Raw genomic sequence first — 72089 nt, forward strand, 5'->3', positions numbered from 1 at the left:
AAACTGACCTGGTAGAGCCTCTCGTCATTCCAGTGGGGGTTGAGTTTGGCAAAGAGGCTGGCCAGATGGTTGTGTTCCCTGAACAGAAGCTGATGCATCACCAGCAGTCCCAGATGTTCATTGCTCCTGTCCCACAAGGTAAAGTATTAGTTGTTAAAGTATCTGTAGTAAGCATCCTTATAGTACAGACATCACAAGTTAAATTTTATATTTTAGGCCATCTAGAATCCCAAGTGACTGACGCTAATGGCATGATTAAAAGACTAAAAATTGGCTGCCATGATAAAGCTGTGTAGCCTGGTGGTCTTAGTGTTGGTAGCATTAACCACAACGTACCCTCTTAATAACAGCATGTAATGTAACTCCACATTACTTTAGTAGTAATGTCAGAACCACGAAGTTCGCGGAACTACAACTTGCTACCAAACTACCACCAGACAACAGCTGCATTATGGTATACAATATTAGTCTGCCCTTTAATGTTGAATTAATGCTCCTGGTGTTGAATTTGGCCCATTAGGTTAACATTGGCTAAAGTCATTAACTACACCTAACCACTAGTTATCCACTGGTCACTTTATACTTGAGTTCTGAGCAGATACGTTGGGACTAAAGCTGGTGAACTATGCCTGGCCAGAATGGAGCCAGAAGAAACTAGTGGAAGTCCGAAGCTATTATTGTTGGTCTCTAGTACTAAAGTTTCTAACATTGTATGAAGGCAAGACTTATGGCTCGCTGGGTAAAGGAAAGTAAATCCTTGTGACCAGCCCGAGTGTGAAGAGTTCACAAGGTGGAAGATAACCAGAATGGCGGTATGACTGACTTTACACTAAAGGAATTCTTTAAAAGTCAGCACTTGTGTGGCTCTCGAGATGGGAAGTCACTCAAGTCCCTCGAGACTGGCCAACCTAGAACCTCCAGCAGTTTAAATATAGTGGACATTAGATGTTACATTATGAACGAGGCGTCAGATGACTAACAGTGGGCGCCTCTACCAGTGGATAACGTCGTGCAATCTTAAGTAGGAGACCTAGAATATTAGTGACTAACAAGGCTGGCTTACGTGCCAGACCCAACAGGAACAAACCGTCTCGAGGGGGGGGGGGGGGGAGGAAGATACAATAAATTCATCATTCCCTAACAAAGCAAAACTTCTGGTGCAGGATAATGAATATCATTGCAATACCGATTACCTTTAACCACCCGTAGATACACCTTAATTGACATCTTGTAACGAGCATACATTTAACTTTAGTCCAGACCACGTCCATAAATTAATTAAAAGCCCGTCAGTTTAAACAATATTCAAACCACCCTTCTCCCTCCTTTCCCTGCCGCCACCCCCCCCCCCCCCCATCATGGGCTACTCACTAAATCACCCCCACACACACTCAACGTACCTGTCGTCGCCAGCAAGAAAACATTTCTTATAATCGGTGCGACAATCCTCGAAGTGCTTTGCATCCACTGCGGGCATCACTCCGCCGGTCCCCTTGCCTCTTCCCGCCTTCAGCTCGATCAAGAGTCCTCCGGAGTACAGCCTTAGGTCCCGCTCCCGGCACTCGTCGCTCCCATACACCTTCAGGTATCAGATTGATTGATGAAGATTGATGAAGATTAAGCCACCCAAAAGGTGGCACGGGCATGAATAGCCCGTAAGTGGTGGCCCTTTTGAGCCATTACCAGTATCAAGAGATGATACTGTAGATCTGTAGAGGTGCGACTGCACCCCGCGTGACGGGAGACGTCTCCCGGACCAAATGGTGTTCAGGTATCATTAGGGCGTCTCAATTTAAATGATGGCTTTCATTTTATGTTAATATACTCAAATCCCGGTTTATTTGAAGTAACTGGCGTCAAATCTACATGCTAGTATAAAATTAATAAAGACATTCGTTATTTATAATTGAGAAAGGTAAATTTAGTTGTATAGATTTATATTTCTACACTATGTAGCTGGACTGGAGTGGGGAAATGAGCAACGTAAAGTTTTCCTAGAAGTCTAAAAATTCTAAACTTTTGCACCACTAGACAGCTTTAATTGGCAGCACCCGTGGCAATCCTTAACCCCCCCCCCCCCCCCTGTAGGTCAAATGTTAATCCTAGGTAATCAGTTTATATAACAAGTTATCTGCCTCCAACTTTAATCACCGCAAGTTATTAACACTAATGCAGCAAGTTAATTTCTGTATTTATTCACATTTTAGCGACTTAAAAAAATTGTGCGCTGCTAATTTTAATACTATTAGTTTCAAAATTGGCATCAACTAATTTGGTTAAATTAGAAAAACCTGAAGTTTTATTACATTCTAGAGAAAAATATATTAAATCTGGATACAGATTAAAATTCTAAATAACGCAAAATGATTTAAATGACATTTGTGATTTTACAAAACTGTAAACATTTCACACAAAACTGTCAGAGAAACTTAAAGTGAATGGTTAGTTTAACAGCCATTCCAAACTACCTACAAGCAAGCCGAGCCATTTAAGCCACCAGTTCAACACTGGCAGCAATCAACTCGCTAATATATAGAACAAGTAAATAACCGATAATTCCATGTAGGTTCTCATGCCCTTTCATTATAGTTTTTAAGAACTGCATAAATCTTTAGTTCACCCTCCCATTTAACAGTGGAGATAGAAAACGTGCGGAGAGATTTATTTTAATGTAAATATATTTGACTACTTGGCGTAGGGTACAGTGTTCTCACCGTGGAGAGGTCGAGGAAGGCTGTGAGGGTGTTTATCTGGTCGAGGGAGGGTCGACCTTGGCTATCCCGGCTCCCCACGGCCCCACTCCTTCACGCAACATCATGCAAGAAACATTTAGTAAACTTTAATGTAAACTACTAAATATTTAAATCATTTTGTCAGCATTTTAACCAGATAATTACAAAACTACTAACACTTATGAAATTAACCAAACTAGTAATTTGGAGTTTTACAAAACACTAAACATTTCTGGTACTTTAAATAAAACCATAATGTATACCTGTTTACTGTAAGTAGGAAATAACTCCCTTAATGGTTTAAGTATCTTATACCTTGACACCTTTGACTAGCATAAGACTTTTGTAAATGCCATCTTAACCCTGTGGTTTTCCCCCCAAAAACAGTGCTACTTTCTGCACGAAGTTTTCCCATTGGCGCTATGCTTTACCGCTCAACATTTTTACTTGGGATTTCAATAACTAGACGACTCATTCTATTCATGTTCGCCTGATAACTTAACCTTATCACCTATTTTTTTTTAAATTCTAAATAGTTTTACGTGATCTTTAACCATCTTAACCTTTGCATAGAAAAATTAAATAGGTTTGCATTTTAATATCGTGCATTAATTTTAAGTTTTCATCTAACAGTTTTAGTGATGCTATTTATGGGCTTAAAAGTTGTACAACGTCGCTTTTTACTGTGCAAGTTAGATACAAATGTTTCATATCTACGAACGTCAGTAAGAGTGCACAGTTTTCACCCATCCTCGAGGCGGCAATCCAAATTATAAAGCTTAGCAAAATTAGAAGCTGTTCATAACTAGACACTGCGTTTTAGCAACATTTGTTTATTTGTAATGTCCTGACTGACCAAACTATCATTCGAGATTTCTTTTTTCTTGGGACATTAGATTCACTTCATCTAGAACACCTGAAATTCCAAGGTTACCCTCGCCACAGAGGTAAACCTAACCCTCCCTTCACCCGTTCCCTGCTGATCGTCCTAACCGTCTGGGCTCACCTGAAGAAGGGAAGGCACCTGCGCTGGCCGGTGCTAGGGTTGCGTGCCTGCATGTGGGGGTCGTCGTCAGGGATGTTAATGGGGGCGCACACCGGGTCCTTCCAAGAGCTACAGTCGCCACACTTCCTCGGCGAACCTTCAGGACCTGAGGACCATCATGAATGTCAAATTAGGGGGCCAGCGTTCAGGCTACGATAAAAGCACTGCAAATAAAGAACCACACAATTACGGACGATGTGCAAGTACTCGCAACCTTTGGTAACTATCAAGCAGGTTGCGATACATTGGCTCATTTGTCTTGACCGGCCTGGCCTGTTAAGATCTATTGTGTAGCCCTCTTCTAAGCTAACAGTTTATCACTAGGTCTTATGCATCATTAGCTTTAACATTAGAGAAGCTCTAACAGCGAGGTAAATGTGCATCATGGCTTTAGTGTAGATATTTAATGTGTATATTGCTTAGCTAATAGGTTTTATCACAATCCAGTTCATACCATTTTACTGAAGTTTGTCAATCTATACTGTAAATATCAATTTAAAGTAATTGTTACGGAATCAGGATTTTTAATGAGCTACAATATATCTAATGACGCAAGCCACCGTTTAAGTGTTTAGGTTAAGAGTAACAAGTCAGGCCTGTGTGTTTTTTGTTTAGGGTTACAAAAGTATCCATACGCAGATTTTCTTGTAAAGTGTTTTCTTAAATAAAATTCTAACTTTTTTCTCCCTTTGTCTAATTTTGTCTAATTTTATCATGTTGGAACTAGACTACTAGGAAGAGCACTAATTTAAGCTAACCTACTCCCATTCTATTACTTTTTGAATACAAACTTAAATAACCTTAAACAAGTGTCCTGCTCTGGGCCAGACGCTGGCACCAGCGAGTAACAAGTCAACTTTACACATGAAAATACCGCCATCGGTATACAATAATATAGATATAAAAATGCGTTCGAGGTTAGAGGCCAGACAGAGCGACCATTTAAATTTTGTTTTACCCAGAAATTTCCGTTTGGCGTGTGCCCAACGTGGCCGGGTCTGGATTGACATCAAAAGTGCCGCGTAACTCTGCCAAACTCCCACTAAAATAAATTCAATGACATTTTTCTCCACCAAATCTTACAGCATTGCACGCTAATCGCCCCATTTGTTTCTGCCAGATATCCTACCATCTTAATCGACCGTTATAACCCAGAGATTAAAAGCTTATAGCGCTCAGAATAGCAAAGAAAACCTTTACTTTATCGAGGAAATAAAGGGTCATTAATATTCTAGTGGTAGTTACAAATAGCCTTGCTGGTGTCATGAAACTACCAAAGCCAAGTTCCCACATCTTGCATCACAAAATTCACACTTACTCTTGACGAGAGCGCTGACGCTCATGTCATGGTCGATGATCTGGCCGAGCTGCATCAGGAGGAGGTTGTAATTAGTGAAGGAGGCCAAGGGCCCCTCCCGGACCACCAGGCTCACCACCCGGGGGTTGGGCAGGAGACCTCCAGCTGCTGACCGAGTCCTCATCAACGCCTCGTCTGTAACAGATTTAATAGAACAGGGCGTTTGTCATGCTACAAGTTCCCTACTGAATGGGGCGGCAATGTTGGCCTAAGGAAACTCAACAGCATCATGGCAATACTCCCAAACTTCACTACGATCACAGTACATGTCAAGCCGAGGCTACCCCGTACTGCAAGACCGAAGTGTGACGAGACAAACGTGTAAAGTAATTTTCCTATGAAGCCATTAATGAAAACGGTCTATAATATACCTACAAACAAGAGTGATCCTGGAGTTCCCATGATGAGAAAAGGATTTTTCAACACCCAACACCTGTAAAGGCCTATTCAAAACTATCTCCACTATAGTTTGTCCATAGCGACAAGGAACCCGATAGACTGAACTCAACGTAGTAGAATACTTCAATGTTACGGTAAACAGTAACATTGATGGATCCGAGTACCTAAGTTTTAGTTTTAACACTGGCTTAATAACCTTAGCATCTTTAGTGAAAATGAACCTTCGAAGTAAATATCTAATACAATCAAAGCCTTAGCATTTTCGATATTAGTGCGGCAACTTCAAAGCTTTTAGTAAACTGTATAAAAACCCTGTAGTAAATTCTTCAAAAACTTTTGTCTAAAGCTTTAGGAGGGTCCTTTAGAAAAGCTTAAACGTCGCAGTAACCTGCTCTTAACTTGTGACGTGTTCCTTACTAAGAAACAGCCGTTTGCAAGTTTGATTTTTGTTTTTAATTTTTATCAACCCTGAAACTGGAGATGGTTGGAGGTCTGCCAATCAGTAACTAGGCCTTTGACGTCATAAGCCAATGGCCTAGTGAACTATATGTCATGAGCTACAGTGCGCCCCGAGTGCCCGTCAGTTCAAAAAAGCCTAGAGAATGTGGACGTCGATTGGTGGGCCTGTTCCCTTTAAAAAAGCCTAGGATTTGTAGTGATTTAGCCATGCATGACAAGGAACATACGTTTACAACCATGAGTTAATACATCCATACTCGCCCATATGAAACTCCGTAAATTACACAATCGCCACATGGGAGTTACGGGTAGCCAGAAAATTAAGAGTCAAACATTTGTTTCAGACCCAATGCTGCTGGCATAACGGTAGCGTTGTGAGCGGCACTCACTCACCGTAGACAGGAGGCAGGATGCGTGGCATGGGCTGGCCCGGGGTGCCCAGGTGAGGGTTCAGCAGGTTGTTACAGCGACCATCGATGGTACGGTACTTTGGCGGAGATTTGCAATCCACAGGCGGCACCTCGCTTTCCTGGGGCCTGAACGAGGAGGGAAGGGTAGAACTTGTCATAAAATTAATGACATTTACCATTTTGTGCCGACTAGGAAATTTTTACATTAACCTATGCTATAAAGCTTTTAATTAAGCATGTGATTTTGGGATTTTTTATTTAGGGAATCCCTAAACCAATTATCACTTGTTTAAGTCTTAATACAGTACTTACACTTTAAAAACTATTCAGTTCAGAAAAGCAGCCATTTGCAAGATAATTTTTTACTACGTTTAATAAAAATTCCCCTCGCCATACATCACATCAAGTAGGAAGACGGGGACGGGGAAATATTACCAAAGACTCCGTTATAGCAACTAACACCGACTAGTTTAGACACCGTCCCGCCCAGCACCATCAGTATGACCATACTGAGGACGTAGGGAACACTCGCCTGCAGGTGGGAGGACTGGGTGCTAGGTCATCGGTGCGTGTGGCTGGTGCTTGGCTGGGTGGTCGCCCCTGGGGGTCGACCCAGTAGGGGGAAATGTTAGCATCGTCATCTAGGGGTTAAGAAAATTATGTCAACCACTTGTACACCTCGGTCAACATTTTTTGTATGTATATATATATCAGTATTGAATTTGGAGACAGCCCATCATAAGGTAAACAAAACCCATGTATAATCAGTTTCAACGACACTGACAAAGTCCTAAGGAAAAGTTGAGAGCAGTCGTACTTGCCTTGTACAGGTCGTGGGCCTCGGCCTGGTGGCGAAGGTCGTGTGTCCGCCAGTACAAGATTCTGAACAGGACGCACCTTTATATCCGGCTTCAGTGTGCCAACATCCCCTACCACGTAGTTGATGTCGTTCTGATCTATGAAGTTCAACACGGTGGTAGGAATTGATAAAGTGTTTTTTATAACTTGGGTGGCCGAGGGGCTCAGGAAGAGGCTCTGTACAGTGTGTGTGTTGACTAACGTTCTGGCAGCGGCGACATAGTTTGGGACCGCTTGAGGGATGACATTCTCCAGACCCTGGCCAGGCCCACACCAGCACAACGTCTGTCGTACAAGATATACGAATATGATAAAAAAGCTATCTTAAAAAAATGTAATTTAGAGAACTAAATATACAAGTTTCCTCGGTACGTATTACGCTAACCTTAATCCTGATTCCTATGACGAAATTTTCCCTATAGGTATACAGAGCCTAACACCATACTTTTCACACCCAACCCCATGTCTAGCACAAATTTAGATATAATTTTGTGCAGATTATGATCTTAAACTTTTCACCAATAAGATAAATTGGCCGGGGCGACCACGATTTTTTTTTTTTTTTATTTGTACTCCCAAGGTCTTCGGCCTACTAACTAGTGTAGTAACTTGCCCTTAGCTGTAGTTTACTTTACAGGCAATATTCTTTCCTGAAAAAAATATGCAAATTCCACGTATTCTTTAGTTACTACATTGGCCAACTGATAGTTACGACTAACTAAACTTTAAATGAAACCAAGGGCGAAAAAAAAAATCCGACGTACATAACCCGTTAAAAACTTTACCATTAAGGCTAATGTTTATGTTATATATGCATTTATAACTGGCTCAATCTTAATAAGGACTTCTCCACATTCCGGGTTAACGAATGTTGACAAAGGAAGCTCACCGACTCCCTATAGACAAAGCCTGTATATAGAGCCTTTTGTCGATTCACTTGCGATATAAAAAGTGATTGTATATTGTGTACATGTATGCATATACATGTGTATGTACGTAACATTAACAATTCTGTAACTTAGCTTCACAAAACTTGCTTAGCTAATCTATGGAATTCAGTTCCTGAACCGATTATATGCCTAGCCCTTTCCACCACCGCCGACGGAGTAGGTATGGGGCGCATAAGATAAGAAATTTAAATAGTCTTAGCTATCTTACCTAAAGTAGCCAGTGACACGCATCAACCATGAAAAGTTCCTCTTACCCTCTTCTACCTGGCCTAGGCACCAGGTAGGCAAACTATTTCCAAGACCTTGGCTCTAAAAGGAATAGAAAGTTTTAAAAGATACCGGAATGAGACTAACCTAAACCCAAATTATATGCAATAAGGTTACCAAGGCAATTCTCATGGTATTAACTTTACCTTTCATCTTGCCGTGAGGTACAGCTCTTCTGGCTTGGGTTATAGCGTCTACCAAATGGATTGTTTTAGTGTAACATTGAACTAAATTACATTTCATAACACTTGCTAGTTCTAAATACGGAACAAAGTAATCAAATTAAGAAATCAAAGCCTGAATAAACTTTTCAAAAATTTTGAAAAACATTGTCGGTAACGGTAATTTAGGTAAACTAGCCGAAGTACCGTTAGTTTAGCGAATACGATGCCAAAATCCATTAAGTTCAAGAATCCTATTTTATAAACCCACAAGCTTATGTAGGCGTTATTTATGAAAGTATTAACTGTGCTGGCGATGCACTGTTAAAACATATCTCCAACATTTAAGATAATTAACCACAAGTGTGGTTTTTGCCTATTCTAACCACAAGAATTAGAACACCAGAACTTGCAACTTTCCTCCACCTCCACATTCCACTGCAAAATCTTAAACTACAGAAATGCTGATGACAAAACTGGTGGCATTCAAGAAATAACATTCTACTTGAGCAAGATATACGAATTATTCTTAAAACCCGTAATATCTACCATAAACAGGAGCCCCAACATGGCGCTACGTGTTACGGCTGCAGGCGAGCCCGTCCCACACTGTCACCGCCTCGATGGCGCAAAGAAACGCACAGCACGGTTGTCCAGGTGGCGTGCGAATAGCTTCTTGCATTCGAACAGCCCGTCCTCACACTAGGCTGTTTAAAGCACCGCCTATTCTCCCCCAGAAACATTCATCAATTTTAACATACTGTGTATTAAACGTTGGTTTATTCTCATATATAAATTAATATTATTATACATAAAAATTCTATGTATAGGTAGGCATTGGTTAGGTTAAGTGTTTAGGTTCTGTTGGCGATTATTTGTATTTGAAGCACGTGGGTGAAGCATTTATAGAATTGTGATTCGAACAAAATTCGTCAGTGAAGCACTTGTTCCGGATATGTTCGAACGTCAGCAGTTGTGAGTCGTGTGTAAACCGCTTTTCATTCATAAACAGGGGGTTTGGCGGCTGCATGGAATCACTTTTGTATCTTTGTTTGGAGGACGGGCTGGAATTAAATTATGGTCGAACAGAGTCTTCGAGTGCGGCTTTGTAGCTCTAAGCAAAGACTTGAGGACTCGAGAAGGAAGACATGAAAGCTAACCAATAACTATTCTCTCTATCTATCTATTTATCTCACACACACACGTGGAAGACAGAAGAGTAAGGGGAGACATGATCACAACCTACAAAATCCTTAGGGAAATCGACCGGGTAGACAAGGATAAACTATTCAACACTGGTGGTACGCGAACAAAGGGACACAGGTGGAAACTGAGTACCCACATGAGCCACAGGGACGTTAGACAGAACTTTTTCAGTGTCAGAGTAATTAACGGATGAAATGCATTAGGCAGTGATGTGGTGGAGGCTGACTCCATACACAGTTTCAAATGTAGATATGACAGAGCCCAGTAGGCTCAGGAATCTGTACACCAGTTGATCGACAGTTGGAGAGGCGGAACCAAAGAGCCAGAGCTCAACCCCCGCAAGCACAAATAGGTAAGTACACACAGGTGAGTACACACACATACACAACACACACACACACACACACACACACACACACACACACACACAACACACACACCCTGTCTCCTAACATTTAAACGTTGCCAAATACCACCATAATAACGCCATCTTACAACAAACCTAATTTGTTACATATCGATGACTTCCCTTCCAAGTGCTATATAGTCGTAATGGCTTGGCACTTTCCCCTTGATAATTCCCTCTCCCCCCCCCCAGCGTTTACTGTTGCCCTGACAACCCGTTCTCGCACTTTCTTACAGTCAATATTGACTTATTAAATAAGTGCATATGTGACATACTAATTTATTGTGAATATTTTAGTTTACCTTGAAAAGCTTCATAGAAAACACCAGCCTTACCTAACCTTCTTAGTATGTTAAGATAAGCATCTTATTGCTTCGTAATTACAACTATTACTTAACCTATACCTATAATAGGTTAAGTAATAATTGTAATTACAACTATTACTTAACCTATACCTATAATAGGTTAAGTAATAATTGTAATTACGAAGCAATAAGATGCTTATCTTAACATACTAAGAAGGTTAGGTAAGGTCGGTGTTTTCTATGAAGCTTTTCAAGGTAAACTAGTATGTTTAGTATGTCACATATGCACGTATTTAATAAGTCAATATTGACTATACGAAAGTGCGAGAACGGGTTGGCCCTGAACATGATTCGTTTTCTTTGGTCATTGGATGTTACATGTTTCTTATTCGACTTTCATGGCGGTGACAGCTCAAGTAATTCAGTTTCTTTATTAATTCATATCATATATAAAAGGCTTGTAATTTGAATTATTATTTTATGTTTCATAATTATTGTAATTATTTATCTCTCGGTGAAACTAGCCATTACTCTGCATTGTTTGTTAAATTTAGTTTAATGTTGGTCTTAAAGTTTATTAACCACAACCAAGGCAACCAAAATAGATAAAGTAAAGGCAACCAAAGGTTAAAGTTAAGGTTAATAGTTTGGTTTAGGTAGCCAAAATAGTTCACTGGCCAACCAGCAAGCATACTCTAGTCCACATCTAAAGTATACTCTAGTCCACAACTAAAGTATACATTAGTCCACAACTAAAGAACACTTTAGTCCACAACTAAAGTATACTTTAGTCCACAACTAAAGTATACATTAGTCCACAACAAAAGTATACATTAGTCCACAACTAAAGTATACATTAGTCCACAACTAAAGTATACATTAGTCCACAACTAAAGTATACATTAGTCCACAACTAAAGTATACATTAGTCCACAACTAAAGTATACATTAGTCCACAACTAAAGTATACTTTAATTGTGTATGCACAAAGGAGCATGTCGGTTGTGAGTTTATTTTAATCCAAAATCAGACGAGCATTCGTAAAAAAAAAAATACAAAAAATATAATTAAAACAATTGGTCTTCTGATCATTTTATTTATATTTTTGCATTAACGGGGAGTGATGCAGGCAACCACAAAAGCAAGCATACAGTTTGGTACATACCAACACTGTACGTTGGTATTTTGTACATACCAAGACGTTTTGTATATAACGTGTACATTAAATATTGCATATTTATACGCATATTTTTCAGTTTAAATCACATTATCATTACAAGTAAAATTAAATACAAACCAATTTGACAGATATTGCAAGTCAAACGCCTCGAACTCCTGCGGGGTTGGACGCGTGATCAAGATGTAGGTGGTGTTCCCCCTCTGAACAGCGGCATTGAGGCGCTGGAATTAAAAAAAACTTGGTGCTATCTGGGGCCAGATTCACGAAGCAGTTACGCAAGTACTTACGAACGTGTACATCTTTCCTCAATTTTTGACGGGTTTGGTTACATTTATTAAACAGTTTAAAAGCATTAAAACTTCCCAATCAACTGTTGTTATTGTTATACACAGCCTCTTGGTGCTTCAGAGCTCATTAATTAACTGTTTCAATAATTGTAAACAAAGCCGACAAAGATTGAGAAAAGATGTGCAGGTTCGTAAGTACTTGCGTAACTGCTTTGTGAATCTGGCCCTTGGTCTTTTGTAATCATGATTAGTTTGTCGCCCAGTTCCTTTAGGAACTTCAATGCACATTTGCCTCACGAATCAAGGGGGTTTCAGAGCAAATTGGAACAAAGCTGTACCAATGTGCCAGACCTCTGTATTTCTTGGCTTTCTGTGTTTTCCCCAAAGCAGCAGCGCAACCCCTTCGATTACATTACATTGAAGGTAGGTTCAGTGGCTAGTGGGGAAGTGCGTGTGCAGTCCCACTGCACATGCAGTGGGTATGTAGGTTATTGTAGTACTTTGAGAACTACTTCCCTTTTGACAGTTGAAAGCGTTTTGTAAATCTAATTCTATTACTGCCTTGTCTTTCTTTGGCGAGAGATCCGAGATGTACATTATATATATATAGTATGTAATATATATCCAAGAAAATAATGAGGGGCAATATCTGAAGTTAAATTAATGATATATATAATGTATTATAACGTGACCAACGGTTGAGTAAGGTTTACAGGTTAATAGTTAATATATCAATAAAATATCACTTCATAGTTTCATCATGAATATTTATAGAATGAAATTAAGAAAAACTGAACTTTGCCCCATACACACACACACCCCATAAAGCCATGTTGTAAGGCTAGTCTATTACAAATTGTCCATAATCTTTGTTATTTATGAAATACTAATCAATATACTTCACACTAAATCAGTCTTTTGTTAATCGATGCTACACTATTATCGATCAGCCTCTTACACAGGCATTTCTTCTTGTCACACCAGAAGTGGCTAGTTAACAATGTTACACAGGCAATGTTGGTTACTTCTGGCCACTCCTGCACAAAACGTCCACCAGTCAGTGCAACACAAATTGCCAGGATCAGGCTTGGGCTACCGTTCGTTGCCTGTGGCAGGTGGCTACAGGTGACTAATCTCCCAATCCTGAACACTTCATGGGTAAATTATGTGGGCAAGAAATGGATCATTATCTCCAACATTCCCCATTCAATGTCCAGTCATTAGACCCGTCTGTGTGGGTTGCATCAACGGCCAAATGCTCGTCAATTCAGCCGCCAATCTGCATTCATGAATGAAATAATTGACACAACCCTCCGTAACCTGTAGCAGCAGCTTAAGTCTCCCGCGACACTTGTTACTGTCCATGGAGGACGATTGCTTGGCAGCCTTTGTGCTTTAGATTCCCTGTCAACATGGTCAGCCACACTTTGCTCCCACTCTCTCAAGTATCGGTCAAGCACTTTGGGTGGACGGTAGATCGACGGTCTCTTCATGCAGGTCGGCGTTCAATCCACGATTGTCCAAGTGGTTGGGCACCATTCCTTTCCCTGTGCCATTCCAAATCCTTATCCTGACCCTTTCCTAGTGTTATATAGTCTTAATGGCTTTACGCTTTCTACCGATAGTTCCCTTCTCTCAAGTATCATAAGGTGCCGCCAAGCCTTCTACTCTTGTTGGATATTCAATGTTTAACATTACTTAGCATGCCAATACGAGAAAAGGCGAGGAAAACCCAAGATAGCCTCCTTGGTGATTCGGTTATCTAGGTGGAAATGTTCATAGACATTCTACAAGAAGGTGCATGATTAAGTGGGACAATGCAGTACTGATAATGGTACGCCTACGGTATATGTTAAGTAATAATTGTAATTAAGCAATAAGATGCTTATCTTAACATACCAAGAAGGTTAGGTGAGGTCGGTGTTTTCTATGAAGCTTTTCAAGGTAAACTAAAATATTCACAATTAGTATGTCACATATGCACTTATTAAATAAGCCAATATTGACTAAGCAAGTGCGAGAACGAGTTCAACGTGCCAACACGTTAAGAGTGTGGGGCCAATATGCATACAACCTAACCAAAGCCGTTCCTCTCCATTCTATTAGTGGTAGGAGGAAGACCAAGGTAATGGTTCACCAAGTGCGCGCAGTGGTTAACCTGGCCCTTAACAGCCAGATCAAACGACCTCTCATGTCTTAAATAAGCGCAGACTTCAAACTTAATCATACAATTCTTTAGAACTTAAGTTATGGCTAGAGACCCGAAACCTTCAGGTTTGATCTTGTACGCTTAGATTTATTTCAGACAAAATAATTAAGTGAATAACCATTTGTCATTCAATACAAATTGCGAGCACTACACATTTTCAGATTTCTTAATTTGAAGATTTGATCTTTGAAAAAATATTACATTGTGCATTTTAGAGAGATTTATACCTAATGCAGAAAGCAGACACTAACATTTTCCGCTGGTCGACAAGCATTCCAATTTTGTACCGTGTCAATTTAAGCAATTAGATATAAATGTACAAGCCATTCAGTTTAGGTTCGACCTTAAAATTAATTTCAGTTTCAACCTCAAAGTCCAACTCGTCAACATCGGTAAACTAATGTCAGCAATCCGAATTTCCCGAAAGTAAAGAAAGTAAAGAATTATTACCGTGTCCAGGTTTTATTGCATTATCAATATTTACACTAAAATATAAAAATATTTATGTACATGTCAGCACTTCTGTTCGGCATCCTTTTTGTCGATTACAGCCGACTGTGGTGGTGCTCCAGCCTCGGGAACTGTGGTAGTGATGGTGCTGCTGCTCTGGAGCCATGGTAGTGCTCCTCCAGCCTCGGGAACTGGGTGGTGGTGGTCTAGACGGACGAGTCCAAAGAGCTCCTTCAGCCTCTGAGAAGAGTCTCGTTAACTTCGTCGTCCCCCAGGTTGCAGTAAAAGTTGCAACTACCTCTGACGCTCATATGGAACGCTTTTTATCTGAGGAAAAATTAAAAAAAAAAGTTTAAATTAGAAAATCATCAGATTTAAAAACTTCTATATCAAGGAATTTAACGCTTACCTGTTGCAACTAGATCCTAATACGAGACGTCTATTCGACACAGATACATGCACTAATCACTCGTCAAACAGGACAACTGCGACCAGTCAATATTTAGAGCCAGAAGGGCCCAGTGGGGGCAAACGGACAAAAAAAAAAAAAAAAAAAAGTTGTGGCTGCAGATAGTGAAGATCGCGTTACGCTACAAGCGTTAAGGAAAGGGAGGGGGGGGGGGCGGGGGGTAAAGATACCTTCATAAACCGAGGCATTAAGAGCAGCCAGAAACTTTTGTACAAAAAAGGTCAGAAGAAAAACTAATTTTATAGTTTCAAAAGAAACTTTGGCCCAGGTTGCTGTATAGCCATGCAAGATAATGCTAAGAGACTAGTTTAAGTGGAACCTTTATATTTTATATCAAGTCTACAGGGAATTTAACCTCTAATCAGGAATAGAGTCCAGACGCCATCATTCAGAGTCTAGACAACGTGTACCCAGAAACCATTTCTTGTATACTTACCTGGCCACCAGGCTGCTAGAAGACACTGAAGACGAGGCCACAGTAGTTGGAGAACACCATTCCTCTGTACAATACCTCAACTCTACAGCAGGATGATCCTCCCACAAGCTCAGGTTTACCGACGGCAGGCTGCTGCAGGCACGCATAGGGTTGCTGTGAAGTTCACAATTCAATCAGCACCAAGAACAAGGAAGAGAAATATTTAAACCAGCTGTACAAATTAAGAAGTGGTAAGCAAGCAATTATCGAAAGAAGGCACCAAGCTGGGGAGATGTAGCACCATCAAAGTCGCAGGACAATCAAAATGCGCTAAATATCAACGAGGATGCCAATAAGAGAAAAGCCCACAAGGCAAGCGATGATATCAAAGATATCCGATTCCAAGGACTCCGTGGAAGGACGGGTGGCCGCGAGGGACGGGTGGGGAAGCAAGATTTCCCTGAAGATAAATATCTTCATGCAATAATGACAAATACTGAAAAGCTATCGGAAAACTAATAATGCTGCCTTGTTCATACTTAACTAAATAGGAACTTTCAGACAGGCATTAAGTATTAAAAATATTCATTCACCACATTAAAACTTTTACCAAAGGATAAATCATATGTAGAGGACCAAAGCAAGGAATTTGGGTAGCCCATCCTCCTAAAGTGAAAGTACTTTTAGTAACTATTTAGCCGAAAGTACCAAAATGAAGTGATGAGCCACCAGAAAGTAGACACTTATTCCTGAATTTTGACAAACTTTTAAACTAAATAAATAGAAGACAACCTAACCTCTCCTAGCAATCCTATGTCAAATATTACATGTATGCTTTGTACTTCGCCTAGGAATATTTAAGTTTACTTTTAATTTTATAGTGTGGGAAATACAAAGTGGTTTACTGGTGGTCCACTATTAGTATTTTGTACCACTTGGCAGAGTTCTATCATTTCTGGAGGATGGGTTTTATTTTATTTCATCTATCAAGTCAAGAGACCTTACTGGCGAACATTCACACTTAATATGTCAACACTACCTTCTGGCAAAATTATGGTAGATTAAACTTTAAGGAAAGTTTAGAGTCTCAACTATAAAAATCTGCAGTCTCAAGTATTGAACCTTTGGCTGCACAATTACAGTTCACGTCCTCAAGATGTCTTTAGCTAAACGTGTTGAACTTTATTTAAATAATGTTACCACCAGAATTAAGCGCTAAACAGCCATCTTGTATATTATATAAAAATTTAAAATTTCATAACCGAGTTAAAAAGGTAGTTGATAAAATACTAATTTAGGACGAGGGGTACTTATGGTCCTCATGGGACCCGTCCTAGTCCCAATAGAGTACCAGGCGATGATGCAAGATTACCTTCTGTCCCGGGGCAAATTTGCTGGTCAGAACTAAGTCAGTAATTATCAAAAGGCACCAAATCGGGAAGGCTATGTAGCACCATCAAATGTACGGAATAAGCAGAGGGCGCTAAATATCACCAAGGATGCCAATACGAGAACAAAAACGCATAAAGCGAACGATATCAAAAGTATCAGTCACCAAGAATACTATCGAGGGACAAGCGACCGCGGGGGACGGTCGGAAAACAAGACATCCGCTCGATGCTGGTCAGAAAACCAGTTCAGTATAGCTTCCAGGCGAGATCCTGTCTAGACGCTGGATTACAAGCTGGGTTTCCCCTCCTTATGTCAATTGGCTGTAGGCCATTGTCTGCCTTGTTTGTCTAACACGCTGTTTGCCCTTTCCTGCGTGCTTTGAGTTTCTTGCGGTTCTACTTTGTTTTGGTCGCTCTTTGTCCCGCATCACTGATACTTTCACTAATAACGACACTTTGTTACCGCCAATCCTTTGTCTTATGCTTGCTCTTCAGCATAAGAAAAGAAGAGCCAACTTCCCCCCCCCCCCCCTCCCTCCCTGTCTTATCAGACTAATGTTGCGGCCAAAGACCTAACCACAGTACATTATAGCACTAACGAAATTACATTTTCCTCAACTCCTAATTTAGCGGAAAGTTTGACGAGAAAGCACTTCGCTAAAGTAGTGACATTAAATGTAAAACAAGTCGAATTTAAATGTCCAAATAAATGTAATTTGTCTATGTAAATTGCCTCAAGTTACAAAAGTGATTTCGTACAAGCCTGTTCTACCCTTTCCATCACCACTAACATTGTTTCGAGGGGCTGGTAGTAAGCATTTAGCGGCACCTCTTGTTCGACCTCATCGAAGTTGTTACAGATGATGCTGGCAAGTGTGACTGTCTTTATGCTCTGAATCTGCTTCAGTGTGAAGCCTGAGCCGCGAGCCTCATACCTGAAATAAAGAGTTAACTCTTAATAAATGCTCTAGTACAAAATAGCAATACCAAACACCTTGCAGGGCAAAATGCAAACCAATTGCCATTAACTTTGAGACAAAGTTAAATCTATATTCTACGTAAAGTCTGCAACAGTGCAAAATAAAATTCACCAATACATGGCGGACTAGACTAACCCTAAAATAAAAAAAAAATTGTTACTGGATTAATGCTATCAAGCCCACTCATTCAAACTTAGGAATTTAAGGCCCTTAAGAAGACCTTAAGAACACTTATAATCAAGTCTTGCAACATGACAATAGGACAGCATAACCTGAACTTATGGGTTAATTATCTACATTTAAAATTAAAGACATCTGAAAACAAAAGACTGCCATCTTACCAAAATCTGTCACTATTCTTTGTTCTAATAAACTGGCGAGAGATGATGCAAGCGAACGTTGGTCCCACAATACCACCGGAGACATGATGTTCTGCCTGGAACGGTTACTCTAGTTAATGTATTATGAGCCATAAGTATAATCCGAGTTTTTGGATTATATAAATCCAGTGCCACTCAGTGGTAGTGCATTTGGATCGAAGTCGAAGTGCATTGGATATTGGCAGTGCATTTGGATATATTGTAAAAATAAACAAGTTTTAGAACGGCATTAATACTGAGGATGTATAGAAGTAGAAGAGAGAGACTGCATTGGCAACATCGTCTGCAAGAACCACCCAATCCAGCAGTTAAACAGTCTGGAGATTATATGGGTAAAATTAGTTACGTCAGAACAGTAATGGTTTAATACATTTATTTACTAAACGGAGCAGCACAACTCTCCACTTTATTCTGGAACCATTTCTACTCTATTCAATGCACGTTCTCAAAACATTGGATTAAAGAGTTTCCCGTCGATAAGAAAAATTAATTAAGATATACCAGCCCTCCAATAAAGAGGTCGATGTCGTGGACGGAGGCGTAGGCCTTGCGCAGCGCATCGACGGCTGAGGTCGACATTAGAGGCATCAGTTCCTCGAAGCTGTCGACGCTGCCCAGCCCACAGTAAGTCAGGTATGTACTGTATGAAGGAAGTCCGTGGTCTCTACCTGGAATTTAGTTTCAAATTTTACATTAATCTTCCCATTTTTAAATATACAAGTTATTTCTCAAGACTCCTTCCAATCGAGAGCTTAATTTGCTACCGATATCTGATGAAAAAATCTAATCCAATCTGGAGACTGAAATTATTATAGACTTTGCGTAAAGGTTTCGAGTGATGGCGTGTCTCGGCAAACAATGACAATATCAGTCTGAAAATAAATTCCAGGGATGTAATCTTGACAACTCTAGTCTACTCAAACATAATGCAGCATTTATAATTTTGTTTATTTAAACAAAATATCCGTGTGTAGTTAATATGTTTGTGCTCCAGTCACTTCTCAAACATTTACTGGCATTGTAAAACACGTAAAAAACTTGTGAAAAAGTTTCGTATCACCTACGAATTAATTCACAAACAGCAAGTGGAAGTCTAATGGGTATTAGAAGAAAAAAAAAAACACACCTCTTGCAATATTTAAGGCAGCAAGATCCTGGCCCGAAAATTCATCAGTCACAAACTTGAAGAGTTGATTCGAGACGCTGTCCTCGAAGGTGCAAGTCTATTTGCTTCATGTTGTAGCCCAGCATGCCACGCACCACCGACTCCCACACGCCAGCCTGAAGTACAGTAGAATATGTGATGCATGTCACACTGAACTCTCCACATGTCAAAATAAAAGAAATTTTGCACGAAGCTAATGTTAAAAGGATCTCTTATGTAGTAGATTAAACTGTTGGGGAAAGTCATTTTGGAGTGTCAATGGAGCATTAACAATCTTCGTTACATATAAGCATTTATTAAAAGTGAGCTTCCTTTCTGAAGAGCATTGTAGAGTGAACAAGAGCCGAATAACTTGTGGCAATTCTACAAAAACCCACGTTCAAAAGTGCACTTCCAAGCGTATTCAATTACAAATTAATGAAATGTATATATATATATATATATATACAACCATAACTAGAAGCCCAATATAATACTTTTATTATTGATATTTATATCAATAATAGAATACTCACCGTCAGTAGAAGGGAAGTATTTTGGAAGGTGTCTACTAGAGGTATACTGGAGACTAAGTGATAGTGGTCGTCCAGAAGAGGCAGTGTGTCAGAGATTGAGGAGTGACCAAACCTGAAGGCTGCCGTTGAGAAGCTATTGTAGACCTCCGGATTCCTCTCTTCATCATAACCCTGAAGCAATTGTCAAGTTTACACAGACGTTTCCTCTGTTATAAAATACTAGAAACTATGACCAGATCATCTTTTAAATCCCATTAGCAAGTATGGACACTGGTTTAATGGCGAGTTCGTTTATTTTGAGGTCTCTCTCGTTCGAATGAGTAAAGTTCGAAGGAAAACTTTAAAATGAAACTCTTCCTGGTGTAACACACAAGCCAAATAAGCAACAGTTGCAGTGCTGTGCCCAGCTATTACACACAAAAACTACAACAATACCAGATTTCACAAAAAATTGCACTCCAGTTGCCTACTTTAATAATTTGTACCTGCATTTTGTGCTAAAGCCTCTTTCCCCCCCCCCCCACCACCCACTACTAAAATTCACCTCTTAAGCGAGTCTTAAAGACCGATACAAGGAAAGCTCATTAAGCGGAGGACTGAATGCAAGGCAGAAGACAGTTGAGAAGGAGAGAAAGTTTTATCCTTTCCGCCACCATTCACAAGGTAGTAATTAGCCGAATAATAAACCAAAATGACTAAATTATGACAAGCAGGAACAAAAATTGAGGCATACAAGACATTAGCAAAACTTTAAAAGTTATTCTGAATAGCATCGAAAGATTAACAAAAAATGACATCTGTAATAGGCGGGTGATCCACTACCCCAAGAAATCATAACTTATCCAAATCTAAATTTATACAAATACTGAAGTGACCACATACCAGATAATACCCATCCAGCTGTGGGAGAAGTTGGAGTCTAGTAGCTGTGGGGTAGCCAATAACGGCAGGCAGGTACTGACTGTACACCGAGTGCTGGTACTGGGCGATGTTGATGGCTCGCGCCTCCTGCAACAATACCTCCCAGTCTCACTCGAGTGTAAAGATGGATTGTGTATCTTAAACTATTAATTGTACAACATTGCGAGGCAAAGTAATTAAAGCAAAACCTATCCAATGTAAAAGGTTATTTACAAATTGTTCATTATTGGCTTGCCAACTTAATAGCAAGTGGTGATAAGGCACTTGACCCAAGAAAAATGAACATTACAGGAAATGGTTAAAAATGACACCCTTTAATTAGTCACATTTACCACAATGTACCCTGCTAACAACCACCTCCACACTATCATCCACACCAACACTACTGCATCTCGACCCTTTGCGAAAGAACAATCCTGTATGAAAATGGTCAACATCTGCAGTTTTAGATTTAGCTACTCAGAACGAAATGTCCATGTAGCACGGGCTATGGTGAGCCCGTAATAGAGTTCGGTTATTCGCGATAACTTTGTTACTCTGATATTTGGATCACGGTTTTAAATGGAGGTGGGGCGTTTCCTCCTTCCCCCCCCCCCCCCCCCTCCTATTGACTGGTGCTCACTGGGCTAGAGCTGGAATTAGATTTACAAGTTTATCTATTCTTGTAGGTAATCATCATAGGCCAAGCAAGAGCTTCATATATCTGGCGAATCTGACTAGATTTATAACAGCCAGTGGGAGCTCTTGTTAGCGTCATTCTCAACTGTACGTTTCACAAACAATCTTATATCTGCCGAATCTGCATCTTTTGATATCATTGCAAAGGCAATAAACTTTTAAAAGCCTGTAATATCTTACCGTATCAATATCTTCCCAATGAATGTTTACTACAGCAAGAGCATTTATAGTAAAGCTGAATCGGTAAACTAATGTTCAATAACAAAGGGGGAAGCAAATTACCATACAAGTTCATACTAAAGAGAAAGGCAAGCCTCCCGTGTATAACGTAGCTGTACCCACCCACCCGCCTCGCACACAGACTCACAGTCACTACCTGATAAAGCTTCTCATCGTCCCAGTGAGGATTGATAATGCGTAGAGCTCTGGCCAGGCGGTTATGTTCTCTGTGAAAGACGAAGTGCAGCACCGTCAGTCCCATGTTCTCGTTCGCTCTGCAAAGTCATAAGAGTTCATTAAGGGGCGAGCACCATAACAATTCCAGATGTACGAGAAAGTCACCCCCTTTGGTAACAACTAATTGCATACAATTACAAGCTTAATTTATACTCTAAGAGTAAGTAGTATACAGTAACGTTGAGTATAGGAAGGGACGTACAGATATAACAAATTATTGTTGCATTGGATATTTTTAATACTTCAAGGAAGAGTAAATTTGCTTTGAAATTAAATAATTTATGGAACAACTTACCGGGAAACAGACGTGGAGTAGCTAGATTGTGTTAAGTGTTGTTCAGGCATATATGAACAAGTTTGGGGTGGGTATAAATAGCAGCCGCCTCGACTAGACTAAGCCTTCCGCAGTTAAATTTCTGCAGTCAAATTAAAATTATTGAAAAGACACTCCGACATACTTACCATTAATCACTATGGTACTCTATAGTGCCAGTCTTAACATTACCATATTTCTGAACACTAAAATCTCCCTCCGCTCAAGGGTGACTCCACATCTGTCTCCGTCAGACGGCAGCACTTACCCGACCCAAACATTTGTTGTTCTGAAGGGCAAATGACTGTAGAAGCGTCTTCACTCCACCTATTTACACATACCCACCCTCAACCTGTTACACTAGTTACTAACATTATTTAACCCTCCTCTCCAGCTTCACTGGTGCTAGTCTAGAAGTCCCTGTCGCACCAGTGCGCGCCACCATGTACACGAGGCCACTAAAGTCACCACCTTGTAACCCTCCGGCTGGATTTGGTAGAAAAATACCTGTGCAACGATCTCAGAGCAGCCCTGTGACAAAATACTATAGTCACACATTCCAGGTAATTTAAACTGCTCGCCAATCTTGTATTTTGTAGTTTACTTTATCACGACTACAACACCTGGGCCACGTTCATACACAACCAACCAGCTTACCGTTTTATTCAATTCTCTGCTTCAGGAAATACATCACCAGGACACCTCGCATTCGAGAACACCTTCACGCATCAAGCCGACACCTTCATTAGTATGACGAGTCATGATCCCATCAATATGGTGAAGAACCTGCAACCTGTGAACGACTTGCACTCCTGAATAAGCGCTTCACTGCAGTACGAACATGTTTACTCCTACCTTTATTAAGACTATCACAAGCACTGACCTGTCGTCACCCGAGAAGAAGCACCAGCCGGAGTAGTCCCGACAGTCAGGAAAATGAGATGCTGGCCTCTGTGTGGGTATGCCGGTCAGAGTGGTGTTGAGCAGACCTCCAATGTTATACCTGAGCTCCTCTCCTCTACACTCGTTATTACCGTACACCTGAAAGTTAATGCTACAGTAGACCAGAAAGGGACAAAAGTTCTGTAAAACATGGTTTACCGTCGACTATAATTCAACTTCCATTAATGGGAAATTCAGTATACTGTACTAGTACTGCACATTTTAGTTCACAATTTTATTTAACTAGGAGCCGCCAGTTGTGACCAATGTATGTTTCCATTTCTCAATAGAGCGGGAATTTTATGGGCGACAACGGTGTGTTCAGCGAGATCACCACCAAGACGACCGCTGTTAGTGTGAGGGGCTTTCATGATGCCAGCTAGTCCTCTACTTTATCGGAACAACGTCTTCTAGCAAGGCTGGCATTCAATACCCAATGGTCCCAGTGGTTGGGCGCCGTAATGCTACATTGTACTAGCTCATCACAGGTCCTTATCCTCCAATACCTTGCAAGTACTATATAGTCATACTGGCTTAGCACTTTATCCATACAAATACCTTTCCTGCTACTTGCTCAATGAGTATCCAAACTTTAACATTCTAGATCAATACCTTCTCTTAATGTACCCGCTCTAACACTTTTAGCTTTCAATATGCAGAGATTGCAGTTTTTGGTAGCCCGGACTTTGACAAAAGTCCGGACTTTGGCTCTACCAGGGCTTTTTGAATCTAAAACAAGCATTACCCAAGTAGGGATATATAATAATACATTTCAGATTCAAAAGTGCCTCGATACAGGTATCCCTCAGGATGCCTGTATGGGAGCACAAAGCTTAAGTCTACCTATCGTAAGCAGGAGTGATTCACTTCAACACGCCTCTGCAACTCCCACCTTATAATTAGCCAACACATTCAGGGAAATCAACATTAAAGAGCAAGCAAAACTATTGCAAGACTTCCTGGTGTTCAAAGATAATGACCATTTTAACATTTCTACAAGAGCTCAATGCATCAGTTCAACTTGCAACGTACTTGGGAGAGATCAAGATAAGCAGTGTTCATGTTGTACTGCTCAAGCTCCGGGGCGCCCATCTCGTTCACCCACATCTTTGCAACGCTCCTGAAAATTTAACTCCGATATACATGGGTAACGTTAATATAACTGACGTATGCATACCTATACAAGGAGTAAACCAAGCCAATAAATTTGTAGTGAAGTTAAACTATTCCATTATGCAAAAAGGTGTTATAATGGCTGGCAAAGACAATAAGGAAAATTAAAACTACGTATAGCTACGGGTTTAGAAACTCTCTCTAATTCCAGAAGACAATCCTTTGATCGTTTCAAGCTCAAATTAGACTTGAATGAATTAAGGTAGATATAAATAGATTCTTTGTACAAGTCAATAGGCCACATGACCTTTATGTTCTTTCACTACTTTCAGTAACTATGAATACCTCATCTACACAACGAGCCGAATGGTAACGGTCAAATGACTGAAAAGAATGGAGCTGGAATTCGACACTAACGCTGCAAGCAAATTCGCTACCAAAAAGGTCAAAAAACTTTTCGAAGACTTATCGACCAACGCTGCAAGGAACAAAACTAACGGCACTACCTGGTGACGGGAAGACATCTTCGCTTGTCCGTGTTGTTAATATGAGCCGGTATGTAAGGGTCGTCCTTGGGCAAGGGCACAGGAGTGCACCTCGGGTCCGTCCAGCTCGTGCACTCTAAACATTTCATCATCTTGCCATGGTCTGTAATGATTCAATGTCCCGTTAGGTGTCAGGTATTATTAACCCAAGTCACAGCCCGTCCTCCGAACAAAGACCCAAGTCCATTTCATGCACCAGAAAAAAAAACGTTTATGAATGAAAAACGGTTTACACACTACTACTGATTTCGTTCGGACACTTCTGGAACAAGTGCTTCACTTATGAATCGTGTTCGAACCACAACGCTGTAAATGCTTCACCCACGTACTACAATACAAATAATCGCCAACAGAAGCTAAACACCCGACCTATGCCTATATATATATGCAAAATATGCTAATATAATTTATATTCGAGAACATTCCCGTTTTAAATGTAAAAATTTATGAACGAGTGTGGAGTCGACCGCTGGATGGAATTGACTTTAGGACGCGTTGCCAATTCATAATGACTAACCATTTTAATTGAGTCATTATACGTTCAGGTCATATTAGGATGTGCAGTTTGTCATACCACCTGTTGCGTCACACTGACCCGTTACCAATGCAGGAAGAACAAACCAAGTTACGATATATAATAAACCCAAAAACAAAAATTAACGAGTTTTCGGCCCGTCGTTCCTAGATACAGTGGGGGGGGGTGAGGGGGGAGCCAAACAATGTACGAAATCCGCTTGCTAGCATTACAAGGCTACATTATTTTGTACATACAAGATGGCGCGTAAGAGCTCTCACGCCAACAGCGTTTCACATCTTGACCCTGCGACCAATTGGAGATTAAGTCACGTGCCACAGATCGACCAGGACTGTATGGTGGACATCACTTGCTGTAGAGTCACTATACGTCATGGAGAGGGGACGCTCGGCCCCTTAGCTAAAGCCTTCGTCGGGTTAGAACCATCTGAGGGAATTATCAGGGAAAAAGCGCCAAGCCATTAAGGCTATATAGCAATTTGAAGGGAATTGCTATATAGCTTTGTAAATCACAGAATTACAATTATAAAGAAGTTTTCTAATTTCAGAGATGGATACAAGTCGCCTAGAAATTTTGGATGAGCAATGCTTAAGATACTTTTTCCCAGCCGTAAGAGTGCTAAGCAAGTGATCGGGTTCACAAGGTGATAGGACAAGATACCTTGTGTAGACAATCTTACTGCAGCTGATCAGCAATGCGGACGATCCTCTTACAGTGTCCAACCGCCGTGGAAGCGCCCCTATAACTAGTAAGACTAGTTTTAAGACTTCCGAGGACATTCCCAACGTTGTATATAGCCATCAAGGGTAGAATTAGCACCAAGACCGGTATATTTGGCCCTAGAATTTAACCATTTGGCCTTTTGTGCAATTAAGCTATTGCAAACGCTCATTACACCTTTCAAAAGAAAATTGCTCAAGCAATGTGCGCAAAATAAAATTACAATGACAACCTGTGCGAGTTCTGCATCATTAATGTGGACAAATACTGTAGCTTTTAAGGTAGACATTTCTACTATATTTAGAGTCCAATGTGGTACAGATGTAGAGCACTAGAAGTAAACTGTCATTGGTTGTACGGTCAATAGTTCCGTTATGAACAGATCTAGTAAGAAAAGTTTATAGAATACTTCCACATTTAGTAAATTTACCTACAACTATCTGCGATTACAAACACTACAATCCGTGAGCAGTTAATACATCATGCAAATAAATTGGATACATTCATTCCTTAACACAACAGACGAGCCTTAATATGACCATACAAGCGATGTATATACGGAAAACAGAGGCTGTATTACAAACAAAATAAAACAAATCTGCCACACCGGCCAGGCCAAGTAACCTCACCTCTGACGACAGTAGTGATGGAGTAATCATGGTCGATGAACTGACCCATCTGCATGTGGAGAAGGTTGTGTAGCGAGGCTGAGGGCAGCGCCACGCCGCGTGTCAACAGACTCACCGCTCGAGGGTTGGGTAGGAGGCGGCCTGATACAGACATCAACCTCATCACCTCACCGTCTCCACGTTGCCAAGATATGGGAGAAAAAATTATACGAATAAAAAAACATTCCTTTTAAATGCTATAATTTCTTATGACAAACTGACGTGCAAAATGACAAGAGTTGAAGTGTGTTTTAAAAGTAAAACTTTCCACTGCGTTTAATATTCCACAAATCTGACTACTGTGGTCCTCTAGTCCACTCCTCTTCCCCCTATTCATTATCTTAAGCGTTTTAAATTTGTTAAATGCTACAATGTATTTTTGAAATATCCGAATCGTGCAAGTTTCCACAACAGATTTCAACTTTTGGTCACATTAATTATCACACACACCACTATTCTCCCATATACATCCCTCACTACACTTCTTGGTGCAAAACCTAGAGACCATTACTCTTAAAACCAGAAAATCTCCGAGCATTGAGGAGTCACGAACAAGCGAGCAAGGTACGTTAAGGTGGTTTCTTGCGGCATACGTTTATATAAAAAGGGAAATCACGGCTCTGTTGCATGCAAGACCTGCAATTTATCTTTATTAAACTCTGCCTGTAGCCCCTCAAAAGAGTGGACTAGCTATGGCCAGCCTTTCCTCTTTTATACTACAAATGCTTGGCAACCGTGATCTATGAAAATTAAGAAACTTAAGAGGTAGCATGGACATAAATAGCCCCTAATTTGTAGATTTTTGGGGTGAATGATTTTGGGCAAGGGTGTCTGGGGACCTCAAATATTCAAGCATCACTATGGTCAGATAATACTGTAATGATAAACGGGACATACTATTGACTTCCCTCAAACATGCCTCCGACCTTGACAAAGCACGTACCATTCCTCTGTCTCTTCCAAACCAAATATTCCAAAACATACCCGACTCGTGGTCCAGGTTGCCCATAACCTTAGAAATGAAAGCGTGTACCATAATTAGAAAAAGGGGACGTGTCAGAAGCCAAGGGATACAACTACCAGGGCAGCTAAGGGGGGTTCCAAGCCATCTTCCGAATGATACCTCACTCCAAGCAGCACTTCCTTTTTCCTCCTCTAGGGGATACGACGGCATATAGCATTTCCCTACGACAGAGTCCCTCTCCTTTACCCCGGTACCAAGCCAAGACCCAAAAAACCATCCACACTGGGCGGATGCTTAGATTCCAGTATTCCAAACACCCGCTGACGAGCTTGTGGTGGCTATCATCCCCCCAACTTTCCGGATCCACGGCCGCCCCCTCGACGCCTGGCTCGTCCCATCAGCGCTACATCCGATACTCACTATAGGCAGAAGGAAGCAGACGGAGCAGGAACTGACCGCTCGTGCCATACTCTGGGTGCTGGAGATTGTTACATCGGCCAGACACGCTTCTGTACTTCGCCTGCTTGTCACACGGCCCAAACACCTTCCTGATCACGAGAATTTTGCTCATTGAAGACCTAACAAATTAATATCCAGTACACAAAAATATGATTACAGAACCAAAAAATTATATTCGCCTACAACTGGCCGAGCTGACTTTTTCCGGACTTTACTGTGCGGCATTTTAAGTGGAAAGTACTTCATTTAGTTACAACAAAAAAGAATACATTTAATATTTCTATAAAAATATCCGAACAGATCTTTGCGCATTTGTACGTAAATTTAATTCCCAAGCAGATCTTTTAAACACTTCATTTAATCATTTATCCCAATCATAATTTTTATTATCAAAGATTTTAAAGTAAAATCTCAGATGGCCGAGAACCATTAGATTAATTTTAGCTCTGCTACCTGAACTTATAATTTTAAAGGTTATTTTTCATTAAAACATTTAAAAACTGCTAAAGGTTTTCTCTTCACGAAAACTGGATACTATAATCCAACTTACAAAAAATAAATATTTACAAAACTTAAAAAAAATTATAAGCATGTTTAGCCTGCTTTGATTTTACATGCATTTCTTTGGAGGTAGAGTGAGGTTGGCAGCACACAGGGTGGGTGGTAGGTTGATAGGTAGGTCTTCCGGATCTGCCCAATATGGAGATACTGAAGAGTTCAGCTTTCCTGAAAATACGTTAGGAAAGCCATGCAATTCCTGCCAATGCGTCTTTCTATACGACGGCAAATCTACATACAATAAATGCAATTTGTTAAATATGCGCAAGTTGAAATTTTAGAGAAGCGCCCAAATCCATCCTTCACTAACCTAGACTCCACCGAAACTGCCAGTAGGCAAATTCTAACTCTGGACCAATGGTTTTATCTGATCAATGGTTTTAAGACAAGTTGGTGTCAAGTTTATAGTGGATGGAAATTTTAAATTCTATTGTACAGTGCCAAAATTTTAACTCAAATTGAAGCCAAACTAGGCAAGACAAGCTTCGAATTGATGATTTTGTATTTATGAACTCCCGTATAACATTTTCTTTATTCTGAACATTGATATCTTTTTCCTCAAGATGTGTGCTCATGATGGACCTACTAAAACAAGACTTTGTATGGTCAGGCTAAAAACCAGGTGATTTAAGAACAGATCTTTCAGTTATATTTACAGAGTAGTCGGTAAAAGACCGATTAATTAGTGGCATTTCTTATACCAATTTTAATTATTCAAATCCAAGCAAAAAGAACCTTAGACGTTTAGGGCCATCCTAGACCATTTTCAGGGCTTAATATTTTACCAATGTTACCGTTACATCAAAAAGACAAAACAGGTTAGCCGATAAAATTTTGGTCTTAAAGGCTTAATATATTGCAAGCGAGATTTAGGAAATCTATTAAAAGAGATTTGACCCACCTGTGTAGAGCACTGGCCGGGCGAGACCCTTGGGGTCAGAGACAGGCGTCTCCAGTACTGGTATTAGAGCCACATTGATTCCAACACCCACACACAATACCTGTAGTACACAATAAGGTTTCCAATCCGTAGCAATTCTTCAAATGTTGTGTATCTAATAACTGGAAGTCTACAAAATGTTATTTGGTAACATTAAAATATAAAAATCCTTAAATACCCAATAATAACCACATACAAACTATCAATAACATTGTAAGCAAAACATTTTAGGCGATGTTGTCTATTTCTCTAACACCTTAAAAGTATAAGCTTGTACGAACAAATCCACGAAGTTACTAAGAGCGGATAATCAAATTTGAACGTCTAGCAAGTAATTCTCAAAAGAAGGCGCCAAATTTGGACATCTAGAACTTTTACAAATCCCTAACGCAGAGTAATACAGAAGTGGAGACCCAATGACCCATTAGGACGACAAACATTCACAATAACACTAACCACAGCCAGAGAGAGGATCATGGCGAGAGTTTAGAGAGCGACGGGGCTGAACACACCCACTTAGAGGAAGCAAAACACACCACTAATGTTTGGCCGCCACTACCATCCGTCACCATATCTTCCCCGCCACCTTCACCAGGGACAAGCAGCACCCAGAACGGAAATTCTGATTGTCGAATTTCAGCTGAGAGATGTCGCCACGTGTAGCGTCTGTTGTAGATCTACCCAGTTGTGGTTTAAATTTGTAAAACATTTAGCATTTCGTATGAAGATTAATGTTGTAGTTCATCTTCTGACTTGATAATATGTGGTCCGGGATATTTGTATGTACTATACGTACCTCGACGGTCACTAAACATAATAATATGTTCAATTTGTTTATATAATCAATTTATTATGCACCCCTCCCATTCCAATCCTGTAAGGGGTAGTGGACTCCATACCAATCATGTGCTGAATGATATTCAGAACCAAAGTATACTTTCTGGTTGCTAGTAAACTCTTATAGTAGCCTTAATAACACTCAAGTGGTTGTTAGGCCTTAAACCCAACACCAAACTTGAATTAGTATTAATAAATAATAGTCATTGTTTGCGGCACGCATGAGCTCCCGTTGATCTGCTTTTATTTAAATAAAGTATATATAATCCTATATAATCCAAAGTATATATATATATACACATATATAATATATATTCTATACTTGGCCTAATATTATTTAAGATAGCTTTTTAACTTATTATTTTCCTGAATCTTTAAAATTAATAATACAAAAAGTGGTTTACTGGTGGACCATCACTACATATTGGTACTCTCGACCAAATAGTTATTATAAATACTATCGTTACAGGAGGATGAGTTGTCAAACTTGTGAACAAAAACTCGCAAAGAAAACGGGAGCTTGAGAAGCGAGGTGATGAGGAGTGCTGCCATCTGTTGAGTGAACCACTGGACGGGTTGATGTGGCAGAGACGGCACTTAGTGATACCATTTATTTGTACTTTCATTTCTTTATTTTACTATCTTTTGATTCATATAGTTGAATGGAGCAGTTTCGGTTCACGCTAAGGTTTGGGGTTGCGTCACCGTTTTAGATGCCTGCTGCTGCAGGTAGCTGCAGTTGCTCACTAAACAGTACTCGAGAAGGATATTAACTGACCTAAGTTGTGTTTGTAATCGGTTTGTTGACGAGTTTAACGTTATGTTGTTGGTGATGGTAAGTAATTGGCGAGTTCGTGTGAGTTTAAAACATATTTAAGACGACTTAAAACAAACGTAATGGTTGCTTGATAGTATTTTCAAAATTAAAACCTTATCGGAAAACTTTTCATAATGTTAAAATAAATTAATGTTAATATTTTATATCCTTAACTTTCACTAGTGGATAACATGTAACTGAATAAAGTGCCTAATTAACTGTACATTGCCGAGAAGTGCCTTTTACGTAATTACTTCTAAATGACGTTGGTTTAATAATTAAAGTAACAATACATTGTTCATATAAGTGTTGTTGAATGTTCGTAAAATGGAGTTCATGCGGAAAAATTTCACTTGAGCTAACTTATAACATTGCTCTTGTATTTTTATATACTTTGGAAATTCAGAGGGTGTTGACTAGTCCCAATTAAAGCAATGCTTAACTTACAGATCTATTTAATGCTATATTATTGTAACTAGTTTAGCACGAACGTTCGGAAACATAATCTGATTTATACAAACTAGAGGTTAAAACTATAAAATTTTAAAGAATAGTAAATCTAAACAAAATTTAAAGTGCATTTAAACGCTTGCATGAAGCACTTTAATTTTTTTATTTTTAAGGTGTAACTGTTTTGGATTGCCGTTAGTCCACGAAATAGAGTAATTTGGCCTAAATACCGCATTATTTTAATTGCAGGACCTATTTATTTCCCTCACTTGCCAATTTATGTAAATAACTTTGTACCCGAGCTGTGCATAGCATTTATCGCTGTCGATGTTCTTCCTAGGAAAATTATGGTAGTCTCCTCCTGGGGAAAAGTGCCGTCATTTGGTAAGGACGGCAGATCTAAAATTATGCCTGACTCTAACCTGAATAATTCTGCAGATGCAAGTCATCGCTCTGTTTTTTCTTATTTTCTACCACAGACGTGGCCACACATTTACAATGCTAACCAGCATATATACATTTTCTTCTGTCCTCCATGGACAGGGTTAGAGAAGTGTTAAACATAGTTAAAGTGGGATGCTATAGTTGACTGGTGGCCCCTCCTTGAGGGAAAACCTTATTCCCCCCCTTTGTGAAGCTTGCGCTAATATGCCTATATGTCGGGGCTGTAAGGTTTAGGTTGTCTCAGAGTAGTTACACGCAGGCCTTCACTAAATGTTCTTAAATCCTTAAGATTTTGCTATAAGCTCTGAAGTTTTAAATGTTAAACTAGTCACTTCTGTAGTGTTTCTTACTGTAAATATACTCGCTGGAATGTTTCCTGAAATGGGACAAAGACGTGTGCCTGGATATGACTTTTTTTTTTCCCCGTAGAAAAGTTGCATAACTTTTATTGAGCAGTTGCTTGCACAGAAAATAAAATTTAATGTCGTTTAACTGTATTGGGCAGACTTTCCTAATAAATTCTGGGAAAAGAAAATATTTCGTGAAGGCATTTGTTGTCTAAGCAGAGCTTCTTTTGCAGTAGCCCTGATCAGCTGGTATAGAATGGTATAACACATTGTCAGGGCGTAGTCTTATTCTTTCCAGCCTTGAATAACTTGTAGAGTTCGTCAGTATAACAACTTTGAACATAAATCGCTTTCTTTCTGTATTGTATAGTAAGAGTGGCCTTTTTTTATGCTAATTTTTTTTAAGTTAATGAAGCTATGGGACCTAGCTTTCAGCAAAAAATACTGTGAAACTTCAATAGACGTTTGGTGTAGTTTGTATGTTGGACGTCTGCTTTTAAAATGTTGAAAGTGTGAACTGACGGAATGGAGCACGCGTCAAAATGCTGCCTTGGATGACCCTTGGGCCAACGACAATTTAGCAAATTTCTAAAATGCTAGTACAGCATCTCTGAATGTGGAAGATTGCATTTAACTTTCTACAACGTGAGACGCAATATGATGGCCAGGGCATTATTGCAAAGTAGTTCTAGACTTCGGTTAGTAACCTTGTGCATAACTTTAGAGCAAAAAAGCCTTAATTGAACACTAAATATTTAAGCTACAATAGTTGAGATTGAATCTTTCAAATTTGTTTTATAGTAAAGGTACTGAATGTTGGTAATTAATTTCCACCAACATTTTCTTTTACAACGCGATCGATATTTAAGGTGCTCTGGCAATAAGATTTACTCTACAGATTAGATTGCTCAAGTAGTGAAAGTTTTTAATTGCAATCATTTGTGCAGGTATTGGCCTTGGTCGCGGGGTGTGGGGGCGTCCCTCCAATCCTCAGAAGGAAGCTAGTTACAGCCACCATACATCCCGAAGAACCAAAGTTAGTCGAACACGAAATTGAAGAAGTTAACGAAGTCGGACCTACTGACGGCTTGCGGAGGAACACCAGGCAGATCTCTGGCGGCGTTGTTCAACCCCGGGGTTACCTCTTGTCATCTGAAGAGGGGCCGTACTATAGCCCCAACACTCCTACTGCTCTACCAGTACTTCGCCCAGTAGCCTCCAGCCCATCTCTAGCCGCCCTGGGTACGCAATTCAGAGATTGAAAGTAATGTTGGTGTATAATTTTTAGTTTACTCCCCAAATCTGTTTATGCAAGTGTAGACTACTTCCGGATTACATACTTAACCCTCGACCCGTCCTCCTAATAGTCAAGTTACATTTTGACTAGTACTCTACCCAAGGCTAAAAAATTTCTTGCTAGAAAATGGTGGTGGCTGGCGAAGTTGACATGCTGTCCCGTTTTCTGTTTTGGGTCCTCTGGTAGGTTAGGATAAGGAGACAGTTTCTTGACATTGGGAACCTTAAGAGTGAAGTCTCCTAAACAGGGGATGATGTATTGTATTCTTGTATTAAAAAGGTAGGTAGTTAAATTGTGGCGGCGCGAGTGCCACCCAATGATGGAGCATGTTTTGTCCTGTCTCGGCCTCTCTGGACAATCTGCATTATGACCGTAGTGTACCAACCCCGGATCAATGTGGTCTAGACATCTGGGGCCAGATTCACGAAGTGGTTAGTTAAGTACTAACGAACGTGTACATCATTCGTCAATCTTTGACGGCTTCAGTTACATTTATTAAAGTTTTTAAGCATGAAAACGTCCCAATCAACTGTTATAAACGGCATCCTGGTGCTTCGGAGCTCATAAACTGTTTAATAATTAGCCCGTCCTCCAAACAGACCCAAGTGATTCCATGAACCCGCCAAACCCCGTTTATGAATGAAACCGTTTACACAAAACTCGCAATTTCGTTCGAACAGTTCCACACCAAGTGCTTCACTGAATTTTAAGAGCCACAGCGCTATAAATGCTTCACCCACGTACTACAAATGCTTCACCCACGTACTACAAATGCTTCACCCACGTACTACAAATGCTTCACCCACGTACTACAAATAATCGCCAACAGTCTAAACACCTAACGTAAGCCTATATATGCAAATATACTAATTTATATATTGAAAATTCCAGTTTTGACTGAACAGCGTGTAAGTTTATGAATGCGTCTGTGGGGTCGACGGCTGGATGTCCTCGACTAGAGGGCGGGTTGTTAATAATTGTAAACAAAGCCACCAAAGATTAGAGATGGACAGGTTCATAAGTGCTTGCGTAACTGCTTCGTGAATCTAGCCCCCTGACCACAGTTGCACTTTCCATCTGGTAAGTATTATACCATGGGAAAAAAAATTCAATTTAACATTCATAAAAAGATCACTTCTATATGTTCTTGTTATCTTGATGATTTCGGGGCTCTTAATGTCCCCGCGGCCCGGTTCTCGACCAGGCCTCCACCCCCAGGAAGCAGCCCGTGACAGCTGACTAACACCCAGGTACCTATTTTACTGCTAGGTAACTGGAGCATAGGGTGAAAAACTCTGCGCCTGGGATCGAACCCAGGACCACAGGCTCACAAGTCTAGCGTGCTGTCCGCTCGGCCGACCGGCCCCGATCTTAAGTTTCCTTCGTGTACAGTGGGGATTTTAGGGCTCGAAAATTACTACCTTTAAACTAATGTATCGTACGTGTCTTAGAAAAGTCTCGTCACCCTGCTTCCTTGCAAGACTCGGAGGTGTCGCCGTACTGGGCGGACCCCGAAGGTAGAGAACCAAGCACGGCTCCTTACACGACTCCTAGCCACTTTATTGCAGAACCCAACCAATGCAGGTAAGCTGGTTGACTTCAGCTTGGTGTTGTACAAGATTATTAAAGTTCGACTTTGAGTGCTTACTAGATAAATGTACCAATACATAAAATTAATAATAATTTAAGATGTAGATTATATGTAGCGAGAAGTGCCCAATCTCAAGATTGGGGGCCTACTGTTGCTTGACTGGGTTGAGAAATAAATCTAGGTCCGTACAATAGCCTGAAACGCTTATAAATTTTAATTTGAACCAGATTATATGAAGGTGATGGCTTTTTAACATGCATTAAACTTTTTGAAATTTTCCAAATTTCATTTCCATGAAAACAAATTGTTTAAATAATAAATTTCTATAGGAGAGTAGAGTCGTCGTGTAGTCGCAGCTACGGCTATCGCTCCATCACAGGCTACTGCAACAATCTCCTCACACCAGAGTTTGGCAGTTCACGGCAGCCTATGCCCCGGATCCTTCCCCCTGTGTATGGTAAGCAGCCAGCGCGGGGTTGGGGTTTTTCCATACTTCAGAAGGTGATGTACAGTTTGGGTGTGAAAAATTGATAGAAGTTTGCTAGGATGACACTTAATTGGAGCTATATTTTCTGTTGGCTAATATATAAACATTTTTACAAATTTGGTAGCTCCCCTTCTCTCTCCTGATAAGGGAAAACATTTTAAATATTTGACACGATGCCAAGTTTTTGGCATGTACAGAAGTAAACAAAACTTTTATTTAAAAGTCGCACGTTTATTAAATGATGGCAGATAACTCTTGATCACATTCCTTGTCGGTTCTACTGCTGGTTATAGAATGTCAAAGACTGAGGAACCTTGTTTGACCGTATAAGGTTCTTGCATGTTGACTACTGATAACTACCCGAGATCTCTGCTTCGCGGGAGATGCAGATCGCCTGCCCTTTTAACCCCCAGGATGTGGATACCAGGAAAACTGTCGCCAAACAGTGGTTCGGGAACTGTAAAGTTAACGCAAAAAAAATATGGAAACTAAAAGTAAAATGATAAAAAAAAATATAAAATTCTATAACAGTACTATTAAAAAAAATATATAAAAATTATTAAAAAAATTACAAAAAAAGCTTGCTTTGCATTACCGGACCATGAAGTTATAATGGTACACATGACGTAATGATGTACCATTCTCCTTCCACATTGGTATACTGGTACTAGCCAGGAAGACTTAGAGGTACTAATCTCGCTGAATACCGCTGAACCCCAGAACATGGAACCAGGTCATGAAATGTTGACATCGATGCCATAGTTGTTCTAGGACACGGAAAAAATTGATGCCTTAATTTTCAGTGCAGTTTAAAACATGTTTAATACTAGTTCTTATAGTATTTTAAAGACTAAATCTTTAAGTTTAAAGTGATTGCCTTATTTTTTTTTTTTAGGTTAGGAATTCTAAAACACTTACGAAAGTTTCAATAACTGAAGTTTGTGTAATAAATTTGAGAATGCAAAAGTTTGCCGTGACACTTTTTTCACTTGAAAAAGGGAAACGGCCGATAACCCATCCATGGAAAGCTTTACTATGGCCTTGACTATTTGCTTGTCTGCCTGCCAAGTTGTACACTTGGCTAAAAGGCCATCAATAACTGAACACAGAACGCCTTTCTAACCTCCCCCACATGCCCTGCGAGGCTGCTTACTTCAGAAAGTGTCGTTCTTGCACGCAGATGTTGCCTACATGCGCACCCGCAGTGTGAGCGGAGGTCTACTGCCCAGCCCTCGTATGGTGACCCTCGGGTTGAGGAACGCCCCGAGGAAGAGGATCGCACTCCCACCCGGTGCTCCTCATGCAGATAGGACAGTTAATTGACCACGATCTCGTGGTTAATCACAGGGTTCCAGGCAAGTGTTTCGGATACCTTTTATAAGGGGACGGAGGCTAATGAATGATATGAAAGTTTCACGACAGTTTGATAATGGAGGAAAAATTTAATACAGCGTAAATTAATTTGATAACCAGGAATGTTAAGTTCTTAAATTATATTTTAACTTGTAATTAAATGTTACCGTAGTTTTTAAAACTTTTACCAATTCAGAGTTACAATGAAGTCTTGCAGACGGGCTACAACCCCCCCCCCCCTTTTTTTTTCTTTAAAAGTTAATAATCGCTTTTATATTGGTAGTTAATGGAGCAGATTGTGGAGATTGCAGCTCGTGGAGGTTCCCTGCCTGTGCTCCCATCACACTGCCGCCTGACGATGCCTTCCTGACCACGTTCGACCGTACTGGCAAACGAAGATGCCTTCAATTTATCAGGTTAAACCCACATGGCTAAGGATTTGGGGTTTTGTAAAGTTGTTGCCGGCGAATAGCACTAATGTTACGGTCCTCCTCCTCCTGTTCCATTTACGTAGCAGAAATGGTAACACCCCCAGCCCCCTATTTTGTCAATCACTTTAAAATCCCTTCAAACGAGATTCTCAAACACTTGGTAAATAGTCTTGTACGGTAATTCAAATTTTAGTGTTTGCTCACATTTCCTTACAATAATGTGAAGTAATGTGTGATTGTTCGGCGACGCCCAATATTTTGCTAGTCAAATGCTAAACTTGAAGGTTTAGCCACTCAGACCTTTCGGTCTTGCTAGACTATTGCATCTTGCATAAAGCTCAAATTTGTCTTTAGCAGGCTTGACAGCCCTTCGATTGCAGTGACGTAATTATTAGTGATTAATTAAAAATGCCGTAATATTTTAAAATTGCATTTTTTTACTTTGACAGTGTACTATCATAGGGTCTTCCCTTGTTAAACATATTCAACTTTAATAGTTTAAAATATTTGTGCAACAAATTAATACTTAATGGCAACGTTTGTACTTAATACTTTAAAATATTATGGCTGAAAGGTTAATGATTTTAAAATAGCTAGGTATGAAATGGCTAGCATTGGCGGCCCCTACAAACAATTGACATAATCCCAGAAAATACAGCAGGTAGACATAGTACACGGAACTAATTAACATGTCCACGGAAAGATGTAGTAATGGACCGCGTAAAATGTATATTGTAGCAGTTTTCTAATTTTGTAGTTGAAGAAAAGGCGGCGTACCTAAAAAAAAAAAAAAAATAAAAAAAAAAAAAATTTACCTAGTGAAGTAAAAATGGACCAAATTGAGGCTAAGATTGCTAATTTTAGACTTCTAACGGTACAAAGCTCTTGGGTGAGCGTTTTGCGTTCCATCTAGTTTGTGTAGGTACTCTAGTGTGAGGAAGAGAAGACTTTGGTAAACAGGTGCTTTAAGGCGCCCCCACACAAGGGGGCCTAGACCTGGCTCGGTACTCTGAAAGTAAAGTATCCCGGTACTGAATTCAGACATGTTCGGCTGCTTTTAAGACTGCCAACCTTTGTTACACTAAAATCTAAACTAATAATTTTAATTTGGTCTCGTCCCTTTTGAGCTGTATGAAAGTTTCTTCTTTTATTCCCTCTTTGTTTCCAGGAGTGCTGGAGTCTGGCAGCCGGACGGCACTGGAAGGTTTACACTTCAGCAGCTGAACTTCAACACGGCTTTCTTGGACTTGTCTTCGGTAAGGCTGAACTTGGCAGGTGGGCGGTGGTGGGGTGAGAGCCTTCAACCGAACGGATTAGTAGAGGAAAAATTAAAATTTTTAAATTTGGCTCATAAAATTAAATCTTGTAAATATCAAATTGATGGAGCCTACACATTGTAGCCTTGATATTAAGGTTCTAGCTTTAAACTGGCAATAAATGCAATGGTTAACACGCTTATAATCTGCACAAGTCTAAATCATAGATGGTTTCACAATTAACTTCAGAACACTTTTGGCCGTTCAGACGTGGGAATAAATTTGATATACTATTCTTAAAGAAACTTGAAACTTTGCTGGGTTAAAGATCATGGCTGTAGCACACTAAAGTACTGGCTGGTGCCGCAGGTGTATGGGAGCACCGCCTGCCGGCAGGAGCAGTTGAGGTTGAACTCTGCAGGACGCCTGAGAGAGACTCCGAGGGGCCTCCTACCTTTAGCTCCAGCAGAAATGTTTGAAGACTGCCGGATGCCGCAGGGAAAGTGTTTCCTTGGCGGGGATGACAGGCGAGTGACCAGCCGCAGGAGCGGTCAGTAGGACTTCTCCAGACTGGCATAGGTTAGGTTGTCCAGTACAGTCACGTTGCTGCTGCTGCTGTAGATAAAGCCACAAAGAGGTGGCACGGGCATGAATAACCCGTATATGGTAGATGTTTGGAGTGAATGTGATCTTTGGTCATGTAACTCCTTGAATTGTCTGTGGGGTCTCGGGGTACAGTCAGTTTTTAGATTCGGCTACTCTAAAACAAAAGTGCAAAGTAGCACAGGCTATGGTGGGCCCATAGTGGACTTGTGTTACAGGGGCGGGGCTGTAACTGGTACAGTCGATGTATAGCTCTTACTAAACACCTGATAGCGGAAGGAAACGGATTACACCCACCATAGTTCTCGAAGGAATCGGGGCCCCCCTTCCCCACAAAAAAAAAAATATATATATATAAATCCCTTAAGTTATACCGTTAATGATGACAATTTCTGTACTGGTTCTTGGATTTTAGGAGTCTCATTAATCATTTGGATTTTTTTTTTTTTCGCCACTTCAAAAAATAAAATTCTAAAGCCAGAGTAGGTTTGGTACTCTACCTGTGACTTTTGCGTTCTGTTAATAAGTCTTAGTTTTCCAGTTGCTGCTACCTTTACTGCTCTCGTAATCGGGACTGCTACATTTGTTACACCCTTTTAAATTTAACATGCGTTCCCCTGCCATTTATTTATGAATAAATGGTATAGTCAGATCTACTTTTCCCTCTACCCTTTCCTGCGTTATTGATTTTGAGCAACTTTCAGACTTGACGGACCCCGTATTTCACTAAAATTGCAGATACTTCTCTAGGACGAAGTTCTAAATTCAGTCTTTTAGAGCCAGTTTGACCTTTACAATCTTATTACTTGAATTCGGGCGAGTAGACGCTTAACTCGTGCACTTTCCTCCTAGTTTTCTCATCTCCTCTTTAAGTTAATAGCCTTGACGAGACAGCTCCTCGACTACATCAGAATTTTACCTTGATCTTGTCCATTAACATTTTCACCACCAAAGCTGCTCTTTCCTGATAAGTCTGTCCTTCAGTTTACTTCACGTTGCTAGATGCTGCCTTTCACTGTGCCACAGTATGGCTCTTAGTGGCATTAATATTTACAACGAACAGTGTGCGCAGCCTGGGGAGTGTCCTTGGCGTTTTTTATGAACGCATGTTTGATGACGTGTAGTTTGTCCTAAGTCTCCTTACTGTAGGGACTCTCATCCCTCGTATTTGGAAGGTCCACAAGTTTCTTTTTATAAAGTCCATAGGCATTGTCCTGTCCTACCTCCATGGTTATTACCGTTTCGGCCGTTATTTGACTTTTTAATCTGCCTCCTGCTTGCTTTGCACGTAGTGAATATTGCCTCAAAATTTTGTAATAGTGCTGCCATTCTAAACTCCCTTAAGCCCACGGCTGAGGGCTAGAACAGTAAATACGGATGCTGCGCAACCTTCCTTTGTTAATCTTGCAATATGAGTTTAAAACGATAAGCGATCAATAGATAATGTCCCGTTAATTGGACTACATGTTAAACAAGCTACTAGATTACAGAAAGAGGGACGAATAGTTGTATGAACATTGTTAAAAATGCATTGCCTAGTTGTCTTGCCTGTTGAACTATTGTTCAATGTTCACAGGAGCAATGAACACCTGTTGCTGCTAGTGATCCACTCCCTCTTCCTCCGTGAACACAACAGACTCGCCACAAGACTAAACAGGATCAATAGTCACTGGGATGATGAGAGGCTTTATCAGGTACAGTGTCTGTTCAGTTTGCTTCCAAATTTGTATCCTTACCGCCACGTACAGCTTAAAGGTAATATTTAAATCGCAATTTTCTAAGGTGGTGGTGGTGGTGGTAGTAAATATTTAGATACATGCTTTTAAAATCTCCGGAGGATTGGTAGCTGCGGTTTAAAACGGACAAATGTAGGATTTAATGCTGAAGTGACGCTAATAATGGGATTGTGTTAAACGTGAATAAGATCGATAATAATTAATAATGATCCAGAGTAAGAAAGTGTAAGACATAAACAAAGCTAAAAAAGATGCTAGTTCCCCAGGTCATGGGTAGTTATTAGACACGAAGTAGTCAGGTTTAACCCTGTCTTTAAGCGCGCTCTGCACTATAAAATTCAGTTTTGAGCACACTATGGAATTGATGTAAATTAGTTTGAATGTGTACAGATAAAACTAAGTTTTGTACCTTTTGTAAAGTTTAATTTAAATTCTGGATTCTAGAAAATATTGTATTGGGAACCTCCTCTAAACGGATGGAAGGACATGACCGGGAAAGGGTTTAGTTACACACAAACGCATAATCCAACTCTTAAAATGGCAATGTTTATAAAAGTTTAGGTCCATAGATTCTAGGTAAATACTGGTGTAGAAGTTTATTTTGCAAGGAAAAAAATTGAGTGGATCGTTTGATTGGTTAAATCTTAAGACATGTCTGGCGTAGTTTGCCTTGTTATAAAAAACTTGCCTTTGACAAGCCAAAAGGCCTTCTGCATATTTTGTCCTAATGTTTACTTTTTTACAAATCTCTAGGAAGCGCGAAGAATAAACATCGCACAATTTCAAAACATTGTTTACAAAGAATTTCTTCCCGTGCTTATTGGAAGACGGAGAATGGAAGAATATAAACTCCCGCCAAGAAGCAGTGGATACTACCAGGTATGGAAAGTCTTTAACACGGAAGTATTTTTTTCTAATGACTGGACAAATGTATGTAAACTTAATCACTAAAGCTGCGGTAGGACTCGAATGTATACTAGTGCTAATGCTGAAGTGTTTAAATTAACTGCTTCGGGTTGGCATTACCACTCGGTATAAATGTTAATTACGTTCCTAATAAAGCTGTAGTTTTGTTTAAAGTTAGACTACAAACTTCAGATATAACATTTCTTAACCTATGTTAATCTAAAATCTAAGCCCGGAGGCGAGAAGTTATGAATCATACTTGGTGAGTTGCCAACCTTGCCCTATATAGTGGGAGCTATATAATGTATCTGAATTTGTAAAATGGCAGCAAACGTAACTTCATTGATTAAAAAATATACTATAAGTTTTAAATTGTGAATGCTTAGTAACTTTGGACATAACCAGAGAAAGTTACTAAAATACTGAACGTCGTTTTGTAGTTCAATATAGCCTCGCATCGTATTGTAAAAGTCCCTCAAGGGCCTCCTTCATGCTTCTTCCTTGCTCTTGATTTAAGAGCAAAAATGATAGCAGTGTTCCTTCAGTAACTGTCCTTGGTCTGATATCCCCCACCTTTGACATCCTGACTATTTAGAAAAGTATTTTCTCTGACGCAGAACAGTCAATCTTTCCCAGGCCTGTTCCCCCCCCCCCCCCTCTTGAATTACCTACGGGTCTGACTTTAATGTTTTTTAAGGGGCCATGGTAACCGAAAATCCGAAGAAAAATGGAATATTTACGAAAAATACTACAACGTTCTGGCAACACTGTGGTCCAAACCGTTTAATGATATATTGAAAAATAACGTAATTAGTCAAATTTCCCGCTGCAACTTTCGTGAATCTGGTCCTCGCGGCGTGAGTGTGCCGCGGGGTATTGTATCTTACGTTGTAGAAGTCTTATTTTTCGTAATAGCGTTGAAAATAACATGTTATGCATAAAATGAATATAAACTCACTCATTGGCAACAGTATCGTGTGAGAGAGAGAGGGTGGTACGTGGCTCAGCCCATCAGTGACTGTACGTCTTTCGTGGGGAGTGGTTCTATCGCTGACGCGCGCTCACAATATCTCCTAGAACTCCTGCTATTATTATTTGTATTGCAATATGACTTGCCAAATGAACAAGAGACAAGCATTGAAAGCCAGATGCATGCGAGCTCTCCATAGAAGGTACTAGCTGGCCGCAATGCGTAAATCACGCATTGTCACGGGTGACCGCCAGTAGAGTAACTTGTCGCGTGCGCTACGCAACTCCAACTTTTACAACTAGATCCGGTCTCGCAGCCTTTATTTATTATTCAATTTACATGAAACTTGCACATTATATGTAGAGTTTACGCCTCTATAAACGGATGTCATTATTCTTATCTACGTAGATTTATTGATTTTATAAATAATGATACACTTCATTTTGTTGCATACGTTTTTGGGAAACTTTTATAAATCTGTGTTATTGCACTAAATACATCTGGGATAATGTGACGTGCAAATCTTTATTATATAGTAAGGTCATACCTGCGTGTCGTAGAAATGATTTTGGTTCACAATTGTGGGCTGTGAAATCAATTGAACATGGTTGAAAAATTCAATTTTTTTTTTTTTCTCCGTCTCTATTTAGGCTGAGATGCTGAAACTTGGCCTAGGTGCAGCACCTTTCACATGTATCAGGATAATAAATTATGAATACCCTACAACAATTTCTTATATCCTGGTACCATGGGCCCTTAATTGTCTGTGTGAAAGACTAAAGTTGCTTCACTTTTGTACTATCTTAAAGTCGACTATACAGAACTTTCTCTTCCGAAATGTCTGAAAGCTAAAGTATAAATTATAAATATTATTTTTTCCAAATTGCTTAATTAAATAAATTAAAGTTTTAGCAGTTAGATTAATTTCCTTGTAATGTAAACGGCAACATAGCGGATAAAGTGTTTTGGTTCCTTCAAATGTATACCGGCTGACACAGCAATTTGGACAATATGCTGGTGAATGTCATTAACTTCATCCATTTTGTTGTTTTTAGGATTATGATGTCAAGGTTAATCCTGGCGTAATGAACGAGTTTGCGACGGCAGCCTTCAGGATGGGTCACACAATGATCCCAGACGATGTGATGCTTCTGGACGGTCGTTACGGTCCCGTGGGCTCCATACCCCTGGTACAGACCTTCCAGAACCCCTCGGCGGTGCTTGGGGTAGGTTGGTGTAAAGAGTAAGACGGTCTTGAGTTTCTTTGGTATTGTGGTAACTTGGATTGTGTGGGTCATGTGGAAACCACCTTACTTGTGGTCAATCGCTGTTGCGTCTCTATTCCCCCCCCGCCCCCCCCCCCCCGCCTTTTACAAAAGTTTGATTAAAGTATTTATCATGCATGCAACGCAAGTCTGCACCTACATGAAAGTTTTGATTCTCTATAGATTACTACACATGAATAGGCAGATGTTGCGCATTCACCCTTCTAGATTAGAAATATCATGGCAATCTGGTTAATGCCCTTTTAAGTTTAGTTGAAAGCTTCCCTTTACATTATTTCTTAAATTTAGTGAAATGTGGAACAAATGTTTTTTAATTGTATAGGAAGGTAAATTTGAAGAGCTGTTGAGAGGGCTGATTGGTACAAGAGTGAACGGTGTGGACATGGCCATCGTAGACTCGGTCACCAATAGACTCTTCGAGCGTGTGGGTGTTCCCAGCTCTGGCCAGGATCTCCTGGCTTTGAACATTGCAAGAGGCAAGTTTTCACTTGCAGTTTTGATTTATTAATTATAATTGCAAATTTATTTTTGATCAGTGTTTAGAATGGCAAATATGGAATAGTTTACTTTACAATATTGTAAATGACTTTCACACTAACAAAGTTTATTAACTTCTCATGCTATATTTAATTCAAAGTGGTGGGAGACTTCTCGTTAACCTAACAATTTAGCACCTCAATCTCAGAGTACAAAAGTAACTTAACCACTGCTCTGTGCACCTGGTTTCGGCAAAAAATCATAATGAAATTGTAAAAGACGCTTTTATTTTTATAAATGTTCAGGGAAAGTTAATGTTTGTTTCCAAATTAATTCATTTTAATTTCAAAACGGTGATAAATATTTAAAATGTAGCCTAATTAAAATAGAAACTCTCAGAGCGCCTCGAGGGGCTCTGCGCAGCACGGTGGTTAATGAAGCCTAATTTTTTTTCTCAAATGTACATTATTAAGAGACTTGGTTCTCGTAAAGTTGCCCCTCGCCTTACCCTGTTAACTTACACCAAAGCAAAAGTTGTCATACGCTAATGTTCAAAGCTGCTGCCTAAACTTTCAACATTTACTAACTCGGTGAGACTACAAAAAATATATTTGGCTAGTAATTTTTTCCCCTGCAGGTCGTGATCACGGGATAGCGCCATACCACGCCTACGCTTCAGCTTGTGGAAGGGATAAAATGGCTACTTTTGAAGACCTGAAGACACTCTTGCACAGAAATAACTTGGATGTTTTGAAAAGCATATATTCTAGCATACAGGATGTAGACCTCATTGTTGGGGGGCTGGTAAGAATTTTCATAGTTGTAGAAAGTCATTCAGAGAGGACAAAATCCCTAGATAATGGAAGTCACGCCGGATGTGACTTAGCATATGAATGCTTTCAAACTAGTTGATGCCCAATGTTTTTTAACTAGTGTTTCTAATATTCGCGACCTGCGACCTCGTCTTCTTTTTTTTTTTTTAAATCGGCAGGCATGCTACTTCTTTATCTGAAAAATACTTCCATTGGGAATCGTCTAGTACTCTACAATTGGGTTCCGGTACCCATCGGTCTTTTTCTTTTTTTTTCTTTTTTTTTTCCATGGCGAGGGTCCCGACCCCATGAAGATTGGTAACCACTGCAGTAGGCTTTGTACCAAAACCCGGTACAAATTTGCACAAAGTTTTAATTAATAACTTCCTAAAGTTCACAAAAGTGTAATTGAACTTGCATACATGGTTTTCTTAAGGTAGCTAGAATAGTCGCACATTTATTAAGCTCATTGTTAAAAGGTTCAAATCTAATGTCTTTGTTACTGCGAAAATTTGAATTTCTTAAATGCCAATACAAAGATTCGGAAATCTAGTTTGATTCTTTTTCACTTCAGTGAAACTTGGTAATAATCTTCCTTAGTGATGTGTAAAAATGTTTAGTCGGCGTAAGTTTGAACTGGATAAATTCCACTAATATTCACTATATTGACAAATTCCCCGCTTTGTACCTAACCAACATTTACTTCATAGGGTTAAATAAATTAAGAATTGGTAATGTTATCTGTAGTTTACTATTCGTCCACACGGCATATTAATCAAATTTTGCTAACTACATTATAAAAGCCCACAATTTTTCCTGCTTAAACTTTCTTCACAGGCAGAAGAATCTCTCCCAGGAGCCTTGTTGGGTCCAACATTATCCTGCATCATTGCGTACCAGTTTCTCAACTTGAAACGTGGAGACAGATTTTGGTAAGACCAGCACTGTTCTGTGAAGGTTTAAAAGGTGGTCAGGGTGTACTATTCGCGCCTTGCATCACTTTAGACATTTTCCTCTGCTGTCAAATTCTTAAGACTAGTAGTTTGTGGTGGTCAATAACTTAATGCATTGCTCAATCCGATTTAGAGGCAGGCACGGAAGTGGTGCAAAAGTGATCGCTTACTTTAAAGTTGGTAAAGTTGGCAGATGCCCTAAAATTGTTTTTCTTCTCTAATCCAAACACCCCCCCCCCCCCAAGGTCTTCGTTACTAGAGAATAAATTCCCACTGGGAAGGAGAGATAAAAAATCGCTAGATTTGTCATTAATTATTAAACCTAGCTTTACAACCGGATCACTTATTCAATCCCCGGGAGAGACGAGAATATAGGATGCATTTTGGAAAAATTAGGCCCAGGAATTAAAATGGATTAATTTGCTATTACTAGTCTCTGGTTTCGTATTGGTCTAGATTTTATCTAGGTACTTTCCAATAATATCTAATTCTGGTCTTGGCAAATAATTCAGAACTTTTCTTTAAAGGATGCAGACATTGCAGAACTCTAATATTCGGCAAATTATCTCTTAAGTTAGTCAAAAAGTAACATTGCAGCGTAACCAGTTCTGAATGTAACATCGTTAGTGTCTTAAAACGGCTAGGAAGTATAAAACTTGTCTTCATGGTAATGATTGTAGTTATCGGGTCCAAAATACTGTAGGTCTTTGGAACGGGGAAACGGTACAAAGTGTTAAACGTACCCTTGAAAAAGTCTGGAATATGCAAGTGGTTTTTGAGTTACATGTTTAAATTTTGAGCTCTAGAGAATCGTATTGGCCAAAATTGGGGAGTTAGTTGGTTCTGAAATATAACTTTAAAAGAAACCAACTTTCTCCCGTCTAGGTTTATGTACCCCCATATTTATCACCTTAAAATGGCTGGTTGTGCTGAAAGCGCCTAGATTAGTTGATGGCCAAACTTTGCTTCAGTGTCGAAACGATTAACTTTCAGTCCTGGACCATTATAAAGTGTACTTTTAAGTATGTAGGTAATTTTGTAACGTTCTAAAAGGCCGTAAGCAGCGTACTTTTATTAAATATATCAGAACAGGTACGAAAATGCTGATTCAAGACTATCGCACGATCAGCTGCAGTCGATCCGTCAGTCCTCGCTGGCGCGCGTAGTCTGCGACAACTTGGACGACAGGGCTGCTGTAGTACCAAGGAGAATCTTCGATATCTATGACGAAATGTGAGTATTGCGAACACGTAGTTACTAATTTGCCAATTCTTCAAATACTGAAAACTACAAAATTTATCTATGGTGCCATCATTATAAGGAATTTTATCTACAGAAACGTCCCGCTTCCGTGCCACCGTCTACCTGGAACAAATATAGAACTATGGACTGAAGACCCTTACCAGAAGGCGAAGGAGTGCGCGTTCGAGGAGAAACTATACCCTGCCGGCAGACTAGTACCAGTATCCCCATGCATGTACTGTGTGTGCCAACCCAGTGGCAAGGTAAATCCTGCAGTGTTGCCCGAAAGCAGTGATCAAATGTTGTCCATTTTTTATTGACTGTAAGCCCTTTAATTGTTGTATAGGAAGCAATAGAAAGTGTTATCTTGTTGCAGCTGTGGTGTCAAACTCGCCTGGATGGCTGCAGAGGCTGGTCAGACGAGTATTGCAACAGGTACTGCGATGGTCGCCAAGAGTGGAGTGGATTCTTAACTTGAAACTTGGAAAGCTTCCCACTAAACCTGTAGTGGAGAAGGACCGACTTGAACCAATGTAAATTATTCAAAGTTACCAGCCAGCTGGAATTTTAGTGGATTTTATCTAATTATTTAAGCCCGTGATTATATTGTTTAAAACCACCACAGTCTGTACAGAGTTTATTGTAAATACCACTTTAATAAATGACTTAAAACTCGTTACTGTATTCAATGTATGAAGCCGCAGATTTATACGAAAACCTGGACGGATGCTTCGGTAAATATGGAGAGCAACCTTGTTCAGGTAACTGTCTGGAAAATGCTTAAACCAGGATGGTGGGGTTGAAGTAACCTGTCAACAGGTAGATGCATAAGGTTTGGACAAAGTCCCAATAAACATGGCCTGGAAAGTGTTCCCAAAGCTTTTAAGCATGCTTAACAATTTGACTTACTGCTGGTAAGAATCGGTAATGATGCACATAATTGAAATTATCCTTTTTGGCTTGGTTGGTCAACGGGTACGTGTGCTAAAATACCTTGCACACTTTTCAGTCTAGTACCTCGCGTTGGGATTTTTTGTTGGCGCCTGGTTTTTAGTGCAAAAGGAAAGAGATTAGTCGTAATTTCACCAGATTCAATAATTTGAAACTAGAAAAGTGAAATTTAAATTCTGAAAGTTGATGGTGGGGAGGGGGGGTTATTGAAAACTTATTTCGTATTTAGTTTAAAAATTTATGCTAGATACGTTATAAAATTTCAGACTTGCTTGCCTGTTCATGAGTAAATATTCTGGCACTGTCAAATTTAGTGTCAATAATTGCTATGGACAGAAGTGCAAAGTATTGATACTAGTGCCAGTCCATTTTCTAATTTGTAGAGCTAGAGGGCAATATTTTTATCCTTTTAAGCTTGAATAATGTTTTAAGTTCGGTACTTTTGGCTTGGGACAAAGTTTACTTTACATTTTAGCAGTTAGTGGTAAACAAATTTTTTTGGAAGGACAGTTTTGTCGGCTTTATTTATAGCAGCTATTGAGGGGGTGGTTATGGGTTGGAGTGAAGCATGATTGAACACGCCCGTCAGACGGGAGTGGATCTATGAAAAAATCTTGATGAAAACTTAACGTGTTTGTCTTAATATACAAATGGCCCATTACGCGTTACTGTTACAGACCGGCCAACCCTTGTCAGAGTTGCGTGATCTTCACCAAATGGTAATTGGCTTTGTTCAATCAGGCGTGTAAATGTAGCAAGTCTTGGATCGCCAGTCCTGCACAATATAACATGGGGGTTAATTTAGTATTTTGTGGCATAACCTTTTGGAATATTACCAGTAACCAATTTTTAAGACAAAGGAAGATTAACTGCCCCTACAAAATCTTTAACTCTGAGCGGATGTCGCGGGGGCGGGGGTGGTGACAGTGGTGGGCGCGACTAGTCTCGAAATAGCTGGTGGCGGCAGCAGGAGGCAAGTGACTGGTCCTAGGCTGTCACTGCCAGTACCTCGCGCACCGCCCCAGCACCCGCCGCCGCCACCCACCCAGGTCAGTCTATTGTCCTCGACACTGGTATATGTGAACTGTGTAACGCAGTGGCTTGCCAGATAATGGACATTAACGGGCTTACCACGGACGACAGTTAGTGCAGTCCTTTGGAAGAACGGAGATGTGGCTGTTGTCCGTACTGATTTGATGGCACGCACTACTCAAACGGCCGAAGAATGTCGCTAGTAAAATGAAAATATTTCTTGTAAAAAGAGCCACTTACGTAATCTAGACTTGTTTAGACAGAACATAGACGGGGATGTTACATCCTCGGTTCCCGGTCCCATTGTATCTTAAAAGACAAGACAAACCTACAGTGCTGCGCAGATACTTTTCGCGCTTTTTTTATTCTCTAGGCTTTTCGGAAAGGTTTAGCTATTGTAGTCTACATGGAGGTTTGATATATCCATAAAATTTTAAATAATTTTCTTTGGGGAATTACACAATTACACAACTTCACAATCGACTTGAGAATGGTCCAGGACGGACCGAAACGTCGTCGTCCCTTCGCCTTCTAGTGTGTGGTCTGGTCAACAAAACTTTCTTTGGGAAGTTTTGTTTACCAATAACATTAATTTATCGGTTTTCTAGGTTAACGTAATTGCCGGACAATTGAATCCAAAGGCATAGTATTGAGAAATAATGAAGTAAGGTTCCACAGCAGCCATGTCAAGGAATACACGCGGGTGTATTCCACTTTTCCATGTATATATAGTTTGTCGTAATCTAACCCATTGTTGATATAAAGCTAATAGCTAGTCGCTCTGTTTAACGTGTAACTTGCTTAGCTAACAAATTTTGGAGGTTTTGCCCTAGAGCTCCATGAGCCTTGTAACATTGTCCACTACCGCCCACGGGATGGGTTGTGCGGAGCATGATAAACTGAACGGCTCTAGTCCTGAACTGTGTTGAGGGGACTTAAATTATACTTGCTGGTGGTCAGTAAGCTGTTGGTTTTACAATCTGCTACTCGGAACACTTTCAAAGTAGCACGGGTTATGGTGAACCCGTTGTGGACTTCCCTGACACGGGAGCGGGGCTGTAACTTTCAGTAAGCGATTATTATTATTATTAACATTGACAAAATTAATTACAATTTTGCCTAGTCTGAGGATTTTGATAGTCTTATTAAATTGAGGTTAATGCTAGTATTCACTGTCACGCAGGACAGAGGGTCATACATAAGACAATAGGTCTAAACTGTAGGCTGAAGCACATAGTATATCATGGTTACAATCAATGTTTTAATGTGTGGATATGTGAAAACAACTTTCTATTGTGCACTGCCACACAAGGGCAGGGATGGGTTCATAAGTGATACAGCTTAGAATATAAATAAAAATTGTTCTTCATTCTTTAAAATGGACAAGCAAATTTTGGGTAAATTGTTAGGATGTCGTCCAGAACACCTGAGTCAATAAAATAGTTACACAGTTGGTGGTACAATAGGCCAGGAGGTCTAAAGTCCTTTACGGTTTCACATTCATCAATATAGTGTTCTAGTGAATGCATTAAAGGTTTATCACAGAGTTTACAATCTGAATATTCTGGTAGTGGCTCAGCCTCACTAACCTGCCAGATGTGTCTATAGCCAAGGCGAATTCGTGCAATTACTACATCACATTGCCTGGTCCGAATACTGTGCTGACCATACAAATACCTATTATTACAGAACTTGTCATAACTTTTAATACTGCAGCTTTCAGGTCTCTGTGCATTTCTTAGTTCTTCTAAATCTGAATTATTTCTTTAATTTGTATGTTTCTAATAACTGCATTAGATAGTCCAAAGTCATAATCAATGTTTTCTTTCCTGCAAGCCTCATTGGCCAATTGATCTACAAAGTCATGTTTTTCAACTCCAACATGGGATGGGATCCACACAAATTTTATACAAGAATTATTATCATTGGCAAAAATTACATTCCATTTAATATTACAAGCTACTTCCGACATACATTGTGATGGGTTATTTAAGGACTGCAGAGCACTTTTAGAGTCACAGAAAATAACTCCACCACCATTGAGCTTAAGGTATTCAGTGGCTAGATAAATACCCAATAGCTCGGTCTGTGTCGTGTCAGTAAGCGATTGATTGATAAAGATTAAGCCACCCAAAAGGTGGTACGGGCATGAATAGCCCGTAAGTGGTCGCTCTTTTGAGCCATTACCAGTATAAAGCGCCGATACTGGAGATCTGTGGAGGTGCGACTGCACCCTGCGTGACGGGAGATGTCTCCCGTGATCAGTAAGCTATTGTGATGGCCTTTAATAGCCCTCTTGCGGTTGATAGCTGATCTCCGGTGTTGTACCTGAAGCCTAAGTCGGTTCGCAGCTAATTTTAGTTTCTTGGACAAGACCTCGGCATAAATTAGTTTGATGCTTCTGTTTACTCAACAGTAAATAGTACCTGTGGAAAATAGTTGTGGGATAGATTATAGGGAAGGTCAGTCGTTAGCTAAGAAACCTCCTATAAGCCAAACGGGCATTCATCTCGGATAAACAAGACTAATATAACTGCTGAAGTATCTGCATAGCAGAAAACTACTTGTCTTATGAATTTCAGAGGCTCTGTAGTAAACATCCTTAATTTCTTAGTGATGACTGACGAATTAAATGTAATAAACTCTGAATAGCATAAGAAATCATGCACGCTATTCTCGTCTAGTTCATTTCTTTGAAGATGTAAGTTTAGTTCTCTAGGGGTAACTTCTTTTTCTCCTTTGCACAGGGAAAATGAACTTTCCTACCGTAAGTTAACTGTCAAAAATCTATTAATTTCTGAATGGGACCAGTAAAGGTCCCAAGATAGATCCCAGGGGCGCGTCAGTTGACTGGACAACTGTAACTCATTTATTCTGATGCTCCTTCCTGTACGACGTCCATGAATTGGCAGTGGAGGGACATCTTAAACTGACCATGTTACTTTGCCTTGTCCTTCGTGTGGAGCAGTATCCAAAGCCTTGCTAAAGACTAGGTGTATTATAATATCTATTGCAATGCATCAAACCTGTTGTCAAAGAACGAAAGTAAATTCGTCAAACATGATCGTCGTTGTGTAAATACCTGTAAAGTCGTTTAATAAGTCTTAGAGGAGTACGTGGGGCTTTTGCGATTAAAGATTACACTACTAAGTCATTGGTGACATGCTTTTCAAATAGCTCGCTTTCCTCTCGTGTTAACACATTGGAAGATATCCGGGAATGAAATTTTGAGTGCTAGTTATCCAGGCTTGGTCCCCGTGTGTATGACCTCAATATTCTATATGTATATATTATTTTATATTAAAGTGAAGAATTTTCAGTTTTGAAAACGCTGGAGAAATCAAAGTGATTTGTATCGGCTGATATTTATAGTGAAAAATTTGCATACCTTATTTTGTTTCTCTTTGCTCTAGCTTGTATTTCTCCCCTTGTCAGAAATCCCAGTAACAATAACAGTACTACAGCATGGCGCCACACGGGCCTTCTGTGGGATGGAGCGCTGGCGCCGGCCGGCCCACAGTCGTCCAACCCTCAGCCTTCGCCAGAGGTGGCGAGGCTGGCATTAACTGTGGCTGCTGTACGTGCTGTACTTGTATTCATCTCGGCTTCCTCAGATCCAAGTTCGGCTGGCTCAAGATAATCCAACTGGTATGAATATCAAGGTTGTAAATTTAATATATGACTAATAATAAATAACATTAAAAGCTTGACGGATGTCGGGTTTATGCTCATACATTTTAATAACTTTTAGATGCAAATGTATTTTGTAGCCTGTTATAAGTTAGTCATACTAATTGGCATTATTTCTGCCAGCGGTGGCTAGTTTGTGCGCCTCTCTCTAGTCTTGAGAACCATTGCTCTAGAGATTACGGAACACACGAAAAGTCTTCCTCAGACCTAAGTTTGATATTGTTATAACTAATACTACAGGTCTTGTCTGCAATCAGCCTTACTCTGGTGATGAACTACGGGCTACCCTACAGCTCAAGAATAGGAGAATCCTTCACCTTCTACATGGTCACCAATTCTGCCTGCATTCTGGTGGTCAGCCTCCTAACATTCTGCTACCTCATCTCTGCTAACTCCTTCAGTCTCATCCGCTCGTCTGTGCTGGTCAGTTAACCTTTCACATTAAAGTTTGAATTGGAATCTATTGATTAAATGCCAATGCATACATCGAATTGGGCATCACCTTGTTGGAACATATGTTGTATGTTCCAATACATATATGGCTAAGTGATTGCATCGAAATGTCTTAAAATATTTTGTTGTTTATAAAAGAAATTCATTATCTAAAGAAAGCGCTGAGCCCGTATTTTTTTTTTTTTTAACTTTTTTTTTTTTTTACTTTTTTGGTTCATTGTAAAATACTACCAGGAGATACAAGTTTGCCGAATTACATTCTCATCGGCCTTCATGGATAATTTGCCGAAACTTCCTCTCTAGTAGTATCTTTATGGTACAGCTTGAGATTGCTTTCTGCCTCTTATGGTCTTGATCCTACCCAGCACCACCTTTTACCCACAGGACTGAACTTGGAAAACTGATCAAAACAAGAGAAAGTTAACTGTACAACAGATATACCGTGTGTGCCAAATATTTCTAGTAAAGTGCTCGCAAAAGTATTATAAAATTAGCCTTCGAGTGCCATATCCAATTAAATACCTGGCTTAAAAGTTTATTTTAACCCTTACAGGAGGTAGTGTTTAACACCTTGGCCTGCCTCATGTATCTGACGGCTGCACCGTACCTGTCATGGTCAGTCCAGACCTTCCTGTGGATCTCATACCTTACCACGCCCTACTTCACAGTCTACCCGGCTATGACGGCCACTTATGTGAGTGTTATAAGAGTATTCGCTTAAATCACAGGTCCATACTGTGCGCACTGTGTAAATATTCATCTGCAAAACAGTAAAGTATTAATTTAAAATTGTGTAAATGATTAATAATCGCGAGGGGTTACTCATTGTGGGTTACTGTTTTCTTCTAATGTTTCTGAATGTCAAGAAATTGTCTTAATAAAGTGCCCTTATCCTAACGTACCAGTGGACCCAAAATAGTATGTAAGTTTCGCGAGCCACTTCCATTTTCTAGTTCGACAATTTTTGGCCTCTAGTTACTGCTAGGTGAGCAGAGGCATCGGGTGACAGGACACATTGCCCACATGCTTGTCCTGCAGCAGGAATCAAACCCGGGACCTTTCACTGTGATACTGTTGTGTTCTTGTAAAAAAAAAAAAAAAAATTACCATTTAATATAAAGTTATTTACATTCTCACATTATTTACATTACTGCACACTCGTAAAATTATTTACCTTTCAAATTTTGAGTTCTCTCTCAAATTCTCCTTGAATGTACAGAATTTCAAATTAATTAAATTCTGGAAGCGATATGAGTTAATCTAATTTAGATAACCCCTTATTTTCGTGTCTTTGTGGAATTTAAGTGGAAAAAGTTTACAAATTTGGGTGAATAAAAGTAAGGTAATTATTAGGAGAAAGCGCTAAGCTAGTAGAAGTACAGGGTAAGTGATGAGGACAGAACAGTGCCCAACCGCTTCCTTTAACCCCTTGAGAATGCAACGCCAACCCCTAGAGGAAGTGTGGGGCTGTTGCTGTGCCGATCAAAGGATTTTTTTTAATGTTTTTTTATCCAAATATTTTGAGCACGGTGGTAATACATGCTTCGAAACTCCTTTGAGTTAATAATGTGTTATGCATAAGGTAATCCTTTACACCACCGCCCACGGGATGGGTAGTATGGGGGTGCGTAATAAAGAAAGTAATTGAATTGAGGTAACAATTATGATTTATAACTTTGTGCAATAATTGCCAAACAGTTTTATCGTAAATTTCTATGGTGTAAAAAACCATAGATTTACGTCAATTGATCTTTTGACGTCAAATCAATTGACGTAGATTTACGTCAATGACTGTTCACGTCAATTTAAGGGTTAATAAACGTAAACGAGCAGTTATCATTTGTCTTGCAGATCCTGGGACTGGTGCTAGGAGTGGTTCATGGTGTCGACGCTTGGCTCTCCTACAGGACGTTTTCAGGTCGCCCATGTTAATTCCAGCTTACCTGTGAGGAAGTAACCCCATGGGCTTAATGTGAGCACTTGAAGTTAACTTTATACCGGAAAGCGTAGTTTTATACAATTAGATGTAGCGAGTCAATAAAGTGTATTTATAAAATGTGTAATGTGTTTTATCAGTCCATTTGCAGTGGATTTATAATTGAATTTTACAAAATATAATACAATTATACACAAATGGCAATTATAGCAGTGCGATACTTGTTAACCAGCAACATTCTGAGGAGAGCTTTAAAACTGATTTAAGCAGGGTATCATCACCTTGTATAATGGTGTTAAACAATTCTATCACAAGGAAGCTAGGCGATGCTTCGTTGCCAACGCGAGTCGAAAGTAGATAACCTAGGTGTCGAGAGCAATGAAGCGCCCCTACATGAATTCTGCCTTATTAGCTCCATTAACCACGAGCACCACACCCTTGCGTGTGGTTAGGGAGCGCTTGTGGGCTATTTCGGTGCAGAAGGGTAGCTTCTGCTTCCTCCTCCAGCCTGCTATGATGACGGGCAACAAAGCTGGGTGGCCAATCAAAGCATTAATGTAATTGCTACACACGTTTGTCACAGAACCGCCGAAGGGGGCTGCTGTGATAAAGAATATTGGTGTCTGGACTTGGGCTTGAGTAGGGGGAAGGGAGGGGCCTGCACCAGTGTACTCGACGTGTTATGAAGAGATTTTTCATATTTTTTCCTTTGTGAATGTGTATTCCGGAATACACATTCTGCCCATCCCAATTTTGCTTGTGCCTGTCGTTGAAACATTGAAGTGCAGCAATTTACAAACATAAACCAGTACTTACCTGTAATTGTTTTAATATTGTAAAAATAATTTGTCCATTATTTATGGTTCTTACGTATTATACTGTAAAGTACAGTTACTTTATTTTTTGTAGGGGGAGGGGAAGAAATTAGGCCATAAACCAGGTATGGAAATTTCTTAATTATTCATTTCTTTTTCTTTTTCCGAGAACACAATCGGCCAATCGCATCACATTCAGGTCGCCAGTTACTGTGGCACGCTCAGCAGTGAGAAAACAGTGCCCAGTAATATCAGTGAGTTTCTTCCTTTGTCCTCTGGTGCACTTGTTTAAGACTGTCAAGTAAGTTTTATGACTGTATCCCGGCTTGGAGCCTTCTTTAGAGAATTAATTACTTAATTGTCGGTATATTGCGCTAAACAAAAAAAATGCTGTACCAGTCATCAAAATACTGTAATATACAGTACAGTATGCCCCTACACAAAATATCTGGCACCATACAAACAAATTTAAGTGGACTTTACTGCTATTATACTGATAGTACATGTGCAATTATTAGTTGAAATAAGGTTAATACACAGTAACAAGTTCACCAGGCGCTCTTTATTGAGAATACTTTATTAATGAAAAATATTTTGGAAGATCATCCTTGATGAAAATTTTAAGACCCTGCTTTTAAGACCACGCTGTAATCCTAGCCATGAGAACCACCATCTTTGTTATGCAGTTCAGCAATGAACTTTGGACAAATATCCTTCATAGCTTAGTACCTGGCTCTCCATTTTCATGCAATTTCTCAAACTTCATTAAATGCAACAGTTCAACATTTGTTAAATTGTTGCATTTATTGACATTTTGTTAAACACATTTTTTTCACATTATGTAAAATTTGTAACTAATCCTGAAAGTCTCTAACTTCAAAGCAATGAAGGTATATTAAGATAAAATTATACTAAAATAGAACATTCACTTTTTAAATTGTTGTTGTTTAAGATTCGCTACCTGGAACAAAAAGTTCTAGGTAGCACGGGCTATGGTGAGCCCGTAGACACTTTTTAAAACAGTACAAGCATCAATATTCAAAATCTCCTGTGGGGGTGGGAAAAACAAACAAAAACAAAAAACAAAAAAAAAACAAAAAAAGTGCATGAACATAGCTCCTAGTATATATTTTTTACAGAAAATTACAATACACAAAAAATTAATAATTTGGTGCTTTGCTAAAAAATGTGCAACTTTTAAGCATTGGGCTAATTTTAAGGGCAAACCTTTAAGTGTAGCACAAGACATTCATTTATGTAACAATAACATATATAACCTATGTAACAGAACATCAAAATGCACACAAATTTAGCCATGTGATTTGCAAATTTACTCTGATCAACTTTGAAGCACTTTTCTAGAAAATACTGCACATATTTCCCCAAATGAAGCATAAAATACACAATTCTCAGTTGTATCTAATCACAAGGGGTCTCCCCAAGCTGTCAAATATCAGGATAAAAAAAATGAATAGGGGATACAATGATTATAGGGTAGTGATAGGCCTACCTTTCCTTCCATCATAGTATTAGATGTGATTGAAAGGGTGGTGGTGGCAATATTGGCAGCTGTGGTCTTTTTAATATTTTCTTAAATGTTGTGAACTACAGTGACACTACACAAGCTGTTCTTCCAGGGCATTCCACTTACCAACCACCAACACAACTATGTAAGGTTTGCTCAGTTCATTTGTTATGAACATCATACTCGTCCTGCAAGTAATAATGGAAATGGTTTGAAGGACCAAGTGTGACCTTCCAGTACTACAACTTCCACTGGTCCTCTTTGTTTATCTCCCGGTGATAACGGTGTTTACCTAATACAAACTACAGAAGTGAGGTCTAGCGCATTATCCCTTGCCTATTAGCCTTGTTCTACCTGTTGCATTTTATTTTAACCGATGTTCAAAATCAGTCATAATTGGCATTAAAATTGTGGATGGCTTACACTTCTTTCAGTGTATTTCACTTTACCACTACTGCTGGGTACAAGCATCATCTAGCATTACTTTGACTCGTTTGTATTTGGAGTTTCCATCTTGTTCAAATTTGTGATGATATAGAAAAGTAGGCTCATTGACATAAGTGGTGAAAGCTATGGTAGTGTTGATTGGAGAGGGAGTAGTAGGTAGGCCCATCAAATAGTGTTGACATTACTGGCAAGGATTAAGGCAGGTAGAGGGGATGCCAGTTATGTAGATTTTATTATATCTCAAAACCGTAATCATTCTGGGTAGAAGGTTGAATTATACAACAAGAAGTAAAACCCATAACAATGCTTTAGAGAATGATCAGAGGGTGAAATCTGAATAAGCTATAATTATGAAGAATTTGGTATCTTAAGAGCTGCTAGTTACAATAATAAAAATTTACAGTATGGTATGGTTTTGAGAAATATATCAAATATAAATTAAATGAAACTTCTTGCTAAAAAAAAAAAAAAAAAAAACACACATACAACATTCGTGAAGCTTTAGAGGTACCATTAGCAAAGGCATTAGGGTTATACCCTAGCATCAAGGCATGCATAAAGCAATTTTTGGAGCAGCAATGCAATATATAAATGTTTGAGATACAATTCAAGGCTACACCCCCCTCACTAGATGATTTATCAATCATCTTGGTTAAGGAGAGGATACATTGCCTCATAACAAGAAATATTCATTGTGCCATAAAAAGTTTGTCTGATATGCAATGGTGTTCACCGGATATCACAGCCACTGAAAAGCATTTAATAAAAGAAAACCGACAAAAGTCAGTAGACATTTTTTAAAGCCTTCCTTGGGGGGGAACAATTATTTTCAAACATGTGAGACAATGACAAACAGATAACAGTTATAAACAATTGGTGAATTTGAATGTTGCTCCAGAATAGTTATTCCACATACAAGGATTTTTTGGGGATTTACTGCACTTGAATAAATGTGCCAAAACCATGAATGTACATAATGAAATTATCTTCCTAAAATACAGGTGTATGTGGTACAAAAATATTACACAGAAGACAGCTAGTAAAACACTAACCATTTACTGGACAACCTGTAATGCACCCACATAAATATAATACATAGACAAGGTGGAAACTGAATAAAGCAACAATATCCAATAGATAATGTGATATGGAATCTCAACATTGTACCGTCAAAATTTTCCCATGGAGATAGGTGAATAAATCATCACTTGTAACGAAAGCAAATGTAACTGGCAATATTGAGGCTCGGGGGGGGGGGTTTACAAGGTGAGAAAGCTAGTTTATCAGGGTATTAGGATATACAGTACTATATAGAGTACATTCCTTTTCTTACCATTCCAGTCAGGGATCCTGGGTTCGATTCTCGGATGAGACAGAAATGGTAGTTTCCTTTTACCTAATGCCTTTATTCACCTTGCAGTAAATGGGTACCCTGGAGTTAGGCAACTGATGTGGGGTTACATCCTTGAAGGAGTCAGTAGTTTGACCTGGCGGGGGGTACCTTGAAACAATCTAAATACCGTACAGTATTTGCTTAAGAAAATTACCTACCATATTTCTTTTGAAAGCACTAAAATTTGTTGGCTTCAACCATTATAAATGACATACAATACTTAAAATGTATTTAATGTTCAATGTAATAAATTTATTTTCTTTACCTATTAATTTTAAGTTTTCTCACATTTAAAAATATTGCTAATGTACTGTACAGTAAATCATTTAAAAATTCAATCTCTGCTTTTGTAGCTAAAGTCACTTCAAATTTGGCATTTTAAGAACTGGTACAACTAATTAGTGGAAATACTAAAGATCCTGACTGATTACTTAGGCTGTTTACTATCTAACATATCCAAATGTGTAAATGTGCTCTAAGCTCGTAATTTCAATTGATGTTCAGTATTGTCGTAACAGAACATGACAATCGTCGAGTAACTAAATTATAATTTAAGTCATTACTACCCAGCTTGGTGCCTTCTTTTGATAATTACTTAAGGTAATCCTATTAACAATGTTATAGTATAACACCTGGCATTACACTGCAAGACCTTGGTAACTTGCATTCAATTGCGCGACCTTGATACCTAGCATTACGCTACAGGCCTCAATGATAACTCGCATTACTGCAGGAACCATGATAAACAACGTTCAAGTCCAACGCAATTCATTTTTTCAAGAACATGCATTTATGATTAACATATGCAATACTCATTAACACTAAATTCTTAAATCATTTTGAACATTAATATCACATTCATATCTATGAGATGGGCTAGCAAGTCATACATTTGAATAAAAAATATTTTATTCCAGTGCATGCATATGTTTGCAGTATACAAGTGCAGTACTGTATAATGTTTTTGTCTATATCTCTGTATCTGTTCCATATGACAAAGTCCCATTTGTTAGTTGTCTTTAAAAATGATTACTGATGACTTAAATGGGCAGATACCTAGCAAGAGGTAAATAATAAATACCTAGATAAAATAATGCTTATTAAAAGTGCTACAGTGTGGTGTTCCTGACAACAAAAAATGGAAATTAGAAAAAATTGCATATAGTGATTGGAGCAGTACCTGTATATAGATTAACAAGACTGGAAGGTTAACAAGATTAGAGCAGTGTAAGGGGTAAACATAGGAAGGACCAATTTCTGAGCCACCAATTGAATATATCTACAACACTTGCACATTGGACCGATGCTAATCCATACAATTGCAAAGATTTGTCTTACTGCATAAGAAACCTGTACTTTTTAAAACATCCATCAACCATTGCTAATTAAACAGTGAGAAAATCTAAACATGGTAATGAAAAATCATTACTGTACTGTATTCATTTTCAAAATCAGTACATAAATTTGACATTCTTAAAATAAGTAAACATACATGGATCTCGCTTTACCCTGTCGTGGCAAGCTGTGAGGCTTGTACATTGTAGCATTGCAAGAAGAAATACTTCAAGAGTGACCTGCCAAATATTTGCTAAACAAAATGTCAAATACGTAACGATATGCATGTCATTCATGACGTTTCATCATTTTATTAGGTACTACAAGATACACACACACATGCGCGCACACACACTTCCTACAAATAGAAAAGGCTATGGGCTTTCCATACTTTGTTACCTTTTAATTTAGTTACTGAACATAACTCGAGAAGCAAGTTCATATCAATTTTTCATTCAGAAATATTCTGAAAGTATCTCACACACAATTAGTCCACATTAGACTAGAAAATTTAAACCAAGATACCATAAGCAGCAACTAACAACACAGATTTGGCCGGCAACAACTCATCCTCAGGCAACAAGGATACGCTGGCGTTTACACTGTGTCTAGCCACTTGGGACACTTTCTGATAATTGATCTAAGGCCAACCTTTATGCAAAGTGAGGCTTGGACATTTATACACAGAAATTACTGCCAACTAATAGGAATACCACCAGATTAATTTTCATAATTTTCATAAAATCTTTCCCATAATTTAAATATGGCACAGCTCGGTACTTTTTAATGCATTCAAAACCTACCATGGGTAAGGAGTGTGTGTGCTTAATTACATTAAATAAATAACCTAATGAGTTGTACTTATATTTCCTTACCTGTGAACCAAATAACCAGTCTTGAGTCCAACACACTTTCTGACTTCAACTGCTTTCATCATTGTTTGAACTAAGAAACATTTCATGTCGATCCTGCCTTTGATTTAACGCTTATTTAGATGAACCAGGTACAGTACAGAAGAGAGCAACATACAGTTAAAGAGAGATAGTCATATGCTCTAAACCCTATTATGAGATGGAAAATAAATTATAAAGGGTTTTTGTAATATATATTATAATTATCTCAAGATAATTATCTTTTATTTCACCAATCTCAAGAATAAGTTCTGTTTGTATTGATCAGCCTTAAAAATAACTGGTATTTGGCATTATTTACAAGTATATATTCTCTTGGAAATTTTCAAATTAGGCAACCATCACAAGTTAATTTTAAACCTCATGAAGAAATGTTTGGTATTTTAAAGGAACATTTAGAAAACTCCCCCATTTTCATAGCAGCCATGCTAAAGAGCAAGCTGCTAGCATCACTGGGAAATGTAACTGCACAGAATTGTATATTTTTATCACAGCACTCTGTATGAGAAATGATTGCACAAGATGTCCTAGATCACTGCACCACCACCACCAGTATATTTCCCTGCAAACTGGGATGCACAAATGATCACTGCATCAATAACAGCAAGGCATTTACAGATAAAGATGACATCAGATCACAGCATCACCAATCAATATACACTTGCAGTGAAGTCCACGCATCTCCAACACGGCCGTGCTTCATTGAGCGGCCAGAGGAGGAAGGGCAATGCGTGGGTCGGCAGTTGCTGTGGACTCCAGGTTGGCCAGGAGTTGCTGCAGCCAGTGCTTGGTGGACTTGTCATCCTTGAGGCATGCAGCAAAAGTCTGGTCCTTGAGTTGATCTGGTAAACACTGGCGCAAGGCTTCTCGTGCCCTGTTAAATAATAATTGCTATCAATACCAACATCTATTCAAAAAACATGTTTTTTTTTATACAGTATATACAAGAGTTCTGACATTCTTGTACAGCTACTAGCATGCACATCTTCTTGGGCAAGTCATTATTATTATTATTATTATTATTTTAAGCACTAAAGAACAACCCATAACATGTGCCAATCTCATGAGTCACCTCATGGCCTGTTAATCATTCATTATTTCACTGAGAATCATCTGCTTGTACACTTTACATTAATGTAATGAAATCACTAACTTCTTTTTGTCCAGTTCCCAATTTCATAGGAATAGGGGGAAAGCACCCATCAAATAATCAAATATCACAGCAAGCCTCAATATTATTTAAACCATTTCATGGACAAGGTGTAAAAGAACTATGTATATAATTTATTTACAAAACAAAATCATTTAATAGTGCATGATAATGACAAATCAAGTTTTTCCCTGTTAGAGCTCTAGATAGTCTCGGCAAAATGTTGAAATTAAATTACGCAACACTTGAGTAAAACACACAGCAGAGTCTGAGCCTTCAATGAACTGGACTCTTGAATTAGGGATCATAGACCAACAGCAAATTCTCCCATTGCAATTACAGTATATACAAATATGAGAATTATATCCTTAAAACTTTTAGAATTGTGATGATAAAAAATTTACCTTACAGTGAAACATTAAACACTTGTATCCAAAGTGGTAGACATGTACGTTTGAATTATGCACATTGAATTTGATGCAGTTTTGCTTGGCCTTCAAAAGTGAGCCATAAGCTGGGAAGGAACAAACCCATAATCCAAAAAATATAGTACTTATAGCAACTATTGATCAAACACACAAAATTAACTGTTGTACTCCCCAAAAAATTGTTTTTTTTTTTTTTACTATAGAATACTCCAAATGTCAAGCTAAAAAATGGAGAGTAACGATACAAGCTAACCTGTCCCAGACCTATATAAGCAATACTAGGCAAAATATTTGCTATCTTAGGCCTAATTTCGTACACGTGCTATATTAGGCCTACGAAAACGTGTTTCGTTGTTGCCTTCTTTTTCATGCCCTCTACAAAATTCATAGTAACATATGAACTTTTTCGGTGTAGCAGTTACCTTTTTTACATTCAATAAATAGTTACTGTAAGTACCTTCTCTTACATATCATTCAGAAGGAGTGAAATTAACAGTATCGACAGACGTGGACAACGCTCACGTCCACTTTTCTTCTCCTGAGTCCTAGCTGTGGACAGCACTCGCATCCAATACAAAAAATTTGTATAAAATTCATTTTTTATCCAATCGACTTCGGGATAGTTTCAAAATATGTGCCCTTAGAGTGCACACAATTTGATACCAAAATGAAAGATGTAACACGAAACTTGATGTCAAAACATTTGAAAGATTATAAATACATTTTTGGTCAAAATTTTAAAATATTTGTTAAAATTCTATTTATTGTGCTAGTAGTTTTAAAATGCGCACCTTTACATTGCGAACAATTTGATACCAAAATGAAAGATGTAACACAAAAATTTATGTCAGAACACTGGAAAAATATAAATAATTTTGTGATGATGAGCATACAAAATTAAAATATTTGTTAAAATTCCAGTTATTGCTCTATTATTATGGGACTAGTTTTAAAATACACGCCTTTATATTGCGAACAATTTTATACCAAAATGAAAGACGTAACACGAAAATTGATGTTATCAAACTGAACGAGTATACACATTAGCTTGCGGTGTGCCAATTGGTGATCGCTTACGGGTAACTTTAGGCTTTCCTGCGGGAAATCATGCAGCTTTTGTACATTATATGCATATATACCTGCAGGGAATGTAATTGCGAACACAATGATACCAAAACAAATGATGTAGCACGAGAATTAAGGTGAGAAAACCAAAACGAGTAAACACATTTTACTGATTTTGTGCGCTCACGGGTAACTTTTGCAGAATTTAGGCTTTGCTGTTGGGAGTCACACCAGGCTTTTGGACATTATATGCATATACACCTGTAGGGAATTCTATTGCGAACACAATGATACCAAAATGATTGACGTAGCATGAGAATTAAGGTGAGAAAACTGAAACGAGTATACACATTTCAGTGTTGCCGCGCGCTTGCCCGCACACCGGGGGCGTGACCTCTAAGTTGGCGGTGCGCATGCCCGGCGCACGATAGTGTTAAAATTTTGCTTGGTAAATGAACCTGTCGAGGAAAAATAAGAAAGTACTACTGTATGCGCACAATCTCATTTAATACTGCTATAAAGATATTTTTTATGATTTTAGGAGGGCACAAAATTACAATATAAAAAAAGGACCATAGGAAAATCACTGAGCATATTTAAAACAACCATAGAATTAAGTTATAATTTTGATAGGCTTTGAGGGATGGAATGATGAAAACAATATCCTTTAGCATCCTCCTTTTTCCTTATTATGTCCTTAATTTATTAAGCAATTTTTATAAGACAGCAAAATTATCATGACCAATTTGTTCAGAAGGCATTCTACAACCTGTTCAACAACAGAAATAAAACCTGACAGACCATAAGATCCTCGCTCAGTTACTTAAAATATACATCTTAACGCCCTCTTTATAAGCTGCCAGCCACACTGTTTGAAAATGTTGCACAATGTTGGCAGCATCTTCTAGTTAGTTATCGATATCATCAATATGTATAACTATCCACAGGGAAAAATAAAATGCAGCCAGGAAAAAAAATGCAGCCAGGAAAAATATAATCAGACAGACAGAACGATATAAAAAGTTAGGAGGCACATATTGGTACAAATTGTATCTAATGCATACAGACCTTGGGTTATCCGACAACCTCAGGTAGCAACGGATGACATGTTTCAGCAGCCGTGCAGACTGTTCTTTGGCCAAAGCAATGACCATCTTACCCAGGATCATTGCCACGTGAGAGAATCGCTCGTAGGTCTGAAGTGGAGAAGAATTCAATGAACTTCAGTTGTCTCATTTTGTATTCAAATAACTTTTTAAAAACAATTTTTATTACAAAAGAAATAATTATGGCAGTGAACATAATAAATGACTGCTTGAAAATGAACATGATACACAACAAGTTGAATATGTCAATACCTTTGATATTTTCTGCATTTATTGCCTTGAATCAAGAGTTATGATCTAGAACAAAATAAGAAAAGCCAAGGTAATAAGTCAAGGTGATACTGATATGAAGTAATCTAGATTGTGGAGGATGCTATTCTGCCATCTGAATTAGTGAAACTGTTTAGAAAAGTAAAAAATATTTATGAAGGGGAAAAAGGCATGAATAAACAAGAACACATTATAACCATGAACATGGTAACACGGTCATTGTGCATGTTAATTTAGGAAGATTAAACATACATACCAGTAATAATATTACATGGAGAAGTAACATACCTGTTCATAACCTTTAACAAAGGACGACAAGAACGCAATGGATAATGTACCAAAACATTAGTACAAGGAAGAAAAGCAAGAACTCAGTTATGGCCAGTGATAAATGGTAAAAGTTTAATCTGCAGTACACTAAGGTTGTTCAAATGTGAAGTAGTCCTCATGTGTGAACATGAAAAATTGTCATCCACACGCTTTTTGACACACTGTACTCCCCTTCATATAGTCTAGGGTAGCTGCACAAATGCAGATGTACCTAATGTGTTAATAAAAACAAAACAAAATGTAAATGTGTGCTGGGAGAAGACAGGTTAGGCGTGAGGATGTGTGCTGGGAGGAGACGGGTCAGGGCGTGAGTATATATGCTGGGAGGAGACAGGTTAGGGCATGAGTATGCGTGCTGGGAGGAGACGGGTTAGGGGTGAGAATGTTTGCTGGGAGGAGATGGGTTAGGGGTGAGTATGTGTACTGGGAGGAGACAGGTTAGGTGTGAGTATGTGTGCTGGGGAGAAGGAATAGGCAGGTCATGTAGGGGAAATATGGGAAGGATGTGTGGAGGACATGGAGAGGGTTTGTGAGGGAAAGATGTAGATGGTGTGAAGATGCTTATAGTGATGAAGACAGTGTGTGAAGTAAAAGTTTGCATTATTATGACATTAGGGATAGAGATGGAGAGGGTGTGGGTGAAATTACCTAGTGTATTTATCTAAGTGATGTTACAGGATGAAAGCTATGCTCATGGTGTCCCATCTTCCCATTACAGTTACATGATGCTTTGGAACTACTGATGGCTTTGGCCTCCACCATCTTCTCATTTAACTTGTTCTACCACTCTGTTTGCAAAAGTGAACTTTCCAATATTTTTGCTGCAGTTTAGTTTCCTTAGGGTGAATCTATGTCCTCTTGTTCATGAAGTTGCAGTTTTCAGAAATTTTTCTTTGTCAATTTTGTATATTACTGTTAATATTTTGTATGCAGTGATCATATCGCTTCATTTTCTTCTTTCTTCTCACTTTGGTATATTTAACATCTCTAACCTCTCTATGTAGCTTTTGTCTTTCAGTTCCAGAAGTGATTTAGTGGCATGTTTTTGCACCTTTTCCAGTTTGTTGATAAGCTTCTTGAGACATCTGCTGCATATTCCAATTTTGGCTTCAGAAAGGTCATAAACAATTTTTTTAATATTTTGAAAACCTTGTATTTAAAAGCGATTCTAAAGTTGGAAAACATTCACAAAATGCAGATGAGGAGTCACAATAACGTGGCTGAAAAATGTTGACCAAACCACACACTAGAAAGTGAAGAGAAGACGACGTTTCTTTTCGTCGTCACAATCGACTTGATAATGGTTCAGGATGGACCGAAACATTGTCATCTCTTCACTTTCTAGTGTGTGGTTAGGTCAACATTCACAAAATGTTCTTTATGTGGTCCTCAGGTGACAGTTTTCTATCCAGAACCACCCCTAGATCTTTATCAGAATTCTTTAAAGCTTTTTTCACATAATTCGTAGGTTGTGTGGCCTATTTTCTCCTATTCCACATTCAATATGTGGCATTTATTCACATCAAATTCCATTTGACGAGTGTTGCTCCATACACTTATTTTGCCCAGGTCTTCCTGAAGAGCATGACAATTGTTAAAGTTTCTTATCTTCCCTAGTAACTTGGCATCATCAGCAAACGTGTGCATATAATTCTGTATTTCTTATGGTAGATCATTTATATAAACAATGAACATTACTGGTGCTAAAACTGTACCAACATTTCTCCAGTCTGATACATTGCCTTTGATTACTGCCCTCATTTTTGTCAGAAGTCTGTGTGTCATCTCTCCAGTATGTTCTAGTTTCCAAAACAACCTATGTATATGTGGAACTCTGTCAAAAGTCATTTTTTTTAAGTCCAGATAAATGCAGTCAACCCAGCAATCATTCCTGTAAAATCTCTGTGGCTCTATCATGGGAGCCGGACGGCCGAGCGGACAGCACACTGGACTAGAGATCCTGTGGTCCCGGGTTCGATCCCGGGCGCCAGCGAGAAACAATGGGCAGAGTTTCTTTTACTCTATGTCCCTGTTACCTAGCAGTAAAATAGGTACCTGGGTGTTAGTCAGCTGTCACAGGCTGCTTCCTGGGGGTGGAGGCCTGGTCGAGTACTGAGCTGCGGGGACACTAAAGCCCCGAAATCATCTCAAGATAACCTCAAGAAGATAGATCATAGAAACTAAGTAGATTTGTCACATAGAATCTTCCTGTTCAAAACCCATGTCTGTCTATTATTATACCACTTCTCTCCAGGTGTTCTGCCCATTGAGAGTTAATTATTTACCTCATATTCTGACTACAGTGCTTGCCAAAGATACAGGTCTATAATTAAGAGGGTCTTCCCTGCTGCAATTTTTGTAGATTGGAACTATGTTTGCCTTCTTCCATACATCTGCCAAGATGCCTGAGCACAAAGATGACTAGAAAATCAAGTGAAATAGAATGCTGAGCTCGGATGCACATTCCCTCAGAATGCACATCTGGGTCCACTGCACTTCAATTGATGCCCCCTCTCAACCGAATTCAATCCACAAGTTTTAAACTAACCTGACATATATAGTTCAGTCCAGTTTCATCAAGTAGGATCTTCTGGAGGATAAATGTAGCCACCGTCTTGCTGAGCTCTGACCCTGATTCCATAATACGCAAACAAAGTGGGATGATCTCGGTCGTCAACAGGAAATTTATAACCTCCTGTTCATCAGTCTGTATGGAGACCAAGAGAATCAATATGCAGTTAATTATTTGCTTTCAGGCAGAAACATTAGGTGTAATTGCTCTGTTGGAAATAAAGGTAATACAGTATTATGAAACATTTACATTCCATTTTGAGAGATATTTATAATTTTAACAATCATTACAGTATATACGTTGTCAGCATATCCTGTCCACATAACAGGACAGATAGACCACATAATACATAAACCTAAATAAAAAATAAACATACTACTTATAAGTCCAGCAATTTCTTGTCTTCATTTGTCCTCAAATTTTTTTTGTCATGTATTCCATGACATTTTGCATATATCTATATATATATTTTTTTTAATTCACTTATCTCACTCTCTCTCAACCAGGGATTCCTAATTATATAAAACAACTTGATCTTTAATGCAGTGTATTAACATAACATATAAATTCGTATTAGTATTAATATTATTATTATTGTTATTAATGTCTGTTTTACTATTAATATTAATAATTATTATTATTATTCATTATCATTATTGTTAACACCTGTACTGTATTATTATAATGAGGCAAAATCAAAACCATCAAAGCTACAATCTTACCTTAACCAGAGCACCAATGACGCCCAGAGAAGTGAGACGCTAGATATTCGAAAGGTCGTGTCTTGCTGACAGTTTGTAGAAATGGGTACAGGTACAGAGGAATGTGAGCTGCCAGGAACTGAGACCGTGTCTCTGGATGTGAAGCTACGCACTGAAACACATTCGCATTCAGAAACATGACTGAAAATAATGTACTAACACAAAGCAAACATTTTAATTTATAAAAAGTTTTGTGTGCTAAATAAATACAGTACAACATATGCCAATTAAAAAAAAAAAGGCATATACAAATTACAAAAAACAGCATATGCCAATTACCCAAATATTTGTGTTCTGAAGGAGGCATTCGATGGAGAACCCATTAGCCCACATATCAGTATTGGCAGGCTATTTGTAAAACCAGGTTGTGGCACCACTTGGGGCCTCTAGCTCCTTCAGTGAATTCAGAAGAGTTCCGGGTTGAATAGCTTTTGTCCTATCGTCACCGAGTGGGTTAAGGCAAACATCTGGTATTTATTAGAAAGCTGGTTCAAATCCCCGCATTACTCCAACTGATTTTCCCATAGTGTATAATGTTAAACTTGGGCATCTTGTTTACTTGTGGTTGTTGAAGATTTTATATATGGAGGTTACTAAGTTTGAGAATAGATTCTAAGTAGAAATGTAATCTAGCATTGAAATTTAACTAATAGATTCTCTTGTTTTTGTTAACATTTCTCATTTCCATCAAAATCTCACCAGAGGTTATTTTATAAATGATGACTGTTTGTAATATTTGAAAGAGAAGATTTAAAAAAAAATAAACAGCTATACTATTCCCCCAGATATTGTTGCCTTAGCTCTTGGTACAGCCTTGCACTCTTCAGTACCTTTTCCAATATTTAGTGCCTAATTTCAACATTTTTTTTTATTAAAAATTGTCATTTTCCTTTAAAATCTTACAAGAGATAGCTTTAGACATGTTGATTAATAGTGTTTTGGCCTTTTCCTGTTTTATGAATAGTATCTTTAGATATTAACACAATATCGTACTATAATTGCATATTCCATTATTGGTCTAATTTATGCTGAAAGTTTAAGTAAATGATACTTACCTGAAGAAGAGCCAAAGCATTGCAGACCCTATTGCTCTGATGAGCTGTGAGTGTGGCTGGATTAATAGCAGGATAGATATTGATGATCTCTTGGAGTAGAGCAGCAATGGTTCCAAATGAGTTCCATAACAGTGGGGCAAGATCAGGGACAGACTCTCGCTTCTTACTGTATTGGAAGAAAATGGTTGATACCAAAAGTTAGTATATAAGAAGAATTCACATACTACTCATCACGGCCCTTGTGGATTTGTTTATACTACTCATCTTTAACAAACTGTATTCTTTGAATTTGTTAAAGTGAAAAAAATAACATAACATTAAAGATTGAGTTTACACTAAATCTTTAATGTTATGTTGGCTTTCAAGACATGTACCGAATATTGAGCTTCCGCATGTTCAGTGTCATTACAATGCAACCTCAATTCAGAGAATCAAGAACCAACCTCGATTTATTTCATCCAGAGATTTGTTACACAATAAGAAGCATTTGTATAATAATTTTTTAAGACAAGAAAAATACAGTGATATGCCCGTTTCTTTCTCCTAATGTTCATTCATCAACAACAAAATTTGATTGGAATCGTACTGAGTGTCTTACCATTTGGTTGCTTTCCTGTGGTGTTAGCCACGTGTATTCTGGGGAACTGTACCTCTGGCCCAGTTTGGTTCCTTTAAGCAGTGCATGTCCAATCTTCTACAGCACTTCATCTATGAATTTGTACTCTGCTCTCCGAGGGTTTGGCTTACTTGGCTGGATGATT

General features: G+C 39.0%; 5 protein-coding genes across 6 annotated transcripts in view; 2 read left to right on the top strand and 3 right to left on the bottom strand.

The window, feature by feature from the left end:
* The window catches only part of LOC123754391 (salivary peroxidase/catechol oxidase), a 16182-nt gene extending 6837 nt beyond the window's left edge, over positions 1 to 9345 (bottom strand). Inside the window, exons 1-9 of the mRNA XM_045736757.2 lie at positions 9188 to 9345; positions 7224 to 7545; positions 6935 to 7043; positions 6386 to 6528; positions 5096 to 5269; positions 3739 to 3883; positions 2715 to 2802; positions 1401 to 1579; positions 9 to 126 (exon numbers count right to left, since the gene is read on the bottom strand). Coding sequence (XP_045592713.2) covers positions 9 to 126; positions 1401 to 1579; positions 2715 to 2802; positions 3739 to 3883; positions 5096 to 5269; positions 6386 to 6528; positions 6935 to 7043; positions 7224 to 7545; positions 9188 to 9208 — 1299 coding nt within the window. The 5' untranslated portion in view covers positions 9209 to 9345. The remainder of the gene's footprint in view (positions 1 to 8; positions 127 to 1400; positions 1580 to 2714; positions 2803 to 3738; positions 3884 to 5095; positions 5270 to 6385; positions 6529 to 6934; positions 7044 to 7223; positions 7546 to 9187) is intronic.
* A 9499-nt stretch (positions 9346 to 18844) lies between these two features.
* On the bottom strand, positions 18845 to 30411 carry LOC123754392 (chorion peroxidase). The gene is made up of 13 exons (XM_045736759.2): positions 30265 to 30411; positions 29770 to 29869; positions 28925 to 29036; positions 28272 to 28399; positions 26849 to 27022; positions 24926 to 25067; positions 24339 to 24426; positions 23248 to 23405; positions 21972 to 22089; positions 20879 to 21004; positions 19997 to 20167; positions 19443 to 19597; positions 18845 to 18984 (listed from the first exon to the last, which is right to left on the bottom strand). The coding sequence occupies exons 1-12, from the start codon at positions 30283 to 30285 to the stop codon at positions 19487 to 19489; spliced, it is 1449 nt and encodes a 482-aa protein (XP_045592715.2). The 5' UTR covers positions 30286 to 30411; the 3' UTR covers positions 18845 to 18984; positions 19443 to 19486.
* Positions 30412 to 31323: 912 nt separating this feature from the next.
* LOC123754390 (salivary peroxidase/catechol oxidase) lies at positions 31324 to 48778 on the top strand. The gene is given in 18 exon segments (XM_045736754.2): positions 31324 to 31480; positions 33651 to 33945; positions 35452 to 35584; positions 35921 to 36048; positions 37259 to 37353; positions 37355 to 37433; positions 37715 to 37847; positions 39031 to 39118; positions 39488 to 39645; positions 41298 to 41415; positions 42211 to 42336; positions 44389 to 44559; positions 44942 to 45095; positions 45734 to 45900; positions 46746 to 46840; positions 47954 to 48094; positions 48198 to 48366; positions 48480 to 48778. Coding segments are annotated over 18 exon segments (2367 nt in total). The 5' UTR covers positions 31324 to 31465; the 3' UTR covers positions 48582 to 48778.
* A 1193-nt stretch (positions 48779 to 49971) lies between these two features.
* On the top strand, positions 49972 to 56287 carry sing (MARVEL domain-containing protein sing). Of its 2 annotated transcripts, none has more exons than XM_045736427.2 (5): positions 49972 to 50103; positions 53522 to 53734; positions 54017 to 54199; positions 54783 to 54923; positions 56081 to 56287. In XM_045736427.2, the coding sequence occupies exons 2-5, from the start codon at positions 53552 to 53554 to the stop codon at positions 56159 to 56161; spliced, it is 588 nt and encodes a 195-aa protein (XP_045592383.1). In that variant the 5' UTR covers positions 49972 to 50103; positions 53522 to 53551; the 3' UTR covers positions 56162 to 56287. The 2 variants fall into 2 exon arrangements, with proteins under 2 accessions (XP_045592383.1, XP_045592384.1); XM_045736428.2 differs by having other exon boundaries at positions 50003 to 50103; positions 53551 to 53734.
* A 6855-nt stretch (positions 56288 to 63142) lies between these two features.
* Positions 63143 to 72089, bottom strand: part of LOC123754388 (Required for cell differentiation 1) — an 11262-nt gene continuing 2315 nt past the window's right edge. Inside the window, 6 exon segments of the mRNA XM_045736753.2 lie at positions 63143 to 63465; positions 66303 to 66430; positions 69489 to 69647; positions 70235 to 70273; positions 70275 to 70385; positions 71329 to 71494. Coding sequence (XP_045592709.1) covers positions 63291 to 63465; positions 66303 to 66430; positions 69489 to 69647; positions 70235 to 70273; positions 70275 to 70385; positions 71329 to 71494 — 778 coding nt within the window. The 3' untranslated portion in view covers positions 63143 to 63290.

The sequence above is a fragment of the Procambarus clarkii genome, chromosome 18 (assembly GCF_040958095.1).
Source record: "Procambarus clarkii isolate CNS0578487 chromosome 18, FALCON_Pclarkii_2.0, whole genome shotgun sequence".
In the NCBI taxonomy this organism is placed as follows: Eukaryota; Metazoa; Arthropoda; class Malacostraca; order Decapoda; family Cambaridae; genus Procambarus; species Procambarus clarkii.

Coding starts and splice junctions, on each gene's coding strand:
- sing (XM_045736427.2), top strand. CDS start 53,552: ATGGCGCCACACGGGCCTTCTGTGGGATGGAGCGCTGGCGCCGGCCGG. Junction 53,735..54,016: donor GGCTCAAGATAATCCAACTG/GTATGAATATCA, acceptor CTAATACTACAG/GTCTTGTCTGCAATCAGCCT. Junction 54,200..54,782: donor TCATCCGCTCGTCTGTGCTG/GTCAGTTAACCT, acceptor TAACCCTTACAG/GAGGTAGTGTTTAACACCTT.
- LOC123754392 (XM_045736759.2), bottom strand. CDS start 30,285: ATGATCCTCTCTCTGGCTGTG. Junction 27,023..28,271: donor TCTGCTTCCTTCTGCCTATA/GTGAGTATCGGA, acceptor GGCAACGTGGAG/ACGGTGAGGTGATGAGGTTG. Junction 23,406..24,338: donor CTTATCTTGATCTCTCCCAA/GTACGTTGCAAG, acceptor ATTAACTTTCAG/GTGTACGGTAATAACGAGTG.